We start from the raw sequence: 58,100 nt of genomic DNA on the forward strand, positions 1-58,100 counted from the left end.
CACGATGATAATCACCTCAGATAATGGACTCCTAGGAGACACCAACCATGATGATCCAGGACTTTGATTGATTGATTGATTGATTGATTGGTAATTTATTTCAACATGTGAACAATATACAAGTACATTTAGAAAAGAAATGAGAGAAAAAAAATATACTATACAAATTACATACAAAAAAACATTCTGATTAATTTACATGTTGAAAGGGAGTGGGAAGAAGTATACACTTATTTAATCCCACCCCTGTCCCATAAATTATCAGTGAATATTTAGTCAGCTTCCTTACTGATATAATTTGTAATAAAAATAGTGAACAGATTTCTGATATACTATATACTATAATATCACATCATGAATTTTTTGTTTGTTTGTTTTTAAATAGAGACATTCACTTAATTTAAATATTTTCCTTTTCTTTATAGATCGAGAAGATCATATTTTTATAACTCTTTTTGAACAGTTTTATGTTTGGACATTGCTTTAATTCCATATTCAGTTTGTTCCATAGTTTCACTCCTTGAACAGAAACACAAAAGCCTTTTCTTGTAGTACGTACCTTCATTGTTTTGAAGTTACAAAAACCCCTTAAATTATAACTTCCTTCTTTCAAAAAAAACATACTCTGAATATTACCTGGCAGTTCTTTATTTTTTGCTTTGAATAGAATTTGTGCTGTTTGGAATTTCACTATATCGTCAATTTTCAATATTTCAGACTGCAAAAATAGTGAGTTTGTATGTTCCCTATAACCTGCATTGTGGATGATTCGAATTGCTTTCTTTTGAAGAGTAAAAAGTGAATGTAATGTGGTTTTATAGTTATTGCCCCAGACCTCTGCACAATAGCTTAAGTATGGTGAAACCAGTGAACAGTAGAGAATATGAAGTGATGTTCTGTCGAATACCTGTTTTGCCTTGTTTAGTACTGCAATGCTTCGTGATACTTTGGAATGAATATATCTTACGTGAGCTCTCCAGTTAAGTTTTTCATCTATTATTACCCCCAGAAATTTATTTTCACTGACTCTTTCAATATCAACACCATTTATTTGAATCTTTGCATTAGTATTTAAACTACTATTTCCAAATAACATAAGTTTAGATTTATTCAAATTTAATGATAATTTGTTTTTATCAAGCCAGAACTTCACTTTACTTATTTCATTAGTCATATCCTCCAATAAATTCTGCAGATCATCACCAGAGCAAAAAATGTTTGTATCGTCAGCAAAGAGAACCACTTTTAATACTTTGGACACTTTACAGATGTCGTTAATGTACAAGTTGAAGAATTTTGGACCCAAAACTGACCCTTGGGGTACACCACAAGCAATGTCCATACATAAGGAGCAACCACCATTTATTTTCACAAACTGCTTTCTGTCACTTAAATAACTCCGGACCCAATCTAAAACTACCCCTCTGACACCATAACGTTCCAGTTTTCTTATTAATATATCATGATCTATAGTGTCAAATGCCTTTGTCAAGTCTATGAATAACCCAGCCACATATTGCTTTTTGTCTATGGAATTTGTGATGTATTCTATTGAATCTTATAGTGCCGATGATGTTGATCTGCTTGATCGGAATCCGTACTGACTCTCAGTGAGTAGTTTATGTTTATCTATAAATTTTTACAGTCTGTTTTTAAACAGTTTTTCAAGAACTTTTGAGAATTGAGGTAGTAAAGAGACAGGCCTGTAGTTTGTGAAATGGTGTTTGTTTCCAGATTTGTATAGAGGTATAACTTTTGCTATTTTCATTCTGTCTGGAAATCGACCAGTTTGAAATGATAAATTACAGATGTATGTAAATGGTTTTATAATAGCCTCAATGACTCTTTTAACCACTATCATATCAATATCATTACAATCCAAAGATTTGTGATTTTTACATTTTTTGACAATTTCAAGAACTTCATTTTCATCAACGGCTGTGAGAAACATAGAATATGGATTTCTGTCAATCAGTGTATCGGGTTTTTCCTGTGCTTTCCCAGGATGAGTGATTGTTCTTGCTAAATTTGGTCCAGCAGTTACAAAGAATTCATTGAGACTATTTGCCACAACATCCATATTGTATTCTTCATGGTCATTACAAATGAAATACTTGGGATAGTTCTTTTGTCCAGTCCCACATTTTATAACACTGTTCAGGATTTCCCATAATCTTTTATTATTATTTCTATTTATATCTAATTGCTTCTTATAGTATTCCTTTTTACTAAATCTAAGTATATTAGTTAACCTATTTTTATATCTTTTGTATCTGATTTCAGCATCTTTAGTTCTCGTTCTTAAGAACTCTCTGTATAGAGCATTTTTCTTTATACATGCATTTTGCAGACCTTTTGTTATCCATGGACAGTCCATATATTTCTGTTTCCTACTATATTGCTTTATTGGACAGTTGGTATTGTACAGTAATGTAAATATTCTAAGGAATTTATTATACGCACTATTAACGTCCTGTTCCTGATATACTTCACCCCAGTTTTCCTTCAATAAATCTTTTTTAAATGCATTCATTCTTTCTTCTGTTCTTACTCGTCTGTACTCTTTTTTACTGTCCATTTTATTGATCTTGTAATTCCTATCATAGATTGTAAAAATTGGAAGATGGTCACTTATGTCGTTAATCAGGAGTCCACTTACAGTCTTATTTTCAGTGTCATTTGCAAAAATGTTGTCTATGAGAGTTGCACAATGTGATGTAATCCTGGTAGGTCTAGTAATTTTAGGGAATAGATTCATACAGTGCATTGTGTTTATAAATTCCTCAGTGGTTATATGTTTATTTGGGTTTAGCAAATCAATATTGAAGTCTCCACAAATGAAAACTTTTTTGCGAGCTATTTCAATAAATGTTTCTTCTATCCAGTCTTTAAATGTCTCAATACTACTACCTGGAGCTCTGTATATACAGCTAATGATTACATTTTTACTTTTTTCTTTACAAATTTCAACTGTAATACATTCTAGTACATTATCAATCACCATCGTCATCTTTTCCACCACATTAAATTTCAAGGATTTGTCCACATACAAGGCCACTCCTCCTCCTCCTCCTTTGTTTCGCCTAGTTATAAATGTGAATTCATAACCCTCCAGTTCAAAGTCTGTTCCTTTTTCCATATTGATCCAAGTTTCTGATAAGGCAATGACACTAAATGGATGTGAAAACTGGTTAAGATATTCTTTGATATGATTAAAATTGGCATAGAGACTTCTACAGTTAAAGTGGATAATTGATAATTTATTCTCAGTTTTAATCCTCTGATTGTAGTCTTTATTTGTATAGTAGCAGCAATTGTTATTGTTAGATGAGAAAAAGTTGTTGTCTGGATCTATTTCATATTCCAAGTCGTGTGTATTGTGATCCATATAGTTAAATGTTTTCAGTTCCAATTGATCATATTCTGCAACTGTCTGACTGATGCAGCTGATTCTTCCAGATGTATCTGAGTTCTTCCTTCCAGTGTGTGTCATAAGTGAATGTGTGGTTGTCTGTTACCTTGTTTGCCGTCCAGATCGTGTTGCTCACTGATATTTTTCGAGATCCGCCATATTTTTAATGGTCAGAACTTTGGCTTCCTCTGGTGATCCGTTTAGTTTAATGAATATTTTGCAGTTCGTCGTCCAAGTGCCTTGGATTTTTCCCAGCTTCTTAAGGTGTCGCGCTTTTTTGGCTATTTCAGCGTTGTGTTTGGTTAGATGTTCATTGATAAAGACATTAGATCCTTTTAATTTTCTTCCTTGTTTCAGCAGCGTAATCTTGTGCTTTCGATTTACAAACCTTAATATAATAGCCGGTATGTTGCCGTTCCTCCTGGGAAGAGGGTGGCATGCTTCGACAGAGTTACAGTCCAGGGCAATCCCTTTGGACCGCAGGAAAGCAGCCACCTGTTGTTCCGTGGAGCTAATGTCAAGCTCTCCAGGTTCCTCGTTGCTGTCAGCGGTCACCGCCTGAGCGTATGACCGGGGTTTAATATGGAGCCCAGTGATGATGACGTCGTTTATCCTGGAGTATTGTTCCAGGTCAGCGACCTTACTTTCCAGGTATGCAATCTTTTTATCTTTTTCGGCATTTTGGATGCGGAGGAGTTTTACCTCCTCCACAATTTCAATGATATTTTTCTGCTGCAACCTGATAGTAGAAATTTCCTCCATTATGAAGTCAAGGGACTTTTTAATGTCCTCGACTTCCTCAGCTGTCGGTGTCCTCTTCGGCCCCATTTTATCTGGTTACCCTGGTAGCAGGTTCAGTCAGCTGATTGCTCAGTAAGCTGTTAGCCTGGTAACGCGTTGGCTAGCCTGCAATTACCTCGTTAACTCCGTTAGTCCAGTCCAATATCCTGTATCAAAGTCGTAATCCAGACAGGGTTGTACCAAAAGTTCCAACAATGTGAGTAGTCTTTGCTCCAGAAATTGATGGCCAAATTTCAAAAATCCACAGGACACGATCAAAACACAACTTCCAAACAAATGGCAAACAGGAGAGCCAGCTAGACTCAATTCTGAGTCTATCTCCACCTGTCCTCATTTTTTCCAGGTCCTGGAGTCTCTGAAATATGGAGAGCATAGTTACTGAATTGCTTCCAGCAGCCCTGCCAGCCTCCCTGGCACAGCCCCTCCTTTGCAGCGGAGCCACAGACCACACTCTGCCACAGTCCTGTATGTCTCTCAAGAGTTTCTGGTAAAGGATTTGTGAAGACCTGTCCACATGGTTTAGTTGCTGCATTGCAACCTCAAACAAACTATGTATTTTAGGTGACATAAGTGAATTAGAAATGGAAGCAACTACATTGCACATAGTTCTTACTGCATTATCCATCGCTAAGAAAACTGTCCTCATGAACTGAAAGTTCAAAAATAATTTACGTGTTACTCAATATAAAATGTACTTCTACATCACGTCTGGAAAGAATCTCGGCCTCTTCTAAAAACCTGGGTGAACTGGATTCTCTCTGGGCCTCACTGATCAGTTCCTTTAGTTATTGGTGGTGGTCGCTGTGGTCTGTCTTCTTGAATACCTTCTGGGCCTTAACTCTGGGTGAGCCTGGGGTCCCACCCTTGGCTCACTCTGGGGTGGCCGGCCTCTGGCAGGGTCGGCTGGTTGTTGCCTCTGGTCTTCTAAGGCCTTAGCCCTTTGACCGCGAGGGCATCTTGTTACAGATGCAGCAGTTGATGACCCGTTGTGCTCATCCTTATTATTTCTATTTATTTCGGTCCTTTCTCTTTTCTTCTCCCCCGCCTCTCAGCTATGGCACATTTACACGATAATAATAATAACAATAATAATGCAAAACATAAAACGAAAAGAACAACAAAAACAAAACTCAATAAATAAATAACAAGAGGAGCCTATAGAGTTTACAGATCTTCTCTTGGCAAAGTAAATGTGTTTGGCACAACAGAGCATTCAGTTCATGATTCTGCTTGCAACGGCTGCCAGACAGGACAGTCAAAATAAGAAACAAAGATAGCTAGCTAGATATATTAATTAATATAATGGTACATTGCAATTTTACTCTTAGTGATTTGTGCTATTTATTTGTTTATCTATTTATCGATTTACCTAAACACCAGAACCCAAAGTTGCATTACATAAATATTGGCTTATTCTGCTTATTCCTCCTAACTTACGTCGTAACTGGAAACTGCTTTTATCCTTACACCATAACCTTACATGCCATTCAGCTTTGTCCCCTTTACTTTATGCTTTATATACATTACAGCAAATCAGACATGAAGCCTCAACTAAGTGAAGTAAGTAGAGGCTAATTTAATGTCTGTGTGTTATTTAGTGTGTTAGTAATTCTGGGCTCACGGTCTGTTTAGTTCAGCATCAGTATCTCACAGCTGAAACAAACGTTTTAGGATCTTCATGATCAACCTGCAAAATATTTAAAAATCTGTGAAACTATAACAGCTGAACACTGAGAAAGAAAACCTTCCACTTGAAATACAGAAATCTGGAAACGAGGCCACGGGACGTAACAGTGTGTGTATTTGTGTGTGTATGTGACAGCTCAGGATTCATCCAGAGGAGGGCTGCTTTGTTAGAAACTCCTGCACCATTAACATGAAGTCTTTGTAACTTTGTAACACCTGACTGTCCAATGTGCAGAAGAGCACAAAACATTATTCACAGTCAGGTCTTTTTTACTTCCTGCATGACCTGTAACATTGCAGACATTTATTAAAGTCAATATTCTGTACCAAAAGTTTCAGACATGAATCTAACTCACTTCTAATATGAGTGACACTAATTGCAGCATCGTGACAGATGTGCTGTAGGCTGTAGTGCAGGTCTGAGAGAAGGAAAAACTACATGAAATTGATTTGTAATGTTGCAGAGGTTTGTGTGTGTTTGACTCCAGTTTTTGTTCATCATGGACCGATTACAAAATGTGTATACATATCTGAAAGAAGTCACTGTAAAAACTCAGTTGATTGTCTGTGTGTGTCTTTTATTGTGGCTCTCCTCCTTGACCCCGAGGCTTCATCTTCAGTTCTGCTCTGTTTCATAAAAACTGCAGAATTACTGAGGAGCAGAAAATGCAGAGTCAAAGCTTTGAGCACAGTGTGTCACGGTCTGGCTGGCAGACCGTGGCGATGAGGAAAGTAGGACCCAAAACGCAAGACTCTGCGATGCCACAGTGCACTTTATTTACAGTGAATAGACAGGTCAGTCCAACAGTTAACTCAGATGTAATTTGTCAATGGTGCCCATCACTTGCTCCCAGTACGTCCCGTGCTGTAGCCCCCTTAGTGTGTGTGCTCCCCAACTCGCTTCTTCGCTCGACTTTCCTGGAGGAAGAAGGAAAAACCACAATTAGCCACACACGCTAGCCGACTACCAAGAGCACACGTCGCGCACAGACTATACCGGTCAGGAGTAATAATCCCACGTCGACTGTCGCCGTGGGTCCAGGTTAAATACCTCTTTCTAGCCGGGAGGGATGATTACCACCAGCTGGTTAGGTAATCAGCTGCAGGTGGGCCACGGCAACAGCGAAGAGGGACTCCCGATGACGACAGTCGCCCGGACACGCCTCTCCCACGACGCGCGCTTCCGTCAACAGCCCCGAGGACGGGGGGAGAGAGAGAGAAGCAGACACACGCACTCTACATACAAACGAGCAGAGTGAAGCTGACCCCCCACCCACTTGAAACGTAAAGGCAAATAGGCGGAGCGGTTAGTGCTACGTTTGTGCAGATTTGTGCAGGTAAAATTAGCGTTTGTGCTGCTACGGTTTCCGAGATATTAAACTTTATTTTATAGGTCATTCAAAGGTCACCATCCCCCCAGACTGCTCCAAAACAGGCCAAAATGGTCTACTTTTTTAGTGCTACGTTTGTGCTGGTTTGTGCAGGTAAAATTAGCGTTTGTGCTGCTACGGTTTTAAAGATATTAATGAAAATGTAAAGGTCAACCAGCCCCCCCACATTACCCAAATCCAACAAAAGTGGTATCAAACGTTTGTGCTACGTTTGTGCTGGTTTGTGCTGCAGAAATTTTTGTTTGTGCCGTTATTATTTTAAAGATATTAACAAAAATTTCTAGAGGTCAACCAGCCCCCCCATATTAATGGAATCAAACAAAATGGATGTCAAACGTTTGTGCTGCAAAAATGTTTGTTTGTGCTGCTAGCATTTTAAAATGTTTAATAAAATAATGTCTTGATGCGTGCTTAATCATCCAGGTAAGTAAATCCCAAAAGGTTGATCTTTCGCCATCCTACAATGCTGTGATTGTAGCCATTCCCCACTTTCTGTGAATGGTACTCATGGCCATTGATCAATAGGCTTTGATTAGTTGTCATTGATCAATGGTCATAAGAATTTGCATACTAACAATCATGGAATTAACCCCCCGGCACATTGTTCATTCAGTGGCGCTAGTTTCCTTCACTATGCAAATGTACTGTTTATATGGTTGGGGAAACCTGCAGTCAGCTGAGACTGAAGAAGTCACTTGGATGAGTGACGAAACGTTTCTCCAACTGAAAATGTCCAGATGAACAGAATCAACCTTTTGGGATTTACTTACCTGGATGATTAAGCACGCATCAAGACGTTATTTTATTAAACATTTTAAAATGCTAGCAGCACAAACAAACATTTCTGCAGCACAAACCAGCACAAACGTAGCACAAACGTTTGATACCACTTTTGTTGGATTTGGGTAATGTGGGGGGGCTGGTTGACCTTTACATTTTCATTAATATCTTTAAAACCGTAGCAGCACAAACGCTAATTTTACCTGCACAAACCAGCACAAACGTAGCACTAAAAAAGTAGACCATTTTGGCCCGTTTTGGAGCAGTCTGGGGGGATGGTGACCTTTGAATGACCTATAAAATAAAGTTTAATATCTCGGAAACCGTAGCAGCACAAACGCTAATTTTACCTGCACAAATCTGCACAAACGTAGCACTAACCGCTCCGCCTATTTGCCTTTACGTTTCAAGTGGGTGGGGGGTCAGCTTCACTCTGCTAAACAAACGTGGACAGAACAGAAGACGACACAGACCCCAAATAGTAATAATAATAATAATAATAATAATAATAATAATAATAATAATGATAAACACTGCTCACGGCCCCCTGAGTCCTCCAGAGCCGGTCTGTGACACAGTGCCAAAACTTTCTTTCCTCTAACTCTTTCTCGGTCCCAAAAAAGTTGATTCTGTTGATCTGGATGTTACGTTTTCAGTGGGAGAAATGTTTTGTTACTCAGCCAAGTGAATTCTTCAGTCTCAGCTGACTCCAGGTTTCCCCAAACTTATAAACAATACATTTCCATAATGACTGAAACCAGCACCACTCATGCTGTGAGGTCAGTTTCTTGGTTATTGATGAATGCAAATTGTCACTATCAGAGAGAAGTGACTGTTTAGAAACTCTTTTAAAGTAATTGATTCATAAATTAATGATTACTCTGTGATTCTAACATTTGTTTTTCTTTTTCCAGGTTTGGATAAGAAATCAGGATCTAATCACAGAAATTTAGGTATTTTAACATCTGTGTTATTAAAGCCAGTTTTTATGTTCAGTGTTTTGTCATTTAATAGCTGTTCAGATTATTATATCCTTCTTTCCACTGTTTGTCTCGAAGGAATCAGGATTTCAGTCATTTATTTAGTCGGTCTTTGTTACTGCACTCTGCTTTTTGGGGGGGAAATGCACTTTTAATTTTAAAACTTTGTATATTTGTATGTTTGTATATTTCTTTATTATTAGGAAAAACTGTTGTTCATAAAAGGTAAAATTTTGTCTTGTTTGTCAAATATTTTGACATCAAGTGATTTTAAGTGAGAATTGTGAAAATGAACAAACAAGCTGCTCGTGTTGCTGAAATGAAATCTAATGCAACAGTTTATTCACTGCACTGCTGTTTGACCTCTTTGCAAAGGTAAATCAAACTCACAAAGACAACCTAGTTGTGTGAACCTTGATTTATTTAAAAAATTTACACAGGAAATGTTTTTGAAAACACATTAATAGATCCCCACTTTTGGATGTCACCACATATAAGGTAATTTATTGGGGATCTTTTCACATTATATGTTTATTATTGGATACAAAAAAAAAAGAAGAAGTTGAGAGCATCAAGCTAAGGCTTCGTTCATTAGGAATTGCATTCATTATAGGGATGGTATTGGTTTCCTCCAGACATGATGCTTGGCATTCAGGCCAAAGAGTTCCATGTTTGTTTCATCAGACCAGAAAAGTTTGTCTCTCATGTTCTGAGAGTCCTTGCCTTTTGGTAAAGTCCAGGTGTGTTTCCATGTGCTTCTTGGGACCTTCAATACTGCACACATTTTTCTGCACACTTTCCTACAATCCCGTCTCAGAGATATACAACCAATTCCTTGGACTTCATGGCTTGGTTTGTGCTCTGTCACCTATGTGGCCTGATAGAGACCGGTGTGCGCCTTTTAAAATCCTGTCCAATTCAACTGAATTCATCACACATATAGAAACATCTGCCAGATGATCATTGGCAACAGGATACACCTGAGCTCAACTTCCAGTGTCATGGTAACATCTGTGAATAGTTATGTGTGTTATAGTTTTGGTTTTCTTTTTAATAAATTTGCAAGAATTACAAGCAAACATTTTCACTTTGTCACTCTGGCGTATTGTGTGCAGAGTTTCAAGGTGAAAATGAACTGAATGAGACAGTAACATGACAAAATGTAAAACAAATGACTGTGGTTACGTTCAGAACAGACTGCTGCAGAGAGACGTGCCTCCTTATTTATGGTGACCAGGCTTAGGAGACAGAAGTATCTGTAGATGGTTATTCTGCTTATTAACATTTCATAAATGCTCCAGTGTGATACAATAAAGCGAGTAAACTGACCATTCTTCCATCAACCATATTTTTCTAGTCTGCCTCGACACTCTGAATATGTGTTAAAGTCAGGTACCAACGTAGCTAGAAGGAACTACAAGAAGGTAACGTCTTGCTGTAGTTCCAGGCTGCACATGTTTATATTATTATTATTATTATTGCCTTTCATGCTGTTGCAGCTATTGTATGTGATAACCCACTGACTCCTATACAGTGAGACTTTTTTGTTTCCTCTCTGCCAACTGATGTAAGAGTTTGCTGTTGAACCATAGGCTGAGCAGTCACAACTGTTCAGTTAACATTTTATTTTATACAAAGTGCCAAAACCAGCTACCTATGACAACTACTGAAAAACATAAACACGTCGCTACAACAAGCATATGGTAGATGTACTGTGATCTGTGACTGAACCTGCCCTGCATCGCGCAACCATCACTACCAGCCAACTAATGTGATGAAGACTGAGTAGCCTACGCCACCTGCTGGTATACATGTACACTGAGCATGAGAAGCTCGGGGTTAACGAGCTTTAGATTACAAATGAATCTCTGCACAGATCAGATGTAGGAGAAGAGTAGCAAAAGTCGCGTGTAAAAATCAGACAGTTGAACAGCTGAACGACTTGTAACTGCAGATATTTAGGGGGAAAAATCGTAAAAACAACAAACAATTAAAATGTTTGAATGCTGATTGGGGTTTCACGTGTGTACAAACAGTCTGTAGGATTGTGCTGCTCTTGACCTGGAAAAAGATCTGAAGAGAAATCGAAAGTTACGAACATTGAAACGTGTTCAGTGCAGCCGCTGTCTGTGCTTTTAATCCTCTCGTGTTATTATGTAAGCTTTCTGTGCTTCTGCCGCTCCTGGTAAACTCCGCTTTCACTCTATTCCCGTCCACTTGTCAATCAATCAGCACTCGACCAACGCTATCCCTGTCCAGAGACATGCAGGTAGTCTGTTGAAAGACTGAACAGGAGCATTAATGGGGTGGGTGGAAAGCCCACTCTGTCAGAACGAAACACTTTAAGCGTAATTTATTGTCCTCGAGTGCGTTCACATCTCCGTTTGGACAGCGAACTGAGAGATGATGGTGGAGCTGCTCCGACTTTTAGAGCTGGAAGTGACGTGAAACGTTGAGTAACTTGACTCCACGCGAGCTGTACGCATTTGATTGGATCAAACTCGAGGAACTGCAGAAGCAGGAACCTGGAGTTTAAATGAATGGCGAGTCAATGAAATGTCCTCCTTTGGAGTTTTGTTTTATTTTCTTGCTGTTTTCATTTCTGGAGCCTTTGACAAAGGTGAGAAAAAATGTATTTCTGTATGTATGTGAGTTAGACCCTTTTATAGAATAGACTTTTATTTTTATTTTTATACAGTAGAGGTCACTAAGGTGACCTGAGAATTTAGATTATGTTGTGACAAGTACAACCACCGACAGTGTTAAAGTTTATTTTCTGTGGTTTCTCTGAATATTTAGGAGGGGTTAGTGACGGTCACGGGGCTGTTGGAGCTTGTTCTTTAGGAAAATCATAGCAACACTTCAGCATTCCCAGTATGTTTTTTTCTTTTGTGTGTGTGTGTGTGTGTGTGTGTGGGGGGGGGGGGGGGGGGGGGGGTGAATTAATCTCACTCTGAATCAATTTTCAATATGTGAATGTCATAGTTTGAAAAAGTAATAAGGTCCTGCAGCTTATTGTTGGTGTCGACCGGCAAAGAAGAAGAAAAAGTAGAAGAACAAGAAGGGCAAAAGGGACAACGTGGCAGTTGTGATATTATGTCAGCTTACGATCTAAGGAAGTGTATCCGGCTTGATGGCTAATGATGCCCTGAGTGACGTTTGTCTGAAAATGTTTGCACAGGTTCATGCCATAATCCACACAATGTATTATTTATCAAACATGGTAATGTGAGAATTGTTAATGCTGAATGGAGTTTTTATAATAGTCATTTTATAATGTTGTTTTAACAAATGTTTTTTAAAGAACTCAAACAGAGAAAGTGCATATGTCCCCCAGTGAGTCATTTATTGGTTTAGCTTTAAAATTTGGAGATTTTCCTAAACTGCAAACTGAAAAAAAAAGTTTGACCTTGACCTGTGATGTATGACCTCTAAGCATTACATACTATTGCATGTACTTTAACTTTCATATGATATATTAGCCAAAATGATAAGTCAAATTTGACCTTGGGCGCTAACAATGAAGCTCAAAACAGCCTGTTTTTTGTTTTTGTTTTTTTTACATTCCTTGGCATAATTATAAGTCTGTCTATGGAGACACTGGGATGAATCTTACATCTAATATATTATGTAACCTTAAAATCTTGCCTTGTGGCTAGAAAGGGTGGATAGTGATCTGCACATGTGTGTGTGCACCTCTATGGTTGTGTTCGGGGTGTTGCAGTAGAACTAAAAAAAACATGTACTAAAAAACCTGAAACAGCTGGAAGCAACTTTGATTCCTGTTGCAATAACACAGTTACCAGATTTGTTTAGGCAGAGTGTCAGTGTGAGGCTGAAGGTACAACTGTGTGTTGCAGGAACTGGGATAGCCAGTAACACTGGACCTCATGTGTCAGCAAGTTGGACTTGAACATTATATTTAAAGTGCCTCACAGCTTGATCTATCTCCTACAGCTCTAACAGCAGTGGTCCAAACACAGCAGACTGTGCTGGCAGCAGTGGGAGAAGATGCTGAATTCAGCTGTCAGCTCTTGGACACTAAAGACGTCCTTCAGGTCACATGGCAGAAAATCTCACGTGATGTGGAGACAAATGTTGCCACGTACAGCAAGTACTATGGTCAGAGAGTGAATGATGGCTTTACAGAGAAATTTAAGTTTAAACATACTGAACTACAAAACTGCTCCATAGTCATCAGGAATGTGATGGAGCAGGATGAAGGCTGCTATCCATGTCTGTTTAACACTTATCCTGAAGGCTCCTTCACAGGTAAACCCTGCCTCCAAGTCTATGGTAAGAACTTTTACCTTAATGTGATTAAATGCACCAGAAGCTGGTTTATTCTTGATAACATGGTCCTTATAACATATCTCCTGATCCTTCACAGAGCTGCATGAACCTGTTGTTGATGTCAGAGAGTCAAACTCTACTGAAGAGTGGGTTGTTTCCTGTTCAGCCACTGGTCGACCTGCTCCCACTGTAACACTCAGTGTCTCACAACAAGACCTCAGCTTCTCACAGTACAACACTGTCAGTGTGTCCAACACCAACGCTACATTCACTGTCACCACTACAGCTGTGCTCTCAGGTTCACGTAAACACAGCACACAGGTGGGATGTGCAGCACGAGTGCTCTCTGCTCCTCACAGAGAGGTGATGGAGACGATTCCTGATGATGCTGGTGAGAAACTCTTTCAACATCACCGATTCATAAATTAATGATTACTCTGTGATTCTAATGTTTGTGTTTCTTTTTCCAGGTTTGGATAAGAAGTCAGGATCTAATCAGAGAAATTTAGGTGTGTTAACATTTGTGTTTTTAAAGCCAGTTTTTATGATCAATTTTTTTTGTCATTTGATAGTTGTTCACATTATTGTATCCTTCTATCTCCTGTTTTTCTCAAAGGAATCAGGATTTCAGTCATTCTGTCGTCTGTGGTGTTGGTGCTCTGTGTCGCTGCACTCCTCTTTGTCAGGTATAAAAAGTGATCTCAAAGCAGATACTCGTCTGCTGATATTACAGCATCTTTACATATTCAACTGTTCTTAAATCTGTTGTCTGTCACACAGAGAGCTCATGGTGAATTATAACTGAAACAAGAAACACTCAGGAGTAAGTGTCTCTTCATCCTGCCAGACTGCACTCGGAAAGTTGCTGGTTTCTTTTTCACTCTTCAGGATATTTTCACATTTCAATTCTTTCCAACTTACCTTTTACTTTTCTACTTTCTTTCTAATTCATCAAACCCGTCTTTGGTTTGTCTAAGCTATTGTTCTTTGTTCAAAAATATTTTTATTCAGCAATATTAACACAGTGATGCTAAAATGTTTTTGTTTTTATTTTTAGAACTGGACCATTTTCAGTCAAATGAAGGGACACTCAGACACTCAGCGGCAGAAGGCAGACACCTCCTGAGGAGTGTCAGTTCATTATGCCAGAGTGTTACTTTTTTTTTTTTATCTCAGTGCTTTGTGCTGTTTATTTATTTTTTGTATATCTTTGAAATGGTGCTGTTTATAAAAAGTCATGTTTTGGTGTTTTGTCAGATATTTAAACATTAAGTTACTTGAAATGCGAACTGTGAAAACGAGCATGAGTGGCTAACATGAACCTTTCTCATCAATAACTTTGATTAAATTGATTTTATTGATTAAATTGATACTACCAGAGACAACTACAATGAAAACTGCACTGTGCTTTTGTAAATAACAACACTTTTCCACCTGAAATTGCAGAAAATGGCAGCTGAAGGTCTCTGTTTGTTCACTGTGAACATGTTATGCTCAATTTATTACTACGTGTATTGTTAAAAAACCAACACATACATTTGTGTTCAGTTACTCAGACCAGGAATATTTATCACCTTAGTAATGTAAGACCATCCTAGTGCTAGTCAAGTATTGTTTTAATAATGTTTTAATGTTTTTTTTTATCTGCAAACATTGCACTGCTCATCAGAAAGTGTAAAGAAACATTTGACGCTTTTGCTTCTTCTCTGTGTCAAACTGGACTTAATGCAAAACACTCCTTATTGTCTCCATGTAGTTTTGCAGGTATACTATCTGTTGATATGAGTTACCTTTCCACACATAAAGACAGCAATTTTCAGGCTTACAGTTTGTCAGTCTAAACACATGCAGACTGCTGTTATTCTCACTGTACTGCTGACTGACACATTTTCAAAGGTAAATAAATTTCACAAAGTCAACCTGCTTGTTTTTGTCTTGGTTTATTTCAGATTTCTACAAAAAATGTTTTCATCAAACAGATGATCAGATGGATGCTTTTGATTGGCGGCACATGCACAGCTGCACGTAAAACTGTTTGTTTTACATATACTGAACACACATGAAAAAAACAATTTTTCGTCCACTACCTGAAGTGAAGGTGGCAGACAAGCCCAGACCAGCTCAGCCAAGAGATGCAGTTGTATTTCATTAAATGTAATCTCTCCAGCGTGTCCTGGGGCCTCCTCCCGATAATTAAAAAAGAAAAAGAAAAGAAATCCCAGTGTTGTGCCAAAAAGTGATTTCCAAATAATAAAAGCATCTTTGATCTGTGAAGTGTTCTGTTAAATAGATCATTTTTTTCCTTTCGTACTTGTGTTGCCGATTGGCGGATATTGGGTTGTTGCTGTGACTTCAAGTATAACTACTCTATAGAATAATAACGGTTCCATATTGCGCCTGTTTAGTTGTAATTTATGCCTAAATGTGACTCACTCACCTGTTATTGCTCAAAATGACCACCTGGTCATAATATGGATTCAAATTTAGAAGAAGAATATGGAATAATCCTTTAAATTCAGCTGTAGTTCAATTTTTGTTGTGGACATTAAGAAGGAATTCTTGATTCGTGAATGTATCCATTCAGATTTGTTGGGAAGGTTTCCTTGGTGAGCCACACCAACCACTGCCTTTGTTTGCACTTTTTTCCACTAGGTGGCACTACAGCCGTAGGATGACCTCCTACAACATCTTTCCTTGCTTTCGCTTCACTAATCAGCTCTGTGTTGCAGTTACCAGCTGCACAGTGCACGGTAAATATGATAAATAATGACAAATGAGACTTATTGTGTGTGTGAAAAAAACCTTGAACCAGTGCACCACATGGAACAAATATTGCAGGACATCATTTGTGTGTTCACACTCAGGACCAACAGCAGACACAATGAGCACTACAGAACACATCACACACAAGTGGAAATAATTCACTCAGCCTTCAGAGTTATTGAATTCAGGTGTTCAATCATTCCATGTCCACATAGTGTATAAAATCAAGCACCCAGGCATTTACACTGTTCTACAGACATTTGTGAAAGAAGCCTGGAGAACTGCAGTGTGGTACTGTGGTAGGATTCCACCTGTGCAACAAGTGCAGTCATGAAATACGGGTACGTAAAATCACAGAGCGGACCTTGAGGCTCATAGCGCGCATATGTCACATAACTTTTGCACAGTCACTGAAAACCTCTAAGCTTCATGTGGTCTTCAGACTAACTCAAGAACAGTGCGCAGAGAGTTCACTGAAGACTTCATGACTTTCATGCGCATTTTGTCATCTAAGACTTAAACAAGAAAAGCGCACAGTTTCGGCTTGGACTAATCTCAGTACACTCAGATCGAAACTGATAGTTGTGAGGATGTTCCATGACACACTGAAGAGGAGGGGGAAATATATGTGTTGTAAAAAGCAAATACCTATGAAATCGATGACTCGTTAGCTATTTAAGTGAAATTTGTGATATGTCATGTCACTTTTATTAATGGAGGAGGCCCTATTTAATTTGCTGTTTTGACGCACGCACTCACTCAGTGAGACTGTAGCCTGACTGAGCGGAACACCTACTGATTCAAGAGCCATGTGTTTTGAATTTTGGCGGGCCAATGGCAGAGCGTACAGTCATATTTATATTTTCTTTGATGGCGTTTTTTGTTCCAAAAGTAAGACAAATAATTTGTTTTCTGTATCAGTTTGATTTGGTTGTAAAATGATTCGTTACCTTCAGTTTAAGAAGCGTGTGACGTGGAGTGCTGAGTTTCACTGTAATTTCAGTCCTGTCAATGTTTTAATCGTTCTGTGTCGGACACGGCTTAAGCCCTGCACCAGTAACAGTCCTGCCATTTTCTCCGTGCAGATCTACAGCAGACTGGCAATAGCAGAAATCCTGAGCTCATGCATTCTGAACATGTCCCTCAAGTCATATGGCAGAAAATCTTAACAGAAAAGAAAGATGACTGCCAACAAGTTCTTTGGTCAACAAGCGAATCCAGACTTTACAAAGAAATTGGAGTTTAAAAATTGTGCACTGCAGAACTGCTCAACAGTCACCAAGAAGGTGGCAGAGAGATAAAGTCTGTTAGTTTCACAAAGCTGCCTCCAAGTCTAAAGGTAAGACGTTTTGACCTGGAATCACGGAGAAACAATATTCCTATCTGATAAATGCATCCACACATTCATAATACACCCAACCAAAATGTGGCAGAAGCGAGGCTTTTCACATCGATATACTGGTTCTCAAATTCTCCCAGTTTAGAAGTTAATGTGATATTTTTTCTTAGGAAGCATCAGATGTTTCCTCCTGCTATCTATTTCATGTTTATGATTTTTTTTTCTCTCTCACCTGCTACAGTAAATCTATTTATGAGAATAAACTGTGCCTGGAGAAGTGTTTGATTGAAACATTGCACAGCTGTAGTACACAGATACTTGGCAGCACATCAGTTTGCTGATTCTAGTTTCTACTACCAACACACGGAGTGCTTGTGATTTCTATGTACGGGATTTCATTTCATGTGTCATTTATATTACCTTTGCAGAAAGAAAACAAAGTAGGCCGTTACCTCTGATATATGAGTGCTCAAGCGTTCATTTACTCTTTCATCGAGTACAGTAGCGGGTTGAGCAGAGGAGACAGGAAAACACTTCGCCTGGTGGACAGCGAGGATTGCACAATATAAAGAGAATGAGAGGAGGGGAAAACCGGGTTACACGCGCAGTTAACAGCGGTAATTAGGCGATGCGTGTTGACTAGGATTGTACTGAATTAAGATATTGTAATATTCTCCCGCACATATCATTTTTGCTGTTGGCTTATGTGCTCTCGTGAAGAATACTTTAGGCATCACCGTGGAAGCGTCTTGCGCTTGTTTCAATCTTTGGAGGGATGTATGGAGTGAAGATGTCACAGTTTGGAACTGTAAACTACGTTATTGCCGTTTTTACTTGTGGACTCTTTCACAAAGGTGAGTAAAAAGTGTACATTAATATTACACACATAGGTGTGTGGCAGCATGCGAGTTAGACGTTTTTACACAACGACAGATCACGTCCATTAATTTGTTACAAGCACACAACCCATTAAGAGTGGTGGGTGAAGCTGCTGTGACAGGTTTTCTGATTTTGGAGGAAACGCATTAATCTGGTCTTGCTCTTGAACTGCGAGGAGAGAGAGAAAAAGATAAGTTCTAAGATAAGTGGTCAGCTGTGCGCAAATAGGTTTATTACATACATTGACTGTTGTGTCTTAAGAAACATCGCAGTTGTAAGAATTGCACACGTGTGTCTCTGTGTGTGCGCGTGTGTGTGTGCGCGCGCGCGTGCCTGACATGTGTGCCCTGTGCAGACCACTGCGGTTCAGTTTTGTCTTGTCTGCCGTGTGGTGGTAGTTGCAAGACGAACGTACTTTGGAGATACAGTATATTGGAATGTAAAAAGAGGAATGGACTACTACGTATTTTATACCTTAGAAACTAGAATTTTTATAAGTACCCGGAGCACACCGCCCGCTGAAAAAGACATGCACATTTACGCACCCTGCGCAGAAACATTATTTTCATTAACACAGGGACAGATCGACTCAAGATACATCAGAAAGATCTCTGGTCTCGTTATAACGATGTAGAGTGGGAGACTTTGGCCCACTCAGTGAGACATTAGAAACTGCTCTCGTGTTTGCTGCGCTTCTGACCTGAAGCGCTGAGGTGACGAACCAGACACTGAAAATTAGTTTGAGTACATAACGTTTGGATGAAATGTCAGTGCTCGGAGTTTCACATTATGCTGTTGCTGTTTTAATTCCTGGAGCCTTTGAGTAAGTTGAGAAGAAACTGCACATTAATGATAATATGTAAGTTAGACCTTTTGAAAGAAAATTCTTTAAAGTGAGTGCAGATGAGTATTTAAGAGGGGATTAGGGACTATCAGGGGTAATTAATATTAATTTTCACTTTAAATATGTTAATAACAGGTGTGGTGCTGGCAGAGCACGGCTGTCCTGTTCCGTTTCTATTTTCTCTACTAACAGTGTCCCAATTTATATAGAAAGTTGCAGTGAGTTCCTTTCAATAATGACCTACAAGGAACAGCGCAAATTAGTGGCTCAACAATGAACACACATGATGGAGTGTGAAAGAGCCTAACAAAAAACAAACAAACAAAAACAATATAAGCAAAGGTTTTACTCCTGTTTCTGTCTGGAAAGAGAATTGTAGTTCTCTGAACAATCTGCGTGAAAATCATGGAGAGACTTATGAGACTTCTTGTGATTTTCATTGCAGAGGAGTACGAGATGCTCTGATGCAGTACTTGTTGAACGATAATTAAAATATTCTTGTTTTCCTGGTTAGATGCCTATAAAAGTACTCCTATTTCATGTCACCATGGATTTTGACAAAGCTTTGTTCCTTTCGCGGGTATGTCTTTACACTTGTAGGTTTTGTGCTGATGGCCAAGATTTCGTGTTGAAATTAAATGCTAAAACTTTGAAAAAGCAATTTAAGAATAATCCAGCAGTTTGGTGAATCTCTTTTAATTTGGTCCAATTAGGTCAATAGAATGAACCATTAACAGTATATGTTGATGGTATCACTAAAGTGTGCAGTCTCGTCAACACTGTCATATGCAAGAATACAGTCTTTTTTGTGTGATGACACCTGCTGAAGAAAATAACTGGTTGCTTTTTTCTTAAGAAGGAACCATCATTTCACCAAAACTTCACTGATGAATGTTTGTTTTTTCCTTTTACTCTTTATGCAGAAATGGGAGGGGCTAAAGAAAGCCAGTTTGAAAGCGATAGTGGGTTAATACACTATGAGCTAAAAGCATCGGCGTAACTTTGTGCTGAACATTGGGGGGGGTAATTAAATCTGGGTAAATTCCCAGATGATTAAAAATGCAACTATTTTGCTGGTAATAACTGAAATGAGTAAAGAAAATCAACAGCCTATTTTTGCAAGATAATTCATACTTTTATTGGGGGGGCTATATTGGTTGGATCTGATTATTGGGGGGGGGGGGGTCATAACCCCCCTAACCCCCCTGGAAATTACGCCCCTGGCTGAAAGTCAGTTGTGGAATGTAAAAGTGCTTCGGTTTTGTATTTCAGATCATGTTTTATGAGGCTGTGCGTCTCCTAAGTGGATGTAAACACTGGCTGGCTTACATTTGAAATAATTTATTCTTGCTGTGACCTCAGAGCCTAGAATCAGTTCATGCATTAAGTTGACTTGAATCTGTGTAATGTGCTTTTACAGTTGCACTTTAACTACATTTGTCATTCTTCGAGTACATTTTTGACACTTTATCGGTACTAAGTACCTGAGTATTTCCTCTAAAAATAGCATGGTGTTTCATAACAGTGATAGCATGTTGCTGTGTGTTGCTGGATGAGGATGTGGGTAAATGCACCTCACACGGTGAAAGAGATTAATGAATGAAAATACACCAAACACCAAGTACACGCACAACACAAAATTGCAGCACATAAAAACCACCAAAAATAATTTTTTCAGATGCTGTTGACATGACGACTTTATGTTTTGCTGTTAGAAGTAAGCGGAGTTAGTGTTGATGTTTAACTAGCTAGCTACATTCAGCAACACATGCAGGAAACAACGGCGCTACTTTCAAAATATCTTTCTGTATTCAAAGGCCACCGAAGAGATCGTATACATGATGCTTAAACTCACAAAGCTCTCAGAAAAAAAAGCAACGTAAGTTGAGTTTGTGCTTCAGTCTGTCAGAATCAATAACTGATCAGCTCCGTAACCACCCTCTCCTTCCCGTTACTCCCTGGTCGGTGCCCATAAACGGCGCCCATTGATTAACCCACACCCACTCCTTTCTGTTCGACCCATTTCCACGAGTCCCTCTTTGCTGGATGTTGTGCCAGAAAGTGATTTCCGACATTTCTGTATGTTTTTAATGTTAATTAATTTGACTTATTTTGTTTTTTAGACTGTTCAGAAAGTTTGACTTATGTAAAGGAGCCACGTGATTCAGTGATGTCAGTGGAAGTATGGAACAAAAGGTGAAAGTTTTGAATGTGTTTGGCACAGAAGTCTTTATGTGCACCATTCAACCAGTGAAAGTAACTTATGCACAATGGTCTATTCCACTACACACAGAAGAGGGGACAACGAGGAATAAGTGTGTTGTACAATAGCAGACGTTTTGCAAAATATTGAATCTTATGGAATCAGTGATATCACACTGAGCGTAATATGTCATGTTGCTGTTATTAATGAAAGGGACATGGCTGGGCGTACAATCACACTGGTCTCTTCTTTGCTGGCGATTTTTTTCAGAAGGTGAGCGACTGTTTTCTTTACGACCTAAATGCGTGCTGATTTGCTGTAGTCAGTTTGCTGTGTGGTGATCGTATAAAGTAAAGTGTACTTCACTGCAGACAGGACATACAGTGAGATTTGGCATGTGGTTTCTGGGAAAATAAACTTAGTGTATAAGATGGAATTTATAAACAAATCAGCAAATATAGTAACTTAAATGTAAATTGGAAGAAACTGATCTTTAATTGTGAAACAGGCACACACAGAAGTCAAAATAAGACATGCTTATAACACTATAATATTAAATAAGTAAAAATGGCAGACGCAATTAGAATAAGGCATTCCCAAATTGCAGAATTAACATGATTGCACTTTGCATAACACACACTGATACGAAATAATTGTCATCTAAATCAGAACCTTTCTTGCCTTCCTTGGTGCAAAGTCATCAATAATGTCATCATATGAAATCTGGTCAGCAATTGCATGATTGATGCTGATGATGGCAACGCCAGTGAGGCGTTCCTGAGACATAGTGGACCTCAGATATCTCTTCACAAGCTTCAGCTTTGAAAAGCTCCTCTCTCCTGAAGCCACAGTCAGAGGCAGAGTGACTACAATTCTCAGAGCAGTCCAGAAATGTGGTTACATTTGTCATGCAAAACGTTCAGCAGCTCAAGAGAGGTCAGCGATGTTGATGCTAAGTCAGGCAAATTCGTAATCTCTGGCATCCAACTCTAATTGGCCTTGAAAAAGCAAAGTAGCACTGAGGGCCTCACACTGTTCAGTGAGGTCATCATTTCAGAGATTTGGAAAATGTGTTAGTACTTAGTTTTCTAATGTGGTGAATCCCGCTTGGATGGAAGACGCTGCAGCATCAACAGCAACATTAAAAAGGTCACCTACAGCTTCTTTAAGGCATCACTCAATGGCTCATCAAATGATTTGTAAGAGAAGTGCTGCTTTGTAGATCTCAGTCTTTTCTGTGGCAGAACAGCCTCTATGTTCATGTCCTCACACATATCCTTGGCTGACATTTGTGCAGAATCAAAGCCTGTTGCCCTGTAGCTGTAGAGACCTCGCTCTGTCTTTTTGAGCAGGTTGACTGCTACATCGCATGCATGTTGGGAGACTGCATGAGTTTGCTCACATGGTGGGTTTGGTTCAGGATGTCATACCACACCCTTGTACAAATGCTGAATCTGTATAATCCCACCTCCTCAGACAAAGACTGGGCTTTGGTGTGGTCTCTCAACTCAATCAAAGCCTCTTTCACTATTTTCTCTTGTAATGACACAATCCGAATCACAACCGACAGATGTTCAGTGTGGCTATCTGGAGTGCAATCTAGAGTTATGGAGAAAAAAATTTCCAAGCTTGATATCATCAACCATTGTTGAAGTGATCCTGCTAGTTTGTTTTGTACATGGTAACATGGTAGCTGCTGTGACTGCAAGAGCCTTTCTGGACAAGGTTAATGCACTCCTGCATTATGAGTCAGTACTGCTCTCTATCTTATTTTCTCAGCCTGCAGAAGTGCCGTCTCTTGTTTGCTAATTGTTTCACCTTTTTAATCCTCACTACCATTTTTTCCATGCTTTCATGGAGTTGTGGTGTTCATGACTATTGTAATACATTACTTTGTAATTACAGTAAGTTCCTAAATAATGCAACTTAATAGTGTGAGGATTTTTGTTGTTTTGCAAAGTCAGCTAGACTACAACATTATACTGTCATCCGGTTTTAGCGTAGCACAGTATGCAAACAGCCAACCAACAGCTATTATAATTCGTCACACATTCTCCATGATGACACATCGCTCGCTTCTCCTCCTCTTCTCCCTTTTCTAAACTGAGCAGCTGATGGCTTTGACCTTTTCTTGTCCATCTTCCATCGGTGTTCATTTTGCACTCCGTAACAACACCCCTCCCAATCGGAGAATCGTCATAACGTAAACTAATAGACCTGCACCTTAGTGCGCACATTTGGTTTGTATCGTTTTTCCCCTGCGATTGGCACAAACCAGGAAGAATTAATTGTGACATAATGGGCTTGGATTGACGATATTATGAATGAAATTAGCTTTATCAGGAAGCACCCCGCCCCCTCCTGTTTTGAAGGTAAGGGGCCCATTTGAAATCATTTATTCTTGAACAGGCTGTCTGTTGAATTCTCTCGCAGTCATAATCGTCATGTCTTTGGTGGCCATCTTTTCTAAAGGTGAGGGAGATACTGTGTTTTCTTTATGACACTTAATGTGTGGCGATTTATTGCTCTGTGGTGAGCTTCTGTAGTGAAGTGGATTTCACTGCAGAAAGTAGATTTGACGGGTGGTTCCTGTCAAGCGGAGCAGCAGAAGGAGGTAATAAACTTAAAGGAGGTGAAATTTCTTAAGAGCTGCTGACAATTCAACGGTCTCTTTGTTTCTCTCTTATCCACATGATGGTTTATTTACTCATTTAAGAGTATTTACTAATTTAAGAAGGAAGAGTGTGGGCTAGAGGAAAGTACTCAAAGGAAGAGGTTAGCAAAGAAAAAGTGTGATCTCATAAGAAAAATGTAAAGTGTTGCATTGAATGGAATCTGGTCAAACGAAATGTACTTGACTGGTACACATTCAGTTAATACGAAAAACATTTTCTTTGATACTTTCGTTTATTTAGCATCAGAACTACTTGGGCAGCATGTGAGTGTGAGAATGAAGGTATAAGTGTGTGTTACATGTGTTACATTCGGTGTGAGTAAGGGTTAGACTTGAACTGAATATTTAAAGTGCCTTGATCTTTAACTCCTACAGCTCTAACAGCAGTGATCCAAACACAGCAGACTGTGCTGGCAGCAGTGGGAGAAGATGCTGAATTCAGCTGTCAGCTCTTGGAGACTAAAGACGTCCTCCAGGTCACATGGCAGAAAAGCTTACATGACGTGGAGACAAATGTTGCCACGTACAACAAGTACTTTGGCCAAAAAGTGAATACTGACTTTACAGATAAAGTTGAGTTTAAATACACTGGACTACAGAACTGCTCCATAGTCATCAGGAATGTGACGGAGCAGGATGAAGGCTGCTATAGGTGTTTGTTTAACACTTATCCTGAAGGCTCCTTCATTGGTAGAACCTGCCTCCAAGTTTACGGTAAGAACTTTTACCATCTTGACATAAATGTGTGACCAGCTGGTGTGTTTGTAAGAACACGTTGATGATATCTCCTGATCCTTCACAGAGCTGCATGAACCTGCTGTTGATGTCAGAGAGTCAAACTCTACTGAAGAGTGGGTTGTTTCCTGTTCAGCCACTGGTCGACCTGCTCCCACTGTAACACTCAGTGTCTCACAACAAGACCTCAGCTTCTCACAGTACAACACTGTCAGTGTGTCCAACACCAACGCTACATTCACTGTCACCACTACAGCTGTGCTCTCAGGTTCACGTAAACACAGCACACAGGTGGGATGTGCAGCACGAGTGCTCTCTGCTCCTCACAGAGAGGTGATGGTGACGATTCCTGATGATGATGATGATGGTGAGAAACTTTTTTGAAGTCACTGATTTATAAAATGATGACTACTGTTATTGTAATGCTTATGTTTCTTCTACCAGAGCTAGATGAGAAATCAGGATCTAATCCCAGGAATTTAGGTGTGTTAACATTTGTATGTTTTAAAGTAAGTTTTATCATTGAGTCTATTGACTTTTGATAGTTGTTTAAATTATTATACTCTTCTTTCTGCTGTTTGCCTCGAAGGAACCAGGATTTCAGCCATTCGGTCGTCTGTGGTGTTGTTGGTGCTCTGTGCTGCTGCGCTCATCTTTTTCTGGTATAGAAAGAAATCTACTCGTCTTAAACGATGTTGTTGTTTGTTTGTTTTTGTTTCAGCTGATAAATGTTTGCGCAGATTTAACTGTTAAATCTGTTGTCTGTCACAGAGAGAGCTCATCTTCTGACTAATCAAACTCTGATGAACTTGTATTTGTTTTTTCCAAGCCATCCCTCTTTCCAGAATACTCTGATTTTGCAACCTTAAGAGTGACATGCAATATTTTTCTTTTTCTGGTGTTTGTAGATCTGGATCATCTTAATAGAGGTTTCAGCGATTACACCACGATCCACGACTTTCACCTTTACCAGCAAGAAATGTTTTGACAAATTGTTTCTACTGGTCCATCTTCTGTTTTTGTTTTTGGTCTTTTTTTAACAAAATTTGAAAAGATAAAAGAAAAACACTCACACACAAAGCATTCATTTTTACTCATGTTGCAGTTTCTACTTCAGTAGTTTCTGCTTTTATTTATCTATTTTTATATTTATTCAATATTGTGTTTTTGGCAGATTTTTTAACATTAAGCTACTTGAAACAAAAAGTGTAAGAATGAGCAGGAGTGACTAACCTGAAATTGTTCTCATCAATAATTTTAGCTGATCGATTAAATTGCTTTTATTGCAGTAATTCCTCCTAATACAAGCAACCATGAAAACCTGAAGTTGCAAAAAACGGCCACTGGGGGTCTCGGCTTATTCATGGGGAGCATGTTGAGACATTTACTGGTCAATAAAACAATAGGTTGTTTTTTTTAAATCAACATATACATTGTTCAAACTTTAAATTACTCAGTGTTGGGATATTTGTCAACCTACTAAAACGATATCAACGATTTTTGTCAAGTATTGTGGGTATAACGGTTTATTCTCATGGTAAATGTGCAATCAACACTGTGCTCTTTATCGAAGATGTGTGTAGTAAATGTCATGAGCTTTTCACCTAAAACTCTATAAAACTTTTGAGATTTTGTAAGTTCTCTGTGTCATACTGAACTTCCTGAGGAAGCACACAAGCACACATTGTGTCAAAATGCACACAACATGTGTTGTCCCTGACCTGATGCAGCACTCTCAACTAGTGAAGGGGGCCTAACCAAAGCAGGCCGTGCCGTAATGCTGGGTTAAAACCACTGCATTTGAGTGGATTATATTTCTTGCCGAGTGAGCCCACTAGATGGCACTACAGCGTCAGTGCGCAGGACATTTCCTCGTTTTCACTTATCACGAAAACTTGCTCACCGTGCTTGAGGAAAGCATGCGACACTGCTCTGTGTTGTAGTGGAGAAAGTATGTTTTACTTTCATTTTAAGGATTAAAGCATGTTTTGAAACACAAAAATCTTAATGCTGTGGCTCAGTTAACTTTGTACCGCTGCACATGTAACTCAGTATATAGGCCGACATAGCAGATGTCATTTTTTCAGACTGAATGTAAATACAAAATTTCCATGTCTTGTGATTTTTCGTTTTTATGGGCCGTTGTTTTGTTTTTGTTTTGTTTTTTGTTTTTTTGTTTTGTAACAATGAATGAAATGAATGAAAGGTGGTGGATTGGCCAGATGCTGGCCCATGTGATGTGGGGGGCTAGAGGGGCTTGAGCACCCGCCCCTTTCCTGATGGGTGCCCAAGGTGCCCTTTTGTTGAGGCAACTTTTAAAAAAAAAACAATTATTATTATTTATTTTTATGTGTGTGTGCGTGCGGAGTCCTGTCTGTGCCCCTCAACAATAATATTTAACTATTAATCACAGTTTTGCTAAATAAAAGGATCTGGCTTGCATCAGTCACATGATCACATTTAACCAATGATCGCCCTTGACGGCAGAACGCGCTGGTTACGAGCCGGGAACGAGCTCACAAAGAGCACGCGCATTTGTTGCGGTCCGGAGCTGTAGGAGAAACACAAGTTAACTCAGAGACACAGACTGATGCGACAAACCCAGTAAGTAGCTGTACAGCGTACACTGTAGTGTGTAGCACCCAGGAGTATTAGCTTATTACGTACACGTTGGTAAGCTGTCTTGTTGCAGCTGACGAACTGAAACAAATGAGCGTGCTGTGTGTGCAACAGCGCGACAAACATTACCTGTCCTTTTATTAACTGCACAGGTAGTGCTGGTCATAGCTGCTGGCTACCTGTGTAAGGCTGTCATGGGTCTGTAGCTCTGTCACCGTTTTAGGGAACATATTTAGTTTTAAAGTAAGTTACAGAGCATTTCCTGCCCTTCTGGGGGGATTATATTTCACTAAAAAACGATCTAATATGCATGTCCACATAATTATAATTATAATATATTAAAAACACACGCTGTATTTTAAAAGAACATACATTAAGAAACAGATTATATTAGATTTATATTTTAAATAAGACAAAATTTGGATTTTACAGCAGTAACATTATTGTATCTCTACAGTTTAAAAGTGTAATAAGCTTTGCCCTGCACAGAGTGGATAGTGAAACAAATGGAATCATCATAAATACATTATTTCATATTTATTACTTCCCCCTCCTCATTGCTTTATTATTGTAGCTCTAGTAATAAATAATAATGTAAGGATTCTGGATCAGCACAGTGATGCCCATAGTATATACAGTATTCTGAAGAAGGTCTAAAATGTCACTGTGTGTGCGTGCATGTGTGTGTTTTATTTAGATGGATTTAAAAAAAAAAAATATTACTCATGATATAACATTGTGCAGACATGGCTGGTAAGGACATGAGGAGGAAACAGTAGGAGCTGTGTGAGGCTACTAAAGGCAGGGCTATAACATTTTTCTCTCATCATTTTATTATAGATTAAGTGCAAGAGTTGTTAGGTGTGGATAATTAGATTATAGTTTATTGCAATAACAAGTTGTGCCTTGTTCTCAGATAGACAGCAAGTGGAGAGTGATATATGAAATGATGGAAGGAAGAAGAGAAGCAAAGAGTGATTCACAGGCAGAGCCTAATTTGTTTCTCACAGTTTTTGTTGCCTTATGGTTCCAAGCGCTGTCACCAATCTTTGCATTTTGTTATTATCTCATGACACTTGTTTAATCAGCTACCATCTCTCCTGTGGACTTTTTAATGCCTACAGTCTCAGATCAACACAGCCCTGCCCTCCTATCAGCAGCAGGAGCAGCAGAAACACCTCAACAGCAACATTGTACCCACCAGGTAAAACATAGGCTACGTTTGCTTTGCCTTGTTGCCCATATTAGATTCTTGATGAATGTGTGTTGTTGTTATTCAGCCTGGTTCAATGTGCCCCTTTTTAACTTTGAGCACCCGCCCCTTTAAACGTCTCTGCACGGCCCTGGAGCTACATGTAAATCATTTGCAGCTGTTCAGTGATCATGGGGAGTGGCACATGCGGCAGTTTGCTGTAGTAGCTGAGCCCAGTGCCAGACAAAGTGTCAGCCTGAATAAAGTTTATATGAAATGTCCTTTTTTGGAGTTTCACCTTATCTTGTTGCTGTTTTTATTTTTGGAGCCTTTGAAAAAGGTGAGAAGAGACTGCATGCTAATGATTATACTATATGAGTTTTTTGTGAGACTTTTGAGACTTCAGTGAAAATGAATTAATTTTGTTCCCTCATAAGGTGATGGCACATTTCTGTTGTAGTGGTGGTAGGTCGCTATGGTGAAGTAACCTCTTAGAAAATGTTGTGATACAGGTGGAACCACAGGCAGCATAAAAGAGTGTTTTCTGTGTGTGTAGCTGAGTATTTAGGCGTTACTATCATTGGGGCAGTAGCGTTTTTAGATACGGGCGACACGGGCGGTTGCCCGGGGCGGCATCGTGGTGGGGGGCGGCATAACAGGCATCGGCAAAAAAAAAAAAAATTGCTCGTACACATGCTGCCCCGACATCATGCCAGCGCATAGGGATGGTACAGGCACCGTCGGTTTTCTATCGCCCATTTGCTGGGAGTAAGGGCGCCCTCCGTTTGTGAGGTGCGCCTGCTGCTTGCGGCACAGGGAGGAGAGGACGGGCCGGCGGGGGGGATTCTCTGTCTGTCAAAATAAAAACAAACCAACAAACACGAAAACACCAGACATTATGATACAGACTTTCTATTCTATACGCGCGAGAGCCCTCGGTGCGCCTGCTCGCTGCTGAAGTCAAAGTAAACTTTATTGTCATCTCCGCTACTTACAGTCGAGCATATATAGAGACGAGACGACGAGGCTCCAGTTACAGCAGTGCAAGTAAACGAACAGTAAATATAAGAAGAGTAAGAAAATAAATATACACTTTAGGACTCGGGGTAAAGGGATCAATAACAATTTAAAATGTATATTTTATATTTTGTTGATTTAAAGTCTCACACACAACCCGTTTTTAAAGTTTAAAGAGAGAAAAGAAGAGGAGGAGTGTAGCGACTTCCACAGTCGCTAGAGGCCGGGGATTGAGCCTGCCTATTTGCCTGACGCGCTGTCAACTTTACGCAATGAGAGGTGGAATTGCTCGCTTGTTTATTGAAGTGCTTGAAATTTTTACAGAGAAATGTGATCGGCTCGCGATTCAAACTCTTAAAACATCACAGACTCTCATGCAACAAGGGGAAACTCGTTGTGCTGCGGTCAACAAAGGCAGGTCATGTATCCTAAAACATTAAGAATCAGAATACTTTATTACTTACTTAATATGTTTTGTGTGTGTGTGTGTGTGTGGGGGGGGGGGCGCCAGAGGGAGTGTTCGCCCAGGGCGCCAAACGGGCTATGACTGCCACGAGATGCAGAGAGGAATTTCCCCACGGGGATAAATATAGTATACTATATATTATTATTATTATTATTATTATTATTATTATTATTATTATTATTATTAATAATAATAATAATAATAATAATAATAATAATAATAATAATAATAATAAACTTGGTTTAGTCTCTGCACTTACGATTCCAGGGCTCTGGCTTTAGCTACTTTGTAATCACCTTTTACTCAGGAAACATCAATTGGTGGGAATTCAAAGAGTATAAAAATCTATCAGGATCATCATTAAGGACAAAACAACAGTCTTCATCACTCAAGAATTCCTGTTTCTCCATCCTGCAATGATTTAAAGAGGGGTTTATAGACGTGCACAGCTTGGACCACTGGCCCTCCACCCATGGCAGTAAAATCATCAATGCCTTCAGACTCAGCCCCAACAGCTGCCCCAGTGGTCAGTCAATTTTTTTTTCCATATATAGAACAAATTCCAGACTAAGAAGACACATTTTAACATTTGATTCTACAAACTCTTTAACTTTAACAACATATTTAACATTCATGGAAATGATTTAACTGGTGACGGGTGAACACAAACCGGTTTTTGTTTCTCCTGCATTCTCCGGCATAATTCAGTGAAAGCGTGTTTATGCAGACAGAGTTATGAATCTTATGACTCTCATATGTCCTGTGAGTTAATACTTGCCTTTTGTCAAACACAAAAAGGCAGTTGTTGCAAACAGGATACTGATCTCTACACAAGTGTGTGCAAATATCCTTGTATTTGTGGTGTTGTAGCGGAAAAATGTAAAAATTGATTTTAAATATGCTTACGCATATACTTTTACAGCATGCCTTCATAGTGGAAAAGACAGACTGATAGGGGTGTGCCTGCTGATATTTAAAAATAGAAAAGGCATGTGATGGAGGTCTCAACGAAGGGCGAGTCAGTAACATCAGTTACAAAGGAATGTCGACTCTGCCATGTAACACTGAGCTGATACTGCACACCATTGCAAAAGCTGACAGAAGAGTAACAGGAAAAAAGTAACAAAGTTAAAAGAATATTGTGAGGGACCAAGCAGCAAAGAGGACACAGGAAAAATGTCTTCAAAATGTTTTTTATTTTTATTTTAACACTCAAAAAAATTGCAAAAGGACAGAATTCAAAGACATAATTAGCAAGCCCCCTAGCAGGTCACTTAAATATAGTGGAGGGGGACTATTCTGTACTAAATAAGCACAGAATAGCGCACATAAACCTAAGCACCCCTGTTTCTGATAGCACATGGTTGGTATTTTGACATTTTGTTTTTAAAGTCCTCAGCCACACCCCAAACCAGGTAACTCAAAGAAAGAGAAACATAATTAATGTAACAGAAAACATTATGATCAGTCAGAGAAATACAGATCAAGACTCTTCTTGTATTCCAATAAACCCCTTTTTTGAAGTATGTTCTCTGGTGTGGACTCCCTTTTTGTTTCTTTTGTCTAATGTTTGCCATTCTCCCCAGCATGTGTTACAACCCACCCAGATATTGGGGCAGATTGTAAAAAAGAAATGCAATGTATTTAACGTTAATACACAAGGTCTGTGGCATTCTTGCAGGGCTTTGAATAGATGTCATTTATAGGAAACAAAAGTGGGTATTTTGTGTAAAAGCTTGAGCGCTCTAGCCCCAAATTTAATTGAGTTACAAGTGCTAAAGCAAAAGGGGTTGCAGCCATACCTGATCTCCCCTACGGCAGAGACATATCACTCTAATTTTGGCTTCTCTTCATTGGTTGCCAGTAAATTTTAGGTTTCATTTTAAAATCTTGATTTTAACCTTTAGGGCGCTACATGGTCAAGCTCCCAAGTATATAGCTGACCTGCTGAAAGTTCATTCCTCTTCCCGAGCTCTAAGGTCATCATGTGAGAGGCTGCTGGTGGCCTCACACGACTTAAAACTCAGGGTGATTCGGTCTTTCAGACAGTGGCAGGTCGTGGAATTCTCTTCCACTGTTTTTATGCTGTAGAGACGCCATTAACTGTTTTAAAAAGCATCTGAAGACATTTTTAGATAGACCAGCTTTTAATTAATTAGTTTTTTTCTTTTTTTTTTTACATCAATATGTTGTATATTCATTTCTTATTTTATTGTGAAGTGCTTTGAGATTTTTTATTTTTTGTTAAAAGTGCTTTAAAAATCCTTTTTACTTATTTACAGTAGTGTGAGAGTGGAGGTAAAACTGGGTGTTAAATACAGGAATAATGAGAGCTAATGTAATTGTTGCATTAGAACATTCAAAGTGCCTTACATCTTGATCTGTATCTCCTACAGCTCTAACAGCAGTGGTCCAAACACAGCAGACTGTGCTGGCAGCAGTGGGAGAAGATGCTGAATTCAGCTGTCAGCTCTTGGAGACTAAAGACATCCTTCAGGTCACATGGCAGAAAATCTCTCCTGATGTGGAGACAAATGTCGCCACCTACAGCAAGTACTTTGGTCAGAGAGTGAATGATGGCTTTACAGATAAAGTTGAGTTTAAATACACTGGACTACACAACTGCTCCATAGTCATCAGGAATGTGACAGAGCAGGATGAAGGCTGCTATCACTGTCTGTTTAACACTTATCCTGAAGGCTCATTCATTGGTAGAACCTGCCTCCAAGTCTATGGTAAGAACTTTTACCTTCTTTAACCAACCACAGAAGACTCAAACTAATATAGTGGATATGAAAATGTAAGAAGCTGGTGAAGTTAAAGAGATATTCCTTACATTTCCTGATCCTTCACAGAGCTGCATGAACCTGCTGTTGATGTCAGAGAGTCAAACTCTACTGAAGAGTGGGTTGTTTCCTGTTCAGCCACTGGTCGACCTGCTCCCACTGTAACACTCAGTGTCTCACAACAAGACCTCAGCTTCTCACAGTACAACACTGTCAGTGTGTCCAACACCAATGCTACATTCACTGTCACCACTACAGCTGTGCTCTCAGGTTCACGTAACAACAGCACACAGGTGGGATGTGCAGCACGAGTGCTCTCTGCTCCTCACAGAGAGGTGATGGTGACGATTCCTGATGATGATGATAACGGTGAGAAACTGAACTCAGTGATTTATAAATTGATGACTACTTTGTGATTGTAACTTTTATGTTTCTTCTACCGGAGCTAGATGAGAAATCAGGATCTGATCCCAGGAATTTAGGTGCGTTAAAATTTCAGTGTTTTAAATGTAGTTTTTGTCCTGTTGAGTCTATCATCTTTTCATAGTTGCTCAAATTATTATATTCTCCTTTCTCCTGTTTGTCTCAAAGGAATCAGAATTTCAGCCATTCTGTTGTCTGTGATGTTGTTGGTGGCCTGTGTTACTGCACTCATCTTTGTCTGGTATAGAAAGAAATCTCAGAGCAGGTACTCGTCTTAAACAGTGTTGTTGATTTTTTTTTTTCCAGTTAATAAATATTTGTGCAGATTTAACTGTTCTTGAATATTTCAGTCAGTCACACAGGCAGGTTGAGATGAATGTTATACCTACCTGAATCTACAATGAGAAATAAAGGGGTAAGTCACTCTTGATCCGTCATTCTGGACCCACGAAGTTACAACCCGAGTTGTGAAAAAGTTGGGTTACTGTTAAATATAAATTAAAACATATTTCAATAATTAGAAAAGCTCATGAACCTATCATTTAATAACAACAGAATATAGTAAGCATATCAAATGTAATGAAGTAATAAAATGTGACATTTTATTATTGTGTGAAAATAATAGAAATAATTTAATGACAATATTTAGCTTATTTTTGATTCGGTTTGTCTGATTGCATCTAAAAAATGTTGCCACAGGACACCATAAGTTTAACATGTAAGAAATAGCTGGAGGAACATTTTACAACTGATTAAAGGTTGACTTTTAAGATTGTGAACTCATAATTATAATGTAGTACAACATGCAATGGAAAGTAAAAAATAAAAATATGTTGTGACATTTGAGGTTCTCTGACTTACCTCCAGAGCTGCTTTTTATTCTTTTACAATCTAATGTAAACTGCATGTCAACCAAACTGATGCGTCTTTTCAACTAAGCTATTACTTTGTTTAGAATTTTTAGATTCTGTATTATTGACAGAGCAGTGATATAATGCTTGTTTCTTTGATTTTGTTTTTTGTTTTGTTTTTTAATTTAAAGGACTCAAACATCTTCAGGTAAACACCGTGAGAAGTGGGTACCTGCTGACACCAAATGATGATCTGGGTCATCATGTGGTGGTGATGAACAGCAACAAAACTACATAATGAAAAATCTTTACTTTGTTTGTTTACTTTTTTTTTCAAGAAGAGTGTATTACCTAAAACAACGGTGCTAAAATTTGACAAATAACTTCATTAAAGTTGTACTAAAGAAAATGTCAATTGTTACATTTACATTGACAGTTAAAATTGTTACAATTCTATTTTTTTTATAATCCTCTGTGCTATATATTTATAGCACATGTATTTTTATTTTATTTTATTTTTCAACAGTCTTAAATGTTGTTATTCCTTTTTACATTTAGAAACATGTAACCATGTTCTTCCTTAGCAGAATAGCACAAAAGTTCAATAAGCACTAAAATGTGTTGCACTGAAACATTTGCAAACCATTAAATAATATTATTGTCCTGTACATTTCCATTTTCATGTACTTGGTGCTATCTAATTTTTACACTGTTTTTTAAATATTTGAAAAAAAATTGAAAATCCAAGAAAATAAAAATTTACAATAAAAAGTGATGTTCTGTTGTCATGTTAAAGATATTTATATTTTAACCCTGGAGATTTGACCCCATGGTTTCCCTAGTAAACCAATGGGGTCGGCTCTGACCCCATGGGTTAAATTTAACTCACTTTAATTAATTGAAAGTCAGCAGGAGTGGCTAACATGAAACATTGTCAGTAACTTATGGCCTGGTAAATGGCCTGTGTTTGTATAGCGCTTAGTCCCTAAGGACCCCAAAGCGCTTTACACATCCAGTCATCCACCCATTCACACACTGGTGATGGCAGCTACATTGTAGCCACAGCCACCCTGGGGCGCAACCATACTGAATTTCACCAGAGAAACACACACACACATATGAGAAGAGAGAGAGTATGCATAGTATGCAAACGGATACCAAACAGCCATCATAATTTGTCATACAATGAGAACAGGACAAATCAACAATTGACAACGACTAATTAATATTAAAATCTGTAACATAATGTATTGTTTGGAGTTTAGTCTGTTACTGTTACTATTTTTACCATTTCTTCTTGGAGCAACTGTAACACACATTATTTCCTTAGGGATTAATAAAGTATTCTGATTCTGATTGTTTCAGGATGACCTGCCATTATCCAATGACACATCTGCTTACCTGTGTCTTTGGCTCATTTCTCCTCCTCTTCTTTTCTCTTTTTTCTAAACTGAGCACCTGATGGCTTTGGCCTTTTCTTGTCCATCTTCCATTGGTTTTAATTTTGCACTCCAGTATGAACACCCATCCCTCAACCCAAGGATCATCCCAACATGATCTAACACACCTACACCTTAGTTCACAGATTCACTTTGTCGAGGGTTTATTTCTGGGATTTCACACAACCCAGGATTCAAATCATGAATACATAATGGGCTTGGATTTACAACATTATAAATGAAATGTGCTCTATTTGGAAACATCCGCCCCCCTCCCCTTTCGACGGGTTGTGTGTGAGACTTTAAATCAGCAAACTGTAAATTATACATTTTAAATTGTTATTGATCCCTTTACCCCGAGTCCTAACGTGTATATTTATTTTCTTACTCTTCTTATATTTATTGTTCATTTACTTGCACTGCTGTAACTGGAGCCTTGTCGTCTCTCTATATACTGGACTGTATGCAGCGGAGATGACAATACAGTTGACTTTGACTTCAGCACCGAGCAGGCGCACCGAGGGCTCTCGCGCTCACTTTTCGCGTATAGAATTTCGAAAAAAACAAATTGCAAATTATAAGTCTGTATCATAATGTCTGGTGTTTTCGTGTTTGTTGGTTTGTTTTCATTTTGTTTTATTTTGCGAGTTGGTTATTAGATGCTGCTCCAGCCGGTCAGTGAAACCGCGCCGCCCCGCCCTCTCCTCCCTGTGCCGCAAGCAGCAGGCGCACCTCGCAAACGGGCGATAGAAAACCGATCGGTGCCTATGTCATTCCCAATATCCGATGCCCGTGATGCCGCCCCCCACCACGATGCCGCCCCGGGCAACCGCCCGTGTCGCCCGTATCAAAAACCGCTACTGCTGGTCAGAGAGTGAATCATGGCTTTGCTCAAGTTTAAACATACTGTACAGAACTGCTCCATAATAATCAGGAACGCGACGGAGCAGGATGAGGTCTTCTATCACTGTTTGTTTAACCCTTAAGGTTCTCAAACAAGTGGAACCAGCTAAGTGCCAGAAACAAATATGCTGGATAACAAGGTGTTACCAGCCGGATGAACGTGTAACACAAATGCTGATTGTTTTTTTCATTCAGTACTCTGTGTTTTATACACTGTATATACATTGTATACATGTGCACGTATATGTAATAATGTTTTGTCTCATGTTCCACATATTTACTTTTGTCCTGCTAATTAATTATGGTAAATGGTGTTTGTAATTTCACTTGTGTACAGTGTTTTTGTTTCCAGTTATGACATTAAGATGTAAATAGGTGTAAATAAACTACAGCGGTGCTCTCAGGTTCACGTAACAACAGCACACAGGGGGGATGTGCAGCACGACTGCTCTCTGCTCCTCACAGAGAGGTGACTGTGAAGATTCATGATGATGATGAAACTCTTTTGAAGTCACTGATTTATAAAATGATGACTACTTTGTGATTGTAATGCTTATGTTTCTTCTAACAGAGTTAAATGAGAAATCAGGATCTAATCCCAGGAATTTAGGAGTGTTTTAAAGTCAGTTGAGTCTATTTTTTTTTATAGTTGTTCAAATTATTATACTCTTCTTTATCATTTTTTTCTCAAAGGTATCAGGATTTCAGTCATTCTGTCGTCTGTGGTGTTGTTGGTGCAGCATCTTTGTCGGGTATAAGAAGAAATCTCAGAGCAGGTACTCGTCTTAAACACTGTTGTTGATTGCTTTTTTTGATTCAGAAGATAAATGTTCGTGTAGATTTAACTGTTCTTAAATCGTTTGCCTGTCATATTACGATTGGGATATTTGTCAACCTAATAAAACGACGACGATTTCTGTCAAGTATTGTGGGTATAACGGTTTATTCTCATGGTAAATGTGCAATCAACACTGTGCTCCTTATTAAAGATGTGTGTAGTAAATGTCAGCAGCTTTTCACCTCAAAGTCTGTTATTATCACTACTGCTGATAAACACATTTTGAAAGGTAAATAATTTTCACAAAATCAACCTGCTTGTGTACGTCTTGGTTTATATCAGATTTCCACCACAAATCTTTTAGAAAACGTGATCGTATGGAGGCTTTTGATTATCTGATTGTAAACAATTGGAATACAAGAATGAAAATCATTTAAACAGTTCACACATGTACATATGCATAGAGTAGATGCACTGTCACCACTACAGCTGTGCTCTCAGGTTCACGTGAACACAGCACACAGGTGGGATGTGCAGCACGAGTGCTCTCTGCTCCTCACAGAGAGGTGATGGTGACGATTCCTGATGATGATGATAATGAGGAACTCTTTCACTGATTTATAAAATGATGATTTCTCTGTGATTCTAATGTTTGTAAGGTGTGTTAAAAGCCAGTTTTCAATGTATATCAACTAAACTCTGATGTATAGCTCTGTCCAATAAGCTTTTACTCTGTTTAGAATACTTTGATACTTTCGAATATAAACAGAATAATGATATCATTTTTAGTTTTATTTTAAAACATCGTCAGTGAAACAAAGTAACACTTAGCTCAACAGGTGAACACCTCCTGACAGACACCAACTAAACAATCACCGTCACCACCAACTAAATTTTGACAAATTTTTTCTTTCTTTCTCTTTTTGTGTGTGCCTTTCCATAAAATAAAATAAAATAAAATAAAATGTAAAAAAAAAAATGTGCTAAAGCTTGACAAACAACTGATGCACTGAAGCATTCAGTAAATATTAATTGCACATTGCAGTTTTTGTGTGAGTACTTTGTGCAGTTAATTCCCCCCCCCCCCGCCCCAATTTTTAAAGATTTCATTGATGTTTGTGGTGAAAAAAATGATGGAAAAAAAATGATGGTTATTTTGTGCCGACACATATTGGCACGCAATATGTGTTGTCCCTGAGCTGATGCGGCACATGTGTTAAAAACATCATGTGTTGAGAGTGAGGGGGGACTAACCAAAGTACCCCGTGCCTTGATATTAGGTTGAAACCATTGCATTCGTGTGGATTTGTCTCTTTCTTGCCCACTAGATGGCACTACAGCGTCAGTGCACAGGACATTTCCTTGTTTCCAGTTATCGCCAGAACTTGCTCGCTGTGTTTGAGGAAAACTTGCAACACTGCTCTGTGATTTAGTGGAGAAAGAATGTTTTTCGCCTTTCGCTTTATGTCAGCTGGGTTACGACTGCGACTATGAACTGGAAAATGGGAAGCCGATGGATGAATGACAATGCAGGGTTTCACTTGTGTACAGTGCTGTGACATGAAGATGTAAACTAACTAAAGTCCAGTGAAGGCGTTTACTGTGGACTCCGGTATGAAGCCAGTTTAATTCAACCTTAAAAGTTAATCATCAGATTTAGGTCGTCGACATGTAAGTAATTTACAGATGTTCGGTGATCCATGCACAGCAAAATCTCCAGCGTTAAATTAACACTAGAGAGTGTCTATATGGGCCCACTCCTCTGAGTGTTAAATATAACACCGTTGAGTGTTAAATGAACACGTTTGACAGTGTTATATTTTTAAAGGTAACCTAGTCAGTTTTGAAGATTAACAATGACTAATCTGAGCAGTGCTGATTTTCTGACACTGGAATATTTCTAACATTTTGAGTTATTTTCCAGTGTTAGGAAATCAGCACCGTTGGTCATTGTTAATCTTCAAAACTGACTAGGTTACCTTTAAAAATATAACACTGTCAGAAGTGTTCATTTAACACTCAGTGGAGTGAACCCATATAGACATCCTTAGTGTTAATATAACACTGGAGATTTAGCTGTGTGGGGAGCGGCTACAGCGCATGCGGCAGTTTCCTGCGATCTGCCAGATTGGTGTTATCTATCGACTGTACCATTATAATAAAAGGGGGGCAAAATGGCGACACGTGCCTTTACATCGCACTTTAAATTGATAATTCTCGATTATATTTTGTTATTTGTCTCACTATACGATCATGTTCACATGTATTATCTTATGATTCTTTTTAGCTAACCTGTTAAACGTTTATATGCATCAGACCAGCTGAAAGTTTACCCGTAACTGTAGTAGCTGAGCCCAAAGCCAGACAAAGAGTCAGCCTGAATGAATGAAGTTTTTGTGAAATGTCCTTTTTCGGAGTTTTGCTTTATGTTGTTGCTGTTTTTATTTCTGGAGCCTTTGAAAAGGGTGAGAAGAGACTGCATGTTAATGATTATAATATATGAGTTTGACTTTTTTATACAGTAAAGGTCATTTATTTTGTTCCCTCATAAGAAAATGACTCAGTTGTGGTGGTGGGAGAGGTCGCTAAGGTAAAGTAACCATTTTGAAAATGTGATACAGGTACAACCACAGGCAGCATAAGAGTGTTTTCTGTGGGTGTAGCTGAGTATTTAGGCGTTACTATCATCAGGGGTGTGTGGATGATCCTGATGTATGCAGGAAAGGCACTTCAGCTATTGTTCTGTGAATTATTCATATCAATTCTCATTTAAATAAGCAAATACGATAATTTATAGTTTGAAAAATATTATTAAAAAGATATTTTAGATGAACATTAAAAAAAAGTAAAATTCAGGGGGGTTTTTCCTCTGCACTTACGATTCCCGGGTTCTGGCTTTAACTACTTTGTAATCACTTTTTACTCAAGAAACATCAATTGCTGGGAACTCAAAGAGTATAAAAAGCTACCAGGCTCACTGTTAAGGACAAAACAACAGTCCTCATCACTCAAGAATTCCTATTTCTCCACCCTGCAATGATTTAAAGAGGGATTTATAGATGTGTGCACAGCTTGGTCCACTGCCCTCCATTCGTGGCTGTAATCACAGACTGCAGTAAAATCATCAGTGTCTTTAGACTCAGCCCCAACAGCCGCCCCAGTGGTCAGTCTTTTTTTTTTCCATCTATAGAACAAATTACAGACTAAGAAGACACATTCTGACATTTGATTCTACAAACTCTGACATTTTCCAACGTACTTAACGTTCATGGAAATGATGGTGAAGGGTCAACACAAACCTGTCTTTGTTTCTCCTGCATTCTCCGGCATAATTCAGTGAAAGCGTGTTTATACAGACAGAGTTCTGAATCTTATGACTCTAATATGCCCTGTGAGTTAATACTTGCCTTTTTTCCAACACAGAAAGGCAATTGTTGCAAACAGGGTAGTGATCTGTACACAAGTGTGTGCTACTATGCTTGTATTTGTGGGGTTTATAGAAAAATAACCTTACTGCAATGTCAGGTGACCCCATAGCACCACATAGGAGAGACCTGGTATAGTTGTAACATTGGGATCACTGAATTGATCATATGACTCCTATCTCATCCCATGATCACTTCAGTGTTTAGCCACTTCCATCCCTGATTTGGGGTGATGGGGCAATCGTGGCTCAAAGCGTTGACAATTTGTCTTGGAACCGCAAGGTTGCTGGTTCGAGCCCCGGCTCGGACTGTCTCGGTCGTTGTGTCCTTGGGCAAGACACTTCACCTTCCACCTACTGGTGATAGCCAGAGGAGCCGATGGCGTGATGTGGCAGCCTTGCTTCTGTCAGCCTGCCCCAGGCTGTGGGGCAGCTGTAGCTACAACCGTAGCTGCCTCCACCAGTGTGTGAATGAATAGTGGCATTGTACAGTGCTTTGAGGGCCCCAAAAAGTACTATATAAATGCAATCCATTATTATTATTTCACATGGTGGTTATCATGACTGTAAGCAACTGCATGTAGATTGTATTGAAGAAAACTGATTTTGACATATGAAATTAATTCTTTTGACCAGCACTAAGCTTTGTTAGGAGTTAAACAGCTGCAGACCAAATAATATGACTAACAGTATATTAAATAGGCAAGCTGTAATGCATTTGCCCCTGCTAATTTTAAGCCACTATGCTAATAAAGTTAGTTAAACAATGACCGACAAGGGTGGGGTGAGTTGTAACATATACTTTCAATGTGTTACAGCAATCCCCTTCCCCAAAGTACGAATAGCTTATTGATTTTAAATATGCTAACACCTATACTTTTACAGCATGTCTAGATAGTGGAAAATTAAAACTGATCAAGGTATGCTTGCTAATGTTTAAAAAAAAGAAAAAGGCATCTGATGGGGTCTCAACGAAGGGTGAGTCAGTCAGATCTTCCATGTAACACTGAGCAGATACTCCAAGTCATTGCAAAAGCTTATGGAAGAATAACAGAAAAAAGAATGGAAAAAGAATATCTCAGGAAAAATATATGCAAGCAGAAGAAAAAGAAAGTGAAATCTGCCCCCCAAAAAATTTGAAAAATAACGCTGAAGATTCTGAGACAATAAATGACGAAAACCTTTGCATTGGTAACTCAAAGGCAAAAGAAGTTTGGGTAAAATTTACCCTGTGCAGTCTTTGGGCCCACCAAGCCTGCACTGCAGAGCTACCAACATTCATCTGTCAACATTGTGAATCTGATTAAGAATATACATGCACACTGCCATTGTTTTTTTTGATACAGATAATATACAACAACATTGTGTGTGTGTGTGTGTGTGTGTGGTGTTGAGCTTTAACAACACACCAAACCACACCCTGAACCTGCTGGTCCACTCATCCCCTGCAGCCATGCCACAGAACACACCCAACCACAAAGACCTACATCTTTTTCGGACAGGTGCATTGTACCTGTTTGTACCTGTCACTGAACTGTTTATTGAGTATTTGTGTTTGTTCTCTTAAGCTAATTTACACACCCACACACAGCAGAGTGCATTTGAGTTATGTTTAGTCACAAAGAGAGTTCTTTTATTCCAATAGACCAGCGGTCCCCAACCTTTTTTGCACCACGGACTGGTTTAATGTCAGACAATATTTTCACTGATCGGCCTTTAAGGTGTCGCGGATAAATACAACAAAATAAAATGATACGACCAAGACTAAAACTGTGGCATTTTTTAAATTACTTTATTAGTAGCATCCTCCTGAAATGTGCCAACAACATTGAGAGCAACATCCTCCTCTCTAGCCTTTAATGGTCTCTGGTATTTCTTTCAAAATAAGACACACAACTACAACACAGGAAAAGACCCAGGGAAATAGAGTTAATGATAAAAACCCTGAAAACCATAAATTTCACACCTGGGCCTCAACTCTCTTGGCCCAGTACCAAACGTGGCCCAATGGGTGCAATAAACCACTCTTTGAAGCATGTCCTCTGGTGTGGGCTCTGTTTTTCTGTTTCTTTTGTCTAATTGTTACAATTCTTCCCAGCATTTGTTACAACCCACCTGGATATTAGGGTACATTGTAACAAATTTAATGTTAACGCACGAGGTCTTTTCTTGCAGGGCTTTGAATAGATCCCATTCATTGGAAATAAAAGTGGGTATTTTGTGTAAAAGTTTGAGAGCTTCAGGTGCTAAACCAAAAAGTCCTGTCAATGATCTCATTGAGAGGGTTCAGGCCTATGCAGAACAGCAGCAGGGACAGCATCTCCTTGATCCTGCACTTGATTGTGACTTGTGCTTGTGCTATGGGCTTAAAGTAGTGTTGTACGCCACATCCCCAGTGAGCTCCCGATGAAGGCTCTTAGGATCCTGTTGATCTTATGCAATTATAAGCATTCCAGGATCCATGTGTGTGGCATCGAGTCTTAGGCTTTCTTGCAGTCAATCCAGGCAGTGCACAGGCTGGTCAGTCGGGAGAGTGCTCTGTCTACCAGGGGTTGGTGTTTCGCTCCTCTGGTATTCCTGCCTTTCTGTGCCCCGCTCAAGTTTTTGAGCTATGTGCCTGTTCATCTTAGCTGCTATGATGCCTGACAGGGGCTTCCGTGTGGTACAGATTATTGGCCAGTAGTTAGATGGGACTGTCCCTTCTGGGGGTCTTCGGGAATTAGGGCTGTCCGGCCTTCAGTAAGCCATACTGGGTGTCCAGTATTGCTCCATCTCAACCCTTGGTGGTGCTGTTCTCATATTGTTCCCCCTACCACTGAGAGTACAACTTGGATGGTTCTGTGGCGAGACAGCTGGTTTATTCTCCTGCCTTCGATCTCTCGGGTATACTTCTTCAAACGGCTGGCCAAGGCTGTGATTCTTGGCTTGGCAGTTTCCAAGGCCTCAGGTATGGACAGTTTGCTGTACTTTTTAGGCACCTTCTTCATTTGACCTTTCTGACACTCTGATAGTTGGCTTACCTCCCTCTGTACTACCTTGATCTTGGCCTCTAGCTTCCTTCATGGAGGGTACTGCTCCTTGTGGTTGTTCAACTTGTAGCCAAGCATCTCACTGATCACTGCTGCTATAGTGTAGATCAGCTGGTTAGTTTGGGTTATAGTCACAGTGGGCATTTTCCATAGTACTGCATTCACATCATCAAGTCGATCTTCATAGGGTACTTCAAGTAGTTTTGGTAGGAGGATCCAGGTTTCAAGTTTCATCATGATCCTATGTTTCAGGTCAGTTCCTCTCACACTCAACGATCCTTACATCACACTTGGGGCTTGGTACCCAATCTCGGGTGGGGGTGATGATATCTCCTCCCTGACCTGTCATCCTGGCTCTTCCTTGCAGCAGTAGCATTCCAATAGCACCCGATTTTCAGCCTGTCAGTGTGTTTGGCAAATCAAGCATATAAACTGTTTTGTTTTTTTTGTTTTTTTGTATTATCTGATGCGTATGGACCAATGCTGATGTGAATGCTGATTGTAGATTGCAGCTTTTTCATAAGGTGCTGGCTTTGATCCTTTCTTTAATTTGATATTGTATTTGTTTGAGCAGAATGTAAATGTGAGTGTGGAGGCAAAAAAAAAAGGTTGTTAATTGCAGGAATAATGATAGCTAACGGTACTAGACTTGTGTCAGTAAGGATTGCACTTGAAAATGAATAGAATATTTAAAGTGGCTCACACCTTGATCTTTAACTCCTACAGCTCTAACAGCAGTGGTCCAAACACAGCAGACTGTGCTGGCAGCAGTGGGAGAAGATGCTGAATTCAGCTGTCAGCTCTTGGAGACTAAAGACGTCGTTCAGGTCACATGGCAGAAAATCTCACATGATGTGGAGACAAATGTTGCCACCTACAGCAAGTACTATGGTCAGAGAGTGAATGATGGCTTTACAAATAAAGTTGAATTTAAACATACTGGACTACAGAACTGCTCCATAGTCATCAGGAATGTGACGGAGCAGGATGAAGGCTGCTATCACTGTCTGTTTAACACTTATCCTGAAGGCTCCTTCACAGGTAGAACCTGCCTCCAAGTCTATGGTGAGGACTTTTACCTTCTTTAACCAATAACAAGTTCTTCAAACAGTGGACATAAATGTGTTTGCAGCTGGTGTGTTTGTGAAAACATGTTGATGATATTTCCTGATCCTTCACAGAGCTGCATGAACCTGTTGTTGATGTCAGAGAGTCAAACTCTACTGAAGAGTGGGTTGTTTCCTGTTCAGCCACTGGTCGACCTGCTCCCACTGTAACACTCAGTGTCTCACAACAAGACCTCAGCTTCTCACAGTACAACACTGTCAGTGTGTCCAACACCAACGCTACATTCACTGTCACCACTACAGCTGTGCTCTCAGGTTCATGTAAACACAGCACACAGGTGGGATGTGCAGCACGAGTGCTCTCTGCTCCTCACAGAGAGGTGATGGTGACAACTCCAGATGATGATGGTGAGAAACTCTTTCAAAGTCATCGATTTATAAATTAATGATTACCCTGTTATTCAAATGTTTGGGTTCCTTCTTCCAGGTTTGGATGAAAAATCTAATCACATAAATTTCGGTATGTCAAAATTTACACTTTTTAAAGCCAGTTTTTCTTTTCCATCTGTTGATATTTAAAACGTAATACCCCCTCTTTGTCCATAGGATCCAGGACTTTAGTCATTCTATCCTCTGCTGCGTTGTTGTTTGCCTGTGTTTCTGCACTCATCTCTGTCTGGCTTAGAAAGATATCTCAGAGCAGGTAATCCTCTTAAACAGCGTTGCTTTTTGTCTTTTTGTTCAGCTGATAAATATTTGTGCAGATGTAACTGTTCTTGAATCTTACAGTCAGTCACATCGGCCGGTTGAGATGAATGACATGGCTACCTGAAGCTACAATGAGAGATACTGAGGAGTAAGTCAGGCTTGATGCATCATTCTGCATCTACAAAGTTATAAACCCAGCTATGAAAAATTTGGAATGCTGTTAAATACGAATAAAAGTATAATGCAGTAATTAAAACATTTTATAAACCTATCACAATATAATGTTGAAAGTATATCAAATTGATGAAATGTAAATCTAATGAAATAATGAAATTTTTAGCTTATTTTGGATTTGGTGTCTCTAAATGCATCTCAAAAATGTTGCCACAGGAGACCAAAGTTCAAAATGAAAGAAACAACTGGAAGAACATTTTACAACTAACTAGATTAACTGTTAAAATGCTAGTAGTATAAAATGAGGATTTTAAAGAGACAGGGTTTGTCAGAAAATGGCCAGAGGTTGACTTTTAAGATTGTGAACTTGGAAAATAATGTAATAAAACATGCAATGGAAAGTTAAAATTAAAAATATGTTTTGACATTTGGAATTTTCTGACTTACCTCCAGAGCTCCTTTTTATTCTTTTACTTCCTTTGTAAACTAATGTAAACTGCATGCCAACCAAACTGATGCATATATCTTTCCACTAAGCTATTGCTTTATTTAGAATACTTAGATTCTGTAATATTGACAGAGCAATGATATAATGTTGTTTTTATTTTATTTTAAAGGACTAAAACATCTTCAGGTAAACAACGTGACAGTCAGCGCAAAAAGCGAATGCCTGCTGACACCACATCATGATATTGGGGCCTTTGAGTGATGAAACGTTTCTCCCACAAAACGCTACGTCCAGATGAACAGAATCAACTTTTGGAGATTCATTTGCATCAAAACTGCAGTTTGACGAATTTTTGCTTTTTTTGTTTACATTTTGCTTTTTTATCAAGAAGAGTGTATTTTCTAAAACAATGGTGCTGATTTGACAAATAACTGCACTAACGTTGGACTAAAGAAAATGGTAATTGTTACAGGGAAATTGCAGTTTTTATATCATCACTTTGTGCTATATATTTATAGCATATTTATTTTATTTATTTTTTCACCAGTTTTTAATGTTGTTATACCTTTTTATATTTGGAAACACGAGACCATGTTGTCCCTTAACAAAACAGCACTGAAGTTCTGTTTACAAAGTACTAAAATGTGTTGCACTGAAACATTTGCAAACCGTTAAATAATATTATTATCCTGTACATTTCAATTTTCTGCTGTTTATTTTTTCCACTGTTTTTTTTAAATATTTGAAAGAAAAATTGAAAATGCAAGAAAATAAAAATGTACTGTAAAAAGTAATGTTTTTTTGTCATTTTACGGATATTTATATTTTCAATTTGACTTACTTTAAATGACTTTAAATGAAAGTCAGCAGGAGTGAGTGACTAACATGAAGCATTTCTCAGTACCTTTGGCTGATTGATATAATTTCTTTTGTTGCTGGAATTGATATGATTAATACCAACAACCAAATTTAAATAATTCCTAACAGATTTTCAGCTAAAATTGAATAACATGGCCTCTGAGGGTGCATTATTATTCATGATAAAAATGCTGAGGTGTTGAGGAGAACAGATTTGAAGTTTATTATTAAAAGGACTAAGCATTTGTTAAGTCAGTGTAAAACTTTTGAATTTCTTTTGTTTGAATAAAAGACATAAGAATCCAAATGTGTTTTAAGTAGACTGTAGGGCAGGGGTGGGCAATTCCAGGCCCCGAGGGCCGGTGTCCCTGCAGGTTTTAGATGTGTCCTTGAACCAACACAGCTGATTTAAATGGCTAAATTAGCTCCTCAACATGTCCTGAAGTTCTCCAGAGGGCTGGTAATGAACTAATCATGTGATTCAGGTGTGTTGACCCAGGGTGACATCTAAAACCTGCAGGACACCGGCCCTCGAGGCCTGGAATTGCCCACCTGCTGTAGGGCAACACCCAGCGTACAATGCTAATATGCATATAGAATTTAATGCTCTATATACTCCAAGGAACTTGGAAAGAAAGTGTCTGGGCTTCTTTAAGTTTCTTGAAGATGTTTCACCTCTCATCTTAGAGGCTTCTTTACTTCACTGGATGAGAGGTGAAACCGCTTTACGAAACTTAAAGAAGCCCAGTTGCTACCATGACATCATGACCTTGATGACTGAGAACCTACACAGACATTGACATATATAATTACAACAGTTAAAACTGTTGTAAAACTGTGTTCTCTACAACCTTGCCTGGAACAGGATTACCAGGGACCTGTAGCAGGGAGGGTGCTTGAGGGAGAACACCTGTTGACCTGGCCTTAGGCCATGGGGCCTGGCCAGGCAGAGCATGAAGAGAAGACATTGGCTTGACCTCCTGTAGACCCACCACCCACAAGGAGCGCTGTAATGGTCAGGTGCAGCGTGTGCCACGTGGTGGCAAAGGGCAGAGACCCTGGCAAACCGATCTCTGGCTACTGGGACAAATGACTGGGACATGGAACGTCACCTCACTTGTGGGGAAGGTGCCTGAACTAGTACATGAGGTTGAGAGCTTCTGTCTAGATATAGCCAGGCTCACCTTAATGCATGGCTTAAGTTCTGGAAGCAGTCCCCTGGAGTAAGACTGGACTATGTCCCAGTCTGGAGTTGCTGCTGTTGGTGAGAGGTGGTGGGCCCCAGGTATCTTGGTACCCATTGGCGTGCTGCCTGTAAGTTAGAGTTTTTCCCGTTAGACAAGAGGGTTTGTTCCCTGCACCTTCAGGTCGGGGAACGGGTCCTGATTATTGTCTAGCTTACCATTCAAACAACAGTTCAGACTAGCTGACCTTCTTGGAGTCCTTGGGTGGGATGTTCAAGAGTGCTCCAGCCGTAGACTTTGTCCTTCTACTGGAACACTTCAACATTCATGTGTGCAATGACAGTGAGACCTGGAGGGGTGTGATTGCGAGGAACAACATGCCTGATCTGATCTAATTCAAACGACAATTTTCCCATAAATTGTCTGATATTAAGGACATTATGTTCAAACATAATGTCCTTAATATTCTTAAGTGCGTGTGGCCCCAGAACACTCTCGGCCCTCACACCTTCATGGTTTCATCAGATCTGTGTCTGTACGTTCTCGACACTTGGGGGGGGACATACAGACACAGATCTGAGCAGGGGTCTGAGCAGGCTGTTTTCCCTAAGAACAGATTTTAGCAAGTCTTTCCTCTCTGTTGGACTTGAACTTGAACAAAGTATTTAAACCCCCCTCACACTTTGAACTATAGCTCATGCACCTCTAAGAGCAATGACCTTACTCATGAAGTTGAGTTTAAATATGCTGCACTACAGAACTGCTCCATAATAATCAGGAATGTGATGGAGCAGGATGAGGCCTTCTATCACTGTTTGTTTAACACTTAAGGTTCTCTAACTCTTTCTAAGAGCCACTAAGTCTCTACAGGTTCCACTTGTCAAACAACTGGTTAAACCAGAAAACAAACAAAGAACCCATTTTCTTAGCTCTGACAGGAGTAACACAAATTTTGATTGGTTGGTTCATTCAGTATATGGTATAATGGCCAAACAAGTCACACATGCGATTCCTCTGCATCCAGTTCACCTAACACTGAATCAAATGGCAGCAGTTGAAGTTTTTCATTATGTTGCTGCAATTTTTATTATTGGGATTTTTGACAAAGGTGAGATAAAACTGTATGTTGTATGATTTAGGACTTTTTAAACAGTAAAGACTCCTTTTTTCGTTTTTCGAGAGGTACAAGCTCAGGCTCAAGGACTTTACATGGTGGGAGAATAATTGAGGCAAAGGTGAAAATGTGTGTCACGTCAGACCTGTGAGAGTAACACTGAACTTTTTGTTTCAGTAAGTGTTGAATTTAACAGAATATTTGTCTAGCTTCACTCCTTGATCAAAGGTTACGTCCACAGTAATGCATTTTCGTTTGAAAATCGTTTTTGCATGTACACAAACATGTAGACAAGAATAAATGAAACCACCTTCAGCGCACTTAGATCACATTCTGGGAATAGTTAAAAGATCTGAACCTAATAGAGCTGAGAGATCTGATTGGGTTGTAAAAAGTAAGTTAGATATACTGGGGGGGCGGGGGGGGGGGGGCAAACTGCTGCAAGCTTTGTGAACTAATAGAAGAATTATAAAGATAATTCTATATTGTACTGGGATTTAATACTGAGATAATGCGGTCAAATTTCCATGTACTTGTTCTAATTCTGGCTGCTGCATTTTGGGCCAGTTGATGACAGCTTACTGAAGATTTGTCTTGTAAATAGAGTGTTGCAATCGTCTAACCTACTTAATATGAAGGAGTAAACCAATTCTCAGAGCCAGTTTGAGATTGGAATTTTCTAACCTTAGATATACATATTTTTGGGTGATAGAAGGCAGTTCTAGTAACTTTATTGATGTGATTGTCAAAGCCAAGCTGAAGGTAACAGTGGTCCCAGTGGTAATTGTAGCGCTAGGTGCAGCGACTCCCAAGCTAGGTGAGTGGCTCCCGCAGATCCCAGGAACAACATCGGACATCTCTGTCCAGAACAGCACAGTCCTGGGAACAGCAAAGATACTGCAGGACCCTCAAGCTCCCAGGCCGCTGGTAGAGGACCCGAGCTTGAAGGATAGACAGCCCGCAGGGGCGAGTGGGGAATCTTTTTTTTTTTTTTTATATCTCTCTCCTAAGCTGTTACTCTGTTAAGATGACTATAATTTTCTAATACTAACAGGCTAATGCTAATGCTAGTATTTTGTATTAGAATGACAATCAGCTCAAAAAGCAAGCTGCTCCTGAGAAACACCAGCTAAATGACCGTCACCTTCACCAGCAATGAAACTGAGCTTTGATGAATATTCATTGTTTTGTTTTTTGTTTTTTACAGAAGTGTCTAAACAGTCCCTAAACAAAATGGTGCTAAAGCTGGATAAGCAACTGTTGTACTAAAGTGTACTAAAGAAAAAAAGAAGAAATGTTACAATCTACAATGCAATTTTTACATCAGTACTTTGTGCAATTTCATTATTTATTTACCAATATTTAGATAGTTTAAGAAGTTTAAATATACTTACTTGTCCCTAAGACGCCCTGACAGAACCATAATGCATCAAACAAACATACTAGACATAAATGGTGGTGTCTTTTTAAGAAAACAATGGTTGCTTTCAAATGATTCATCCTTTGTAACACAAATTTTGGTTTAGTTTCTTCATTCTGTACAAAGTTGTGAATGGAATTTATTAGACAGAAGTTAAAACATATTCCTGGCCTTCCATTACCTAAAATGAAGGTGTAGATGACGTTTTTTAATGAGACAATGTTCTTGATTATGTAACATTAACTATTTATTTTCCAATGCTCCATATAATTACTTTCTTTAAACCAGATAAACATGTTAAATGGTGTTTTTGATTTCACTTGTGTGTAGTGTTGTCATTTCACATTCTGACATTACGATTTGAGTTTTTTTTTTCTTTAATAAAGTAGTTTCAGTTAAGTTGCTAAGACACTGTAGTTTTACACTATGGGATGAAGTTTGCTTAGTTCAACATCATAGTTTAAACACTTGGTTAGGATCCACGTCATCAACATGCATTGTAGTTGCAAATACATAAAAATATAACAAATGAACACAGAGATACAATACTTTTGAAAATAATCTGTAAACATTTGAAATTTTACGTTTAATGTCTCTGCCATTTGAGTTAGGCTGTGAGATGAGATTAAAGATAAAACTGGTTACACTTGAAATCTCAGTTTCATCCTAAATGGACCATTGTAATAGAAGGAAGGAAAACGAGTCACACATGGTTTTCCTGGCCAACCTTTCAGATCATTTCATTCAAATGAAATGGCAAACGGTGGAGTTTTACATTATGTTGCTGCTGTTTTTATTTTTGGGCTCTTTGACAAAGGTGAGAGGAAACTGGATATTAATAACAGTGTATGAGCTAGGCCTTAAAATACAGTGAAAGATAATTTCTTTACATTTTTAGTTAAGTAGCCTTTCATAACTCCTTTCAGTTGTGGTGGTGGGATGGATCATTAAGATGAACTATTTTTGAATACTGTAGTGGTGGAAGTATGGAGTATAATGTATTAAACTCTGAGATTATCAGTCAAAATAGGCTTTCTGTCTAGATCACAAAATTATTTGATTAGTTTATTCCTGATTTCCTGAAGACTCAAAATTATACTATTGTGTGATGGTAAACTATCCAGCTCAGCAGCTCACTACATAATTTAACTGTATTGTAGTTTTATTTAAATTGCAAATTAAAGCAAATACACACTCAAGATATACTGGGAATAATTAATATACTCCAGTCCTATTAACATATCTCAGTCTCTCTATTGATACATACCAAGCTTATCATCTCACTTAGCCTTTGATAAAAATAAAGATCATTGAACCTTTAAAGAAGGTCTAATTCTCACACCATAGTAAGGTAAAACATCCGCACACAGTACTGAGGTAATAATCACTATTGCAAATACTTGGAGTATAAGCAGAAAAAAAATATTTTTTGACTTTAATAAAAGTGTCAGAATGATTTCTTTTGTCATCAGACAGTGAGTGTGTGAGTCTGTCTTTAACTGTGCGTTTTTCTCATCTGACACAATTCAAGTCGGACAGGAGTGACTACTACACCCGGTTTTCCAACTGCCAGAATGCAAACCATCGAAAACAAATCATGGTTGTTGTCCCGTGTGGATAAGTACATTTGCTCTCTGGCTTTGGAGACAAGACATTCATATTCTCACACATGGCTGTGCCAGAAAGGATCTTATGGGTGCTGTAGCGGTTTGTGGAAGAAAAATAGCATCACCTCAGTACCCCCTAATAATTTTGTGTGGTTAATTATTACATTTTTAATATTGAAATACTATAATTATAATATCATTAAATAAGTAATCCATACATTATTAACATTTTTAGGCTCTGTAGCCAACAGAATAAGAGCTTTTGACTGGAACAAAATTGTCAATGGCTTCACACTCAATATCAGCAACAGATTCAATGTTATGTTTTGAAGGTATGTAATTATAAATTTGTGATGTTTTTGTTTTGTTGACTGTTTTACATTTAATGTTGTTATTGTTTGATACACAAACGCTAACTCTTAATGGTTTTCTTAAAGTTATAATCAGTCATGTTATTATACAGAACATGTTAAAGATTAGGCAGGGTGATTTAAGTGGTGACTGAGCTGAAATGTGCACAAACCTATGGTTTCCCAAGGGTTCCTGATAAAATTGTGTGAACGTTTGTAATCTGAGTCTGTTTAAGCAGACAGAGTTATGCACCACACATTTAATCCTGACTTGTGTCAAATGCAGAATAGAGTAGTTGTTACAAGAGCAGCTACTGATGCACATGATTAATGGATATTTATTGTTATTCACCTCATCTGTCAGTGCTCATAATGCTAGTATTGATTGTATATATATATGTACAGAGAAAAGTGACCGGTAAAAAGAAATAAAAAGGAAATTACTAAAACATGAGAACACGTCTAACAGACGGAGACTGTGTGATGTAACAAGATACGGGAAACAGGTGGGGCAGGATAAACTGAAAATTCAAGGAAATAATTATAGCCTCCTAAGAAAGTAAAAGCTCAAACATATAATCCAAAAAACATAACTACACGATTATAAATGATATAAATTTAGATGGCTCACATCTGTTATGAATTACAGCTGGCGTATTTGTGTATAGAAACGTTTTTATTCACAAATATATAGTATAAGTATATATACTATATACTATATAAGTAAATTCTTAACTGAGGACAAAGAAAAAGAAACTCAAAATGCTGGGCCAAATGACCAGGGACCTTGACACAATGGGAGAATGATGGTGAGAGCTGGCGACACTGGACTTTCTTTGGCAGTAAGTTGAACTCAGGATACTCAGTATTGCTCACACCTTGATCTATATGTCCATGCAGCTCTAACAGCAGTGATCCAAACACAGCAGACTGTGCTGGCAGCAGTGGGAGAAGATGCTGAATTCAGCTGTCAGCTCTTGGAGACTAAAGACGTCCTTCAGGTCACATGGCAGAAAATTTCAAATAATGTGGAGACAAATGTTGCCACCTACAGCAAGTACTATGGTCAGAGAGTGAATGATGGCTTTAAAGATAAATTTAGGTTTAAAAATACTGAACTACAGAACTGCTCCATAGTCATCAGGAATGTGATGCAGCAAGATGAAGGCTGCTATCACTGTCTGTTTAACACTTATCCTGAAGGCTCCTTCACTGGTAGACCCTGCCTCCAAGTCTATGGTAAGAACTTTTACCTTCTTTAACCAATAACAAGTTCTTCAAACAGTGGACATAAATGTGTGAGCAGCTGGTGTGTTTGTAAGAACATGTTGATGATATCTCCTGATCCTTCACAGAGCTGCATGAACCTGTTGTTGATGTCAGAGAGTCAAACTCTACTGAAGAGTGGGTTGTTTCCTGTTCAGCCACTGGTCGACCTGCTCCCACTGTAACACTCAGTGTCTCACAACAAGACCTCAGCTTCTCACAGTACAACACTGTCAGTGTGTCCAACACCAACGCTACATTCACTGTCACCACTACAGCTGTGCTCTCAGGTTCACGTAAACACAGCACACAGGTGGGATGTGCAGCACGAGTGCTCTCTGCTCCTCACAGAGAGGTGATGGAGACGATTCATGTGGTCCAGGAGGAGTATGATGATGATGATCATTATGATTATGATGATTATCATGATGATGGTTAGAAACTTCTTCAATGTCATTGATTTATAAATTGGTGATTGTTTCACAATTTTAATGTTGAGGTTCCTTTTATCAGGTCTGATTGAGAAATTTGGATCTAATCACAGAAATTTTGGTATGTCAATTTTTTACACCCACTTTTTCTGTTTAGTCTATTGTTATTTAGTAGATATTTCAATGTTTATGCCCCTTTTTTTCTCTGTTTTTCTCAAAGGAAGGATTTTAGTCATTATATCCTTTGCATTGTTGTTGGCCTGTGTTACTGCACTCATCGCTGTCTGGCTTAAAAAGAAATGTCAGAGCAGGTACTCTTTCTTACATACTGTTGCTGTTTTTTCTTTTAATTCAGCTGCTAAATGTGTCTGCAGTTTTAGTTTTTTTTTTGTCACATAGCAAGCTCGAGACAAATGAGATCAATGATGTAAGTCACTCTTTATCTTCTCATTTTAGTTAGACGAGGTGACAATCTGCTCAGAAAACACAAGCATTGTGATAGAGACCAGTCAAACGACAGCATGAAGATCTGATCTTGACCATTTAATGAAGTGTACCATTTCTGAAAAAAATGGTAGTCTGACAAACACAAAAACCTGTTCCACTGAAGCATTTAGAAAGTATTTGTTGGTGTTTATACTGCAATTTTTATGTCAGCTCTTTGTGCAAATTTTTACTACATTTTTAAAGGTTTTTTAAAATATGTAAATTATTAAATAAAATTAAAGGTTAGTAATAAAAAAGGATTTAAAAAAATTGTTGAATATTTTCACATGTAGTTACTTAATAACATGAAACTTTCACTTTAGTCATTTTTGCTCCCGCTGCTGAAATTGAAGTTCTCTGTTTGTGGTGAAATTTGCAGATTTTTACAACTCAGTTTATCAGCATCTGTACAAAAATATACCGCATACATATGGTTTAAGTTGTCACTTAATCCAGGAATGTTGCTTCTGTCTAGCAATGAAAATCCATCAAACCATCAGATATTGTTAATGTTATGTTTATTTGATTTGATAAACACACAAACAACACTGCACTGCTTATGAAAAATATTTATTTTTTGCTAAAATGTTATAGAATTAATGTAATCGGATGTATACTCCAACGTGTACATGAAGTTATAACAAACTGAAAGCACTTTGTGAGGTTGTTTGTTTTTGGTGAATACAGTTATGTGGGAACCCATCTTTCTTTCTTCCTTCATGTTCATCTTATTATTATTTTATTAATAATAAAATTATTTTATTTTGATGTTAATAACAGTTAACAGTTTGAACAGTTAATAAGCTGAGCAAAGCTGCTTTGTCTTGTCTGGAAGTAAATGATCTCATCAGTGTACTCTGAATGAAAACTTCAGCTGGTTCGAGCTGCTTTGAGCTTCCCCAATATTACTCAGTGAGCTTCACCTACTCCTGTTTTGTTGAATGAAATAGACAAAATGTGATCAGTGAGCACATGTAAGAGATTAAGCATGTTTCACACCCCAGTCTCCGGTGCTGCGTGTCCTTTTAGAGAAACAAAAGCTGAATCCCAATCCAGCGGCCGCACACATCGTACTGCGCATTTGTAGACTGATTACGTTACAGCGACGCGACGAAGGCTGTCCCAATTCGAAGTGTACTCCAAATACGGTCAACAAATGCGACCTTCATTTACTCAAATTTGAAGGCTGGGTCCGGTGTAGACTTTGTGGCCCCATATATCCCAGGATTCATAGCGCAGCGGTGGGTGTGGATATTTTTTTCCGGAGAAAAACGGTGGATTGCTGAAGCAGGGCGGCCAAAGAGTAAACTTTTAAAAGTAAGTACTGAATATGTCACTTAATAATGAAGAACATTAAAACATTACAGTTGGCCACAAGTCGGCAGAGTAATGTGACATTAGTGATGTTTGTACTTTCAGTGTCAACTTGGTTTTAAAGCCTTTACTTTAAAATATGCGCCGTTCAATAGTCGACCTTAATCTTACAGAGAATCTGATGATTTTATGGATAATTAAAGTCAGTCATCCACAAACACAACAAGCTGAAAGTCAGTGATGCTGCTCGGTTTGCAGTCCTGAATATCACTGCACAAGCAGGATTCACTGCACTGTTAATGTTAGCTGTGTTATATTGCTGCCTCTGTTCGGTGGTGTCGAGCCAAACGGACTTTAACGTGTGTTTGAACGAGCTGACGGTTCACTTTAATCACAGCAGTCACACATGTGTCCACTGTACCATCTGGGAACCCTTCTTGTTTAGCACTCGTAATAACACAAACACTAAATCCTCTTGTTTGTAGCAGTGTCTACACCTGAGACTGTCACCTGTCTGTCTGTCCTGCACTCTCTCTCTGTTTCTTTCTCTCTGATTGTGGAATAAAAGTATGAACATGTGTTTATAAGTTACACTTGTGTTTGAATCCTGCAGCTTATCACACATTTGATGTCCATGTGTGACGACTGCAAGTGTCCAGAGTGAGGACAGACTGAGGGACCCACTGCTGCACATCATCTGTGAGGCTTTACAGCCCTGATGATCCACCAGGACAAACTCATCAGTGTGTGAGGAAGAGGAGGAGGAAGAGCCGGCAGCAGCTGACAGATGGAGAGAATAGACAGACTGTTCCCTGTTTGTGAAGGACTGCTAGGAAAGTTTAACATAACTGTCCTGAATCAGTCTTATTAGGTAATGTTCAAATAATGTGATCATCCCAGTGTTTCAGTGTGGGAGAAAGTACTCAGGACCTTCAAGTTACACACTATGAAAGGCAGCAACAAGTTTAATGTTCAGAAACCTAAAGTATGTATCAGCAGCAGAATGGAGCTAAAAATAAATGTTTGTTTCAGTTCTATGAAGCTTTGAGTATTTTGGATCAGTAGCACTGCTGTGTTTGTTGCATCATATTGCTGTAATTGTTTATATGCTTTATATATTCTGAGGTAAGTTGATCTATAGTGTTACATCATATTCTATAAGGATGTTATGTGTTTGTAGACTTTCTGCCCAGTTTGACCCATTTAGCAGAAGTCAGCCTGTTTAAGGCTCTGATATCTATTCTGTGTGACTTAAAGCAGTTATGACATGATCTGATTTTCTCACCCAATAAAGGAATATTTCATATATCAGTCTGCTCTTCATTTGATCAGCAACAGTTATCCCAGCTCATAAACTTTCTTTTTACACATATATGTAAGCATTCAGACAGATTTAGTAATGCCAACATATTAAAAGAACAATATTTGTCTCTTATATATAATACATCACTGTAAAAGATGCTTGTCTTTGAGTGAAGATATAAAGTGATAGGAAATATAAATAAATGCAGCTTAAATCTTTCCTGAAGCTCAGTATTTGAAACAGAGTTCAAGCTCACTGCTGTAATGAATTATAATTAATATAATAATAAATATAACATTGGCCATATTGTTTTTACATTACCAAAGTGAGATGGCATCAGTCTCATGTGCAACATTAGCTAATTGTTATTTAATAGCTAATCTTAAAATTACAGTTGGATACAGAAATGAAGGCCAACAATCATGTTTCTACAGTCCCGTGGTCTCAGCCTCAGATACTCAACAAATCAAAAGATCTCATAAAAGAAAACAAACGAACAAAAAACATTTTATTTCCTCAATTTCTGTCAAACAATTCTGTATGGAACGTTTCCATCGGTGGTATCATGGTTGCTAGGCAACCTGAGCAGCACCACGAAGGCCAGACCGTCCCATTTCACAAGCCTCTCACTTCCGCCCCTCTCGCACTTCGGAGTACTCGCCC

The 58,100-nt window shown here is 38.8% G+C and overlaps 4 protein-coding genes across 5 annotated transcripts; all 4 read left to right on the plus strand.

Moving 5' to 3' along the window:
* Positions 1–11,558: 11,558 nt before the first annotated feature.
* LOC308394266 (OX-2 membrane glycoprotein-like) lies at positions 11,559–15,458 on the plus strand. Its single transcript, XM_080878519.1, has 6 exons — positions 11,559–11,670; positions 13,008–13,346; positions 13,441–13,734; positions 13,814–13,852; positions 13,960–14,166; positions 14,401–15,458. The coding sequence occupies exons 1-5, from the start codon at positions 11,607–11,609 to the stop codon at positions 14,040–14,042; spliced, it is 819 nt and encodes a 272-aa protein (XP_080734645.1). The 5' UTR covers positions 11,559–11,606; the 3' UTR covers positions 14,043–14,166; positions 14,401–15,458.
* Positions 15,459–23,815: 8,357 nt separating this feature from the next.
* LOC308394485 (OX-2 membrane glycoprotein-like) lies at positions 23,816–26,507 on the plus strand (the record flags this gene model as incomplete). Its single annotated transcript, XM_080878842.1, has 6 exons — positions 23,816–23,843; positions 24,421–24,759; positions 24,848–25,147; positions 25,225–25,263; positions 25,370–25,442; positions 25,689–26,507. Coding segments are annotated over 6 exons (780 nt in total). The 3' UTR covers positions 25,690–26,507.
* A 639-nt stretch (positions 26,508–27,146) lies between these two features.
* On the plus strand, positions 27,147–34,876 carry LOC308393931 (OX-2 membrane glycoprotein-like). Its single transcript, XM_080877991.1, has 8 exons — positions 27,147–27,384; positions 28,524–28,603; positions 32,471–32,809; positions 32,930–33,229; positions 33,310–33,342; positions 33,452–33,548; positions 33,634–33,698; positions 34,326–34,876. The coding sequence occupies exons 1-7, from the start codon at positions 27,371–27,373 to the stop codon at positions 33,674–33,676; spliced, it is 906 nt and encodes a 301-aa protein (XP_080734117.1). The 5' UTR covers positions 27,147–27,370; the 3' UTR covers positions 33,677–33,698; positions 34,326–34,876.
* A 4,543-nt stretch (positions 34,877–39,419) lies between these two features.
* Positions 39,420–54,852, plus strand: LOC308393932 (OX-2 membrane glycoprotein-like). 2 transcript variants are annotated; one of them, XM_080877993.1, is made up of 7 exons: positions 39,499–39,719; positions 44,434–44,772; positions 44,889–45,182; positions 45,262–45,294; positions 45,381–45,477; positions 45,564–45,630; positions 46,274–47,169. In XM_080877993.1, the coding sequence occupies exons 1-6, from the start codon at positions 39,656–39,658 to the stop codon at positions 45,604–45,606; spliced, it is 870 nt and encodes a 289-aa protein (XP_080734119.1). In that variant the 5' UTR covers positions 39,499–39,655; the 3' UTR covers positions 45,607–45,630; positions 46,274–47,169. The 2 variants fall into 2 exon arrangements, with proteins under 2 accessions (XP_080734118.1, XP_080734119.1); XM_080877992.1 differs by lacking the exons at positions 44,434–44,772; positions 44,889–45,182; positions 45,262–45,294; ... (1 more) ...; positions 45,564–45,630; positions 46,274–47,169 and adding exons at positions 53,538–53,876; positions 53,993–54,337; positions 54,417–54,455; positions 54,555–54,645; positions 54,791–54,852 and having other exon boundaries at positions 39,420–39,719.
* Positions 54,853–58,100: the final 3,248 nt, after the last annotated feature.

The sequence above is a fragment of the Rhamphochromis sp. 'chilingali' genome (assembly GCF_963969265.1).
Source record: "Rhamphochromis sp. 'chilingali' genome assembly, chromosome: 3".
NCBI lineage: Eukaryota > Metazoa > Chordata > Actinopteri > Cichliformes > Cichlidae > Rhamphochromis > Rhamphochromis sp. 'chilingali'.

What these genes read in the sequence shown, in the direction of transcription:
- LOC308393932 (XM_080877992.1), top strand. Translation starts at nt 39,656, where the DNA reads ATGTCCTTTTTCGGAGTTTTGCTTTATGTTGTTGCTGTTTTTATTTCT. An exon ending in ACCCTGCCTCCAAGTCTATG is followed by an intron (nt 53,877 to 53,992) that starts GTAAGAACTTTT and finishes GATCCTTCACAG; the next exon opens with AGCTGCATGAACCTGTTGTT. An exon ending in ATCTAATCACAGAAATTTTG is followed by an intron (nt 54,456 to 54,554) that starts GTATGTCAATTT and finishes TTTTTCTCAAAG; the next exon opens with GAAGGATTTTAGTCATTATA.
- LOC308394266 (XM_080878519.1), top strand. Translation starts at nt 11,607, where the DNA reads ATGTCCTCCTTTGGAGTTTTGTTTTATTTTCTTGCTGTTTTCATTTCT. An exon ending in TTCTGGAGCCTTTGACAAAG is followed by an intron (nt 11,671 to 13,007) that starts GTGAGAAAAAAT and finishes TATCTCCTACAG; the next exon opens with CTCTAACAGCAGTGGTCCAA. An exon ending in GACGATTCCTGATGATGCTG is followed by an intron (nt 13,735 to 13,813) that starts GTGAGAAACTCT and finishes TTCTTTTTCCAG; the next exon opens with GTTTGGATAAGAAGTCAGGA.
- LOC308393931 (XM_080877991.1), top strand. An exon ending in ATCTGATCCCAGGAATTTAG is followed by an intron (nt 33,343 to 33,451) that starts GTGCGTTAAAAT and finishes TTTGTCTCAAAG; the next exon opens with GAATCAGAATTTCAGCCATT. An exon ending in AGAAAGAAATCTCAGAGCAG is followed by an intron (nt 33,549 to 33,633) that starts GTACTCGTCTTA and finishes TGAATATTTCAG; the next exon opens with TCAGTCACACAGGCAGGTTG.